We start from the raw sequence: 69,589 nt of genomic DNA on the forward strand, positions 1-69,589 counted from the left end.
CTTGCTTTCCTTGTGCCCAAGGGCCCGAGTCCTTGTCTGGCCCCCGTTTTTCTCGTTCACACAGGGCCCCATAGAGCATCTTCTCTGCCTGTGTCACCATAGATTTGAAGAGGTCTTAAGAGAAAGCTAAAGGGAAGAACAAATGGGTGAAAAGTGATGAAAGAAAGAAGATAAAAATTTAGATACTTTCTTTCTTTGGCTAGAATGTTTCTTTCTTTTCTAACATTTATTTTGATTTTTAAAAATAAAATCCTTACCCAAGGGTTTGGCTATTGATTTTAGAGAGAGAGAGAGAGAAAAGGGGAGAGAGAGAGAAACAGGGAAACATTGATTGGTTCCTCCCATACTCGCCCTGCCTAACTGGGAATCCAACACTCAACCTAGGTATGTGCCGTGACTGGGGATTGAACCTACAATCTCGTGGTGTATTGGTGTGCGGGACGATACTCCAACCAACTGAGCCACCTGGCCAGGGTTAGAATGTCATTTCTTGATGTTGTCCGTTTCTCCTCATTCACTTTTGACCAAGGACTACAGATCCTCTACAGCGGACCACATCAGAGACTGAGCCTGAGGAGCAACGGACCGGAAGATGGGGTTTTGGAGGCTCTCAGGAAGGTTTCCGCTGGCTGGTGAGGAGGGCCGTTCTGTGGAAAAGGGCAGGTGGAGACAGCTGCAAATTGCTTGGGTCCAAAGAGCTGTGAGGTGGGGATGGATTTTGGTGTGGAGGGAAAGAGCTGAGGGAGGGCTCGGAATTCCTCAGAGCCTGAGAGAATCTTGTATGCCCAGCTGGCCAGCAGGTAAAAGTGGGGACGGAATCACACGCAAAGGGGAAAGGGATAGTCTTTCTCAGGAAAAGCGAGCCCAGGGGCATCAGGTGGCAACTGTTCCTCCAAATCGGAAATTTCCACTGGAGCAGTGATTCTCAAAGCGCAGCCTCCAAACCAGCAGCCTCCATGTCGCCTGGAAACTTGTTGGAAATGCAGACTCTCAGGCCCCCCCCAACCTTGGACCTGCTGAATCAGAAATGATGGGGATGGAGCCCAGCAATCTGGGCTTTAAGAAGGAGATCCTAACGCCCACTGAAGTTTGAGAACCACTGGGGTATGCAAAGGAACCGTTTCTTGAGTGAGTTGGGTTCAGCAGGTGTCTGGGCAGCCAGGCAGAAGGCCTGAAAAGACTCAGGCAAGATGCCTGCTTCCCGGTGTGTTGAAAGTCAGAAGACGTAGTTTTAGCTTTTGTCCTTGGGCTCTGGGTCCCCTGCCCTTTTGAAAGAAACACTGAACCAGACCAGATCACTACATTGGCACAAGATCACACTTTAGTTCAGAGACACATTTGCATAAATACTTGAAATGGGTCCACCCCTGCAGGTGGAAGCCTGAGAACACGTGGCTCTCCACAACCCTGCAACCTTTGGGCGATGGATTTTAATACCGAAGAGAGTCACGGTCGCTTCTGAAGCCAGCTTAGGAGCTCGCTGTGACGTTTGCCATCCACTCCCTGTCCCACACCTCTCTTGGACTAAGTTCTTCCCCTCTGAGGTAGATTATTTATAGGGGAAACCAAATAGAAAACATTTTTTTTTTGTTGTATTTTTGTTTTTGTTTTTTTTTTTTGTTTTGTTTTGTTTAACTTTGCTCGTCCTTTGCAAACAGGCTGACTGAGTCTCCTGTTTGAGTCAACAAGTACACTTTTTACCTTTTAACCTATGTCCTCTACTTGAACCCAAGCAAGGTCCCATCCCCTAGAAAGTAGACATTAGGGTCTGTTGGCCCATCCTCTCTCCCCCTCCCCGTGTCAAAGGGGCTGGTGCCATGCGAGACCTGGGTAGGCCATGCCGCCTCCACACACAGAGCCACCGCAGCGGGGACATTTGCCTGCACCCCAGCACCTCGAGTCCGTGAGCACAAGACTGGCCCCCCCACAGGTCACAGAGAGCACGGCTGGCTTTCACAGGGCTTGGCGTCCTCGGGTTTCAGAGCCTTGTTGCAGGCAGCAGAGGCCTGCCCGCCGGGGTCCCGGCACTCCACGGTCCGTCGCTGCCAGCCCGCTCCGCAGCTGCTCGAGCACGCGGACCAGTCCCCGAGGACCCACTGCGCGTTGAGCAGGGGCTGGATGACGTTGGTCGTTGCTCTCTCTTTGCTGCTCTGTACGCTGAAGTTCACGTCATTGGGAACAAAGAAGGTGTATTTGACTTTGGGGGGAAAGTCCTTACCAGGGACTGTCAGGAGCTGCACGGTCAGAGGCTCAGGCAGGGGCCGGAAGCTCTGCAGCCGCTCCAGGGTGGCAATGGAGCCACTGTACTTCAGAATGGTCCCCTTCACCAAGATGTCCTGCTCTATGGCGGAGATGGCCAGGTTCCCGTTGAGCAGGTACTGCCCGTCGGCGGTCTTCAACGCCAGGTAGTTGCCATCGTTCTGGACCCCTGGGTGGCTCCGTTGTTTCACATCAATGTTCGTGGCACCAGCTGGGATGGTGACGATGTCATTGTAGCCATAACTAGGGCAGGAACAGAACGACACCCTTAGGATCGGTGGCTTCCCAGCCTGGAGCCCGAGAAAGTTAACCTGCTGGTGACTGGGGGTGGCCGACAAAAACCAGAAGCAAATAATCACATAGCCACCTCCATGTCCCAAATAAAGCAGCTGCCGAAGGACAGGAATGGTTTGTACATTGGCTGCTTGGGGGCTTTTGCTTTGCCTGGCAACTCTGTTTCCAATGCTGGGGCTGAGGGTTTGGGTGTATAGGTCTTGCTGACAGCAGCGCAGGGAGGGAAGCAGCCCCGGGGGTTGAAATCTGCACCGGGACTGTGGAACCCAGCGACTCTCGGCTCAGACGAGACCTCAAAAGCACTCAGTTTTCCGCCACGGTAGGAAACTTTGCCTGGCCACTTTCATACCCAGAGCTCAGACCCACGTGGGAAAATATGTTCCACATACTCATTCCAGAACCTGATACCTTGCTCCACCTCTTAGAATCAATCAGACCTTAGTGTTTGGTTACGGCGGCCCTGGATCAGGAACCAGGGCATCAGAGGAGCCGTCTTCTGGATGTGCCTAGATACCGTGAGCTGTGCTTCTGGGTGGAGAGGAGGCTGTTTTGGGGACATGTTTCAACTCTCTTGTAGGGCTTTATGTGGACTGGAGGAACGTTAATTCTTATTCTCATCTTCTGGGGTGAAAGCATTTGAGTTACACAGGTTGAGAAGCAAGTGAAAAGGACCGAGAGGAACAGAACCAGCTGGCGCTTCACTGTTTTTGCCTGACGGCCAGCGCTCGCACTAGGGCACTCGTGTGGAAGTGTGCACAGGCCCGTCTATCTGGCGCCTGAGAGGGCCGGCCGGGGGACCCTGCGTCTGAACATCCCACATCCCAGGCTTCCTTTTCCTATATCCTCTGATTTTAAATTTGGAAAGGCCCCTGAATTGTCTTCTGTGGGCTGATTCTGTTCTCTAGAGACAGGGAGAGACAGGGAAGCACGTGTGGCTACATGGCACCTGCCCTCCCCTTCCTCCCGGGAAGTGCCTGCAGCGGCAGGAAGAAGACTGTCCAGGAGTTAAGAAACCTGGGTTCTCTTCCTGGCTGTTATTCGTTATCGGTGGGGCCTCAGGGGAGCCGGGTGACCTTACCGGACCTTAGTGTCTTCCCCTGTAAACGGGAGATGACAGTGCTGGCCTCGCCCACCTCAAAGCCTTATCTTAGGAATCAAACCAGGCCACAGAGGTAAAACACGTATTCAAATACCAGGAGTTCGGTGAACGTGGGGCACTGAGTTGTGAGCAAGTGTATGGAGTGCTCAGACCTAGGAAGGCACCGGGGTCACCGGGGCCCCCCGCCCTTGTACCCGCTTCTCTAAAGATCCACCTGCAGGAAGCCCAGACTTGCCAGGAGTCGGGTGAGGTGTCCTTCCCAAAACAGGCCTGGAAGAGCTGCTTTCTGGCAAAGGGCCCCGTTACTCAGTGTAGCTCTATTGCCAATTGACTCAGAGATGATCCGCCCCTGTCCATGTGGCCTCTGGCTGCCCTGTGCCTGGTCCTCTCCATGGGCCAGTCCTTGTAGCGACTCCTCTGCTTGTCCCATCTCATGACTCTTTACAATGACTCCCAGATACAGAGGACTGCTGACATTTTCTCAAGGAACGGAAGCTCAGCACGCCATGGGTATTAAGCGGCAGCCGCAATCGAAACTTAGGAGGATGGGATTCCAAAGCCCATCTTGCTCTTCCACCGCAGCACTGAACTACTAGGGGGCTCACCTGGAGGGGTTGAGGGAACCGGAGATCTTCCTGCAGGAGTTGCCTTTGCCCCCACACACCCCACATTTGTCCAGCTTCCTAGGCGAGTCCACCACATGGTCACAGCCAGCCTTGACACACTGGCCACGGACACAGATGGCCAGAGTCTCTGGCCCACACAGGGTGCCGTCGATCACCTGCAGCAGGGGAAGGGCAAGGAAGACAGGCTGTGGTCAGCACAGAGATGGCCCATGGCCTGGGGCGGGTGCGGAGGGGTGGGGTGGCCGCGGCAGCAGGTGACTTTTGATCTCATCTGTTGATTTGCGTTCTAGGAGGACTCTCACCTTGGCCTCAAACACTTTGAACTCACTCCTCCCCCGGGCTCGACAGAATAACTTGCAGCGGTCTCGGGGGGACACCCCCGCGTACTTGGGGACCCACTGCAGGAGGTTCCCATCCATATCAGTGTAATTGTAGGCATTATACTTCTCACACTGCTGCTCCCGGAAGCTCTTCCCTGAAAAGAGTAAGAAAAGGCATGGAGTTAACACGCTGTGCTGAAGTGGCGAGAACCTGGCTGGAGAAACGCCTGGATTCAGGGTGTCTTTCTTTCTCCTGGTTTTGACCCGACCCCAGGACAAAGGTCCAGTCTCACCTGGGCCCAGCATTTCTAGTTCCAAGGGGGACCCTTATTCACAGGGGCAAGGAAAGGAGCACCCAGCCTCAGCAGGGCTCTCTGGGACAAATATCCTTTCTATCTGAGGGAGATATTAATTGCTCTACAGAGAAATAATCTTAGGTGAAAAGCAGGAGACAATTCAGTAAGTGCAGAAAGCACAGAATGATGCATGGGATTATATTTTGGGGACTCTGCTACCATGCTCCAGGTTGACTTCCTCAGTGATATTGGACACGTGGCCAGGGACTTCCAGGCCTATAGCTCCAGCTCTGATCGTGCCCCTTGCTGTGATCCGAGGTGTCTTGTGGGGGGACCCTGTTTGTAGGTGCTGTGATTACCTGCAGCTCAGCACAGCCCCACTCCTTATGGTTCCCCCGCTGACTGCATTGATTTTCATTTGGTGACACCTCCCCATTCCAGCCTGAGACGGAGCCCTGGGGTATCTACAGCCTCCGCTGCTGAGCTGTCCCCAAATGCCACTACGTTCAGGGCAACCTGTGATTCTAAACGTCCCCGTGCCACTCCTACCACTTCAGTCCCCCCTCACAAGTTCAGGCCTCGTGGCTTCACTTGGGACCAGTGCCCGGCCTCCTACACATAGCTGCCTTCTTTTCCATCTTGCTGCATCCTGCTTCCAGAGCAGTCCGTCTGAAGTAAGAGTTTCTCGCCACCCTGAGATTTAACCTGCTCCTATTACTGAGGCCTCCGGCTTAGCGGCACATCTGTGTGCCCTGTGGAGACTTCAGAACACGGGCGCTGAGCCCCGCTCCCAGTCAGTGCCTCCGAGGGGCCTGGGCCCCAGGGTTCCAAAGTGCTTCCCAGGTGACATGCCAGGACATCTGGCCCTGAGAATGTCTACATACCATTTTATTATTTTTTTTAAAGATATTATTTATTTATTTTTAGAGAGCGGGAAAGGGACGGGGAGAGAGGGGTCGGGAGAGGGAGAGAAACATTGCTCGGTTTCCTCTCACATGCGCCCCAACCAGGGACCGAACCGGTAACCCAGGCATGTGCCCTGACTGGGAATTGAAACGGTGACCTTCCCCTTCACGGGGTGACACCCCACCCACTGAGTCACACCGGTCAAGGCGACATGCCATTTTAGCTTTCGTGGACCTTTGTGGTCTACCTTTGAAATGTACCTTCTGCTGGACTGCCCCTGAGGGAATCACAGCCCCTCTCAACCCCTCCCCCCGCCGCCGGCTCCGCACCCATCCCATCCCCCCGCACCTCGTCACCATCTCGGTCCCCCAGGCTCTGCTCAGCCCTCATTCCCCGGCAACCTTCCGACCAGTCCTGGCTTTTCCTTGCTCTGAATGCCCCATAAGCCTGCGGTCCGTGCTTCACAGGTTAAGCTTTACTTGCCTTCTGAAAGGGAATTGGGTCTCAGCCTGGACGGCACGGCCCTTGAGGATGGAGACTGTGCTCTGTGCACTTTTATGTCATTTATAACATATGTTACAGTTCTAGCCACACAAGAGGCACTAAGGACATCTGTTGATTGAGATGGCTCCTCTGAGTGCATCTGAAATCATGACATCAACTATTGTCCGCGTCCACCTGGCAGACCCTCACAGTTGCAGGAACGCTTCACCTGCAGGCTGCGTGAACTCTCCCAACTCCAAGGCAAAGTTTCTAGGGCCTCCTTCCACTGCTGATCCTCCCATCTTGCAAAACCTACTGACTCCCCCATTAGACGGCAACCCAACGCCAATGTGTCTTCACGCTTGGATGGATCTTCCTAAAGCTCTGCTTGTCTTTCACTGCCTGCCAACACTTTCTGGAGCTGCACAGACGGGGGCTGAATGGGGTGGTAGAGGAAAACTTCGACTGGCTCCCTCTCGCCAGCTCGGCCGCTGCCTGTGCCTGCCTCTGAGGTGATGGGTGTGCCTTCTAGCGGGTACTCGGGGTAGGAATATGCCAAGAGCGGCGGAGGCGGTGTTGCTTCCTGGGAAGGTTCTGCCAGGCAGTTGCCGCGGCCCCAAGGGAACATGGGCAACTCTTCTCTGAAGGAAAGGGCACTAGAATCAGATTCAAAAACCTTCCCTCCGCCCTGGGCTGAATGCTGACTGGGGAGACCCTGGAGGTTTGGCTCTGACACTTGCTCTGGAAAACACTTCCATTCTGCACACAGAAGAGCGTTCAGATGCTTCCAGGAGGGGCATCGTCCCAGAGGCTAGCCCTTCTGCAACCTCCCGCCCACCCCCGGATAAGTTTGGTTGGGGGTGATGTCCTCTTTCTCTATGGCTTGGAAGGCCAGGGCTATCCCTCTCCTTGACCTTGCCATGCGCTCCCAGCACAATGACAGCTGTCCTGGGTCGCTAAGTGTTGCTCTAAAACTGGGTGCCTTGCAGAGCCCGTTTATGCCTGGATCACAGGGAAGCTCTGGGTCCCACCCGCTCCTTCCTCTCCTGGGGATCTCAGGCAGAAGCAAGAACAGTTGCTCTGGCCGGTGTGGCCATAAGTGGCAATTACCATCAGGGGGACATTCCTCTGTGTGGCACGACTGGTACTTGGTTCTCCGGCCCAAGCAGTATCTCCCTCCGTTCCGCGGCTCAGGGTCCTTGCACTCACGGTGTGAAAACTGCACTCCTCCTCCGCAGGTCCGGGAACACTCTCCCCAGGGTCCCCAGGGGGCCCAGCCTCCATCCACCACGGCCTGTAACGCACAACGCCACACTGGGTCAGCGGCTGGGCTATGATGGCGGGGCATGGAGTTCAGTGAGCTACCCTAGTCATTTGTTTCACGGCTGCGTGGCCGGCTTGGCCGTCGGCTTCGTGAACACAGAGGCTGTGCTGGACTTGCTCACCGGGGCGGCGGGGAGGGGCTGCCCAGCGTCTGACACAGCGCCTGGCCCTCAGTGAGGTACTCAGGGTTAGCGGTCAAATGAAGCGCTTTTAAGGGAATAAGGTTGGGTGTGATGCAGCAGTCCTTCACCGGGGCCCGTGTTGTCCTTGGTGGACATTCGGGTCGTGACTGGAGAAGGCCTAGGCTGCTGGCCTCGAGTGGGTAGAGGAAGAGGTGCTGCTAAACCTCGTTAGAGGTGAACAAGACACCCGCTAGAACCAACACTCATGCAGCCCCCAGTGTCTCTGGCACCGAGGTGGGAGGTCCTGGGCTGGAGGAATGAACGCTGGGAGTGCAGCTGCCAGTCCCCCAGCGCCCAGTCCAGGGGGCGGGCGGCCCCGGGGAGACGGACAGCTGCTGCCAGCTCTGTCCTGTGAGAACAAAGCTGTGGCGCTGCTGCCTTCATAGAGTGTCCAAACTAAAAATAATTTTAAAAATGGCAAAAATACTGTTTGCCTAGCTACAAAACAAAAAACACAGCAAAATGTAAAAAAGAAAGTATAATACTTAAAAGCGTTACTACCCAAAGAAACCCCTGGGCATGATTTTCGTCATAAAGATGTGGTGTTCTCTATTTTACACAGATAAGGTTCTGTCTTATATACAGTATTTTATGATCTGTCTTTTTCCCTTAAAAACTGGTGATCAATAGCGTTCCACGATCATCCCCTGTCTCCCTGTCCAGGCCCTGAGCTTGGCTCTGATGCTGCGGGAGGTTGCACGGAGCCTCTTTGCTCCCCTCAGTGACGTGTGAAGCACACGCCACGGGAGCTCAGTGTCTGAAGGGGAGGCGGCTGACGGTGAAGCCATGAATCCTCCCCCGGCTCAGGCCCAGAACTAGCGTGGGGCTTACCTGGCCCAAGCAGGCTCCGGAGGCTCAGTGCAAAGGACACACATCACTGAGGGGAGCCCTTGGGACAGGGAGGGCCCGGGCCACTCTGGTGATTCAGTGCTGGGCTGGGACCAGGCTGCATAACCCAACGGATGCTGTTTCACAGGGACGCCTCAGTGACTCGCAGTAAGAGAAATGTGATCAGCCCCACGGCTGGATTTATTAAGAGCAGGCAAAGAGGCGAATCATTGAAAACTGCCCATGGCACTGCCTCGGTTTTCCTCGCACATTCGCTCTGTCCTGGGCCAAGTGTTCTCTGCCTGTCGGAGGCGGTCTGCTTCCTCCTCGCCCCTCCTCCTTGAGTATGGAATTCCCACAGTTACTCTTGTTCCCCCGGCTTCTTAATTCGGAGTTCAGCTCAGCCATGGGTAGGACTGGAATACTTTTTCTTCATTTTGATTGAATGTTCCTCTCCTGAATCACTCTTATCTGTTTATAAAAGAATTCCGAACGGCTTCCGTTTATTGAGTGCCCACGTTCTGGTCTCTGAGCTGGAGTGTTTCATACTTATCACCAGCCTTCGCGGGCCCTCACGTCAGCACCCAGCCGTTCCAGATGGGGAGTCTTCCAAATGCCTGGAGCGCTGGTGGCATCATCCATTCACTCTGAGTGCAGCTTCGAAGGGCTCCTCTTGTGTCTGGATAAATATGCTTTGCTTTGTTTGTAAAAAGATGAGTGATTTTGCTTACAAGTCATAGTCGCAGCCTGGCCCAGAGTCTCTTAGTTCATGGCTCTCAAGTGTGGTTTCCTCCTTGAAAACACAGCTCTCCCCTCCGCCCCTCACCCGTGTCCCCAAGTGGCCATTGCTCACCTTGGGCCTCTCCACTTCCTCCTGAGGAAGGCAGCTGCCCTCCCAGCACAAGTGCCCGGGCCCACAGGGCGTCCCATCAGCCCAGGGCAGGCTGCCGTTCTTCGTGTGGCAAAGGGGCTCGGCGCCCTCCATGTGGCACCAGAGCTGGGCACAGATGTCCTGCGCAGAGGTGTTGGGACAGTGGCGGAAACCCAGCCCAAAGATCTGCTTGCACTGCTGGTCCAGCTCATAGAGTGCCCTCTGCCCCGGGAGGTCTGTTGGGAGGGGCAGGGCCGAGGTGGGGGCGTCGAGGAGACAGTCACCTGAGAAATGGAGGAAGCAGAAGAGCAAGAATCAGGGGCCAGAGCCAGCCCCCCCCAGCCCCCCACGGCTCCCGTGTCATTGCCCTTCCACCCCGGCTGACGGGCTGACGCTCTAGACGTCATGCTTTCCTGGACCCCAGTCTAAACACTCCACGCTCATCATCTGGATAGAACTTGTCCAATTTTCAACTATTGGTCACAAAATTTATTTTTATGATTGGATTTCTTTTGTTATCCAGAGCACCTTCTATGATTCAGTGTTTATCTAGCAAATGCCAGCAAATTGTACTACTAATCTACATCACAATATAATTGGGGGTGTAAAGAAACTCTTACAAACCATGGCATGCAAAATAAAGCCAAGGTACTGAGGTTTGGATAATCCATTATTTCTGTATTACATGTGCCCCTGCCTCCTTCAAGGAGAAGACTCAAGAAGAAATTGTTTTCACTGCTTTACTCCGCCAGTCAAGCTGTTCTAACCAGGCACACCACTCACACCCCCTCACCCCCTCCTCACTCTCTTTGCCATTTCTAAGCTATCATGTGATAACCCGCTCCAGCCAGAGCACTCTCTTCTCTCCTCTGTGCTGCAAACATTCTTCCATTCCTTCACGCTCTGTTCAGACCCACCTCCTCCAGACAGACCCTCTCAGACTAATTCCACCTGCTTCCTGACTAACGCTCGAGATGAGCCCAAAGCTCAGCCTGCTGGAAAATGGGGCCAGGAGGAGCGTGGGAAGGCCATGGCCCAGGAGGAGGGGCAGGGAACGAACCCCTTACGTCTCTTCTAACCCTCAGGAGCTATGAGGCCTTGTGGCGGAGCTCAGCCGGGAACAGCGCAGGTGCCTACTGTGACCCAAGGAGCCCGCGGGGCAGAGCTCCAGTGCCAGCAGCTGGCCAGGGACGCCTACCGTGCCCTCCGTCCAGGAGCTCCGTGAGGTACATGGCACTGCAGGGAGACCAGGGCAGCGTCTTGTTTAGGTGGACGAAGAGGGGTGCCATCATGTGGTGCTTGCCCATGGGCCCAAAGAGCCGTGCACAGGGCTTGGAGTCGTCGTGGGGCATGCTGAGCACGTGCCCTGGGGACGGAGAGAGACCCGCGGTCTACCCTAAGGGCCTCCACTGCTCCCCGCCCTCCCGCCCTGCTCCAGGGCTCCCCAGGTGGCCCCGCGCCCTCCCTCTCCTTATTCCCTGAAGATCTTCACTCTGGGCTTTTTCCCCCCAGAAAGCTTTCTCAGAGTACTGAGGAACATGGATGTCCCTTTATTTTATGCTTCAGCCTGTCTTAAGTTCACTGGCACCTCAATTACTGGCTCACACCCTCTTCACAGTTAATCTTCCCAGAGTTCTCACCGCTTAGCCCGGATACAGCATCGCAGCTTTCTGTGAGCATTGGTTTCCTGGGTTGGCATTTTTTCCTGGTGATCTCTGACCATGACCCAGGACAGTATTTAGTATTTTGGCCTTACGCTCAGGGTGGGAATGGAGGAAGCACACTATGTATTGGCACACGGTCATTCTGTCAGTTACAAGGAGAGCCTGGCCAGATGCGAGGGCTGTGTACGCAGCAGAACCTGGGAGAGCCCGGGTTTGGAAGAGGCAGTTCCCTCTGACAGTGTCCGGTAGGCTCGGGCCCAGCAGCTCTTACCCAGCTCATGGGCCAGAGTGTAGGCCGCCTGGAGCCCCTCGTCCTCGATCACGGAGCAGCTCTTGTTGGGGTCACAGATGGTGCCAATGTCCGCCACGCCCAGGGTGTCACACATGCCGTCCTTCCCGCAGAAGTTCTGCGTGGCAGAGAGAGAGCGAGCGTGAGAGCAGACATACAACAGACCATCTTCCTATTTCTGCTCCTCCTCAGTGGAAGGAAAGTATTCAAGACCAGATTCCCACCTCTTTGCAAAGAATGCTCATTTGAGGAAGACTGGCTCTCTTTCTACGTCGGGGTGTGTAGGGTGGGCTGGGACTGGGACCGCTTGCTTTGGTAAGCGGGACAGCACAGTGGGTAAGAACCCTGACCTACAGCAAAGCTACCTGGGCTTGGCCACGGGTGCTGCCACTCTGTGACACTCTGTGACACTCTGTGACACTGTCTCCTCAGTGGTGGAATGGGGGCCTGTACACCAGCACTTGCCTCGTGGGGTCGTGGGGAGGGCTGAGGAGTACACACGGCCTTGCACACATCTTTACACTCTCGAGCCTTGAGGAAGCGGCCTGTCTCAGGCAGGCCAGGCCAGGCCAGGCACAGACCCCTGATCAGGGGAAGTCTTGAGGGTGGCTGCCTGGTTACCTGTCCCTATGTTTAAGAACCACCCCAGACGGACCTCCTCTCTTAATTCCCGCTCCAGATCTCTCGCAGGGCAGCGTGAGCCCATTTCCTCTTGTTATGACTTCAGCAGACAGCTGGTCGCAAACATTTGGAAAAGAGCCCTTCTGAGATTCTTCTTCCCTTGCAAATACCTCACACGAGTCCTCCTGACCTCCTCCTCGTGGCTCCACACATGAGGCTCCTGACGTCCAGCTGGGGCCAGCAGGGAGACATTTCCCATGTTTGGACAGGCCTGCCGCTCCTCCCTTTGATCCACCCGCTCCCGCCTCTCCCTCCCTCCCCTGGGTCTCGGGCGCCGGTGCACAGACCTGTCTGGTGAGCAGAATGGCCGTGTCGAAGTGCTCTGGGTGCCGGTCGCTGGGCTGGTTGAAACGCCGCTGCCAGTTGCAGAAGTTGCGCAGCGTCAGCCCCCCATTGTCAGACACTTCGGGGCCCCATTTCTCATCTTCCACTATCAGCACTTTCACCACCATCAGGTGGATGGAGTTTCTGATGCTGGGGTGCTTGTAGATGCGGGCAGCCACAGACATGAGAGTCAGGATGTGGTTCTGTCGGGGAGGAGGGAAGAGGAACAGTGAAGGGGTCCGTCTCCAGACCCGCTGCCTGCCCACGGCCATCGCCTTCTGCTGCCCTCTCCACGGGCCCAGCTCTGTGCCGAGTGTCGGACAAATGGCATCTTGCTGAATACTCACACCCTCGAGACCCTTCACTTCACATAAAAGAAAGTTGTGTCTCAGTAACTGTCCCAAGATCACAAATCTGAGTGTACAGCCGGCATTTGAACCCAGACTGCCTGGCTCCAAAGCGCGTGCATTTAACATCTTGACCAGATGCATGTGGCTATGTAAATCAACATTAATTAAAATTCAATGAAATTGGAATTACAGTTCCTCCGTCACACTGGCCATGTTTCAAGTGCGTCAATAGCCATCTACGGCTTGTGGCTACTGTATTGGACTGAGCAGGCAGAACGTTCCATCATCACAGAGAGTTCTATTGGACGAAGCTGGTTGTTGTGCCTTGACCTTGACACCAGCCGTCTCCCTGCCAGCGGCCCTCACTCCCTCTCCATTCTCAGCCCAGGGACAACGATCTGAGTGCTCCAGGTTAGTGGAATTTCCCCTTAGAATCCAGCTGAGCCTTTCCCTGGTGTCTGCTGGGGCAGCCTCTACTCTTCAGGACGGGAATGTTAGCCCTGGCAGCCTTGCTCTAATCATCACTGCTAACAACAGCCAGTCTGCTGCAGGCGCAAGACCTACACTTTACCTGTGCCTCCCCGTTACATGCTCACAAGGGCCCTGGGAAGTAGGCATTGCAACCCCTACTTCTAAGGCCACACAGCTCTTCCAGCGCGCACGCAGCCCAGGCGTGCCTGTCCCTGTGGGCCACACTCTTCCCGTTAAGTTTCCCAGTGCGCGGCCTTCTGGTTTTTGCCTGGACGGCCCTGAAGCGTTTATTCCCTTCTGCCTGGGGCTTGAGAGAATGCGGTGGGCCTAATGAGCCCCAGATGCTCAGGCTCACACCTGCTTTCAGTCCCTCCCAGGCCAGCTGAAACAGTCCACGTCATTGCCTGGCCTCCATCCTGTCCCTGGGCCGCCAGCTGCTCCCATGGCTGTGCTGGAGGCCAGACTGGAGCTCACTCTCCTCCTGCCTCCGGCACCTCTGAAAGTGAGTTCTCTTGAGTTACTTTGCAGAAGAGACACAGGGGCAGAGGCACGAGTGCCTTCAGCCACGGGCGTGACCAGCCGAGCAACCACTCGCTTGCCCTGCTCCCTGTTCTCTGGGCACTATCTCTGTATCCCTCTTTTTTCTCTCAGGTGGTCTGGACGGTGGGAGTGAAAAGAGGTAAAGGAGACTGAAAAGCTAGAGAGAGACGTTCTATCGTTGGAGGCCATGTGCGGAGTTCCAGACGAATCCCGTCATTTGTGAATGGGATCTGTCTGTTCACCTCACAGGCAACAAGCCAGGTATTTTGTAAGCCCTACGAACAGGGGTTGGCAGGTCCCTGAGGCTGTCAAATACTCCAGCTATGTTCAGGCTGATGCAAACATCTTATCAGCAAAGCTGAAACTTGGCATTTGCTCTTGGAGTTGGATTCCTAAGGGAACAAGGCAATCACATCATTATGCAACTGGGGGTGAGGGCTGAGGAATGGTAGCTTGCTGCGGCGACTTCCTGCCCGGTCTCCACTGCTCACAGGGGCAGAGAGTCCCCTGGTTTCTTACCCGAGGAAGGGCCAGGGTCTGCTGGGTCAGGGACCAGCTCCTGGGATTTCTTCCGAGGCAACCTGCAACTCTCTTCATGAGAGTTTTCCTCTTCGGGTCCTGATTTCATAATCTCAAAACTGGGGAGATGATGTCTTATAAAGAAGGTGTGAAGAGAAGAGATACCAGCTGCTCACCACTGGTTCTAGAAAAATATATAGAGAACTGAAACTTGAGGTTTCAGAAAGCTCTGCATTCCCATGCCGGTGTAAACTGCTGCACAGCGCGGGGTGAGGCATCGGGATGTTTCCCAGCACTGCGGTTTGCAGGGAGCCTCTTCCTTTACAGTTCAGGTAGCTCAGAGCATCCTCGCCAGACAACGAAACACCGTTGGGCTAAGCTGGCTTGAGAGCCATTTTCCTTAAAGGCAGTGGGTTAGACCTGAGGACATTTGAAGGTCCTTCCGGCTGGGGTCTCAGAAGATAATTTCCATTGCGGAGGGCTGCAGCGTGGGTCCCGTGTTTCTGTAAAAATGCCCACTTACTCCTTTTTTCTATCTCACTGAGCTTTTGGAGGTGGGGAGGGTCACCACCCCCACCGTCAGCCCTTCTGAGAAACAGGGGCAGGAATGCCTGGCATCTGCAGTGCATTTTAAGGTTTTTCCGGGGGGAAGGACCATGGGGCCTTGGTGGGTGGTGGCCTTGAGTCAGCGAGCCTCTGATTCCCCGCCAATCCGGAGTTACGGTTCCACAGGGAGAGGGCCCCAGAGCCTTGGAGGAGAAGGTCAGACTGCACGCTCCACCACCTGCTGTCTATTTATAGCTCCCCGCACACCAGAGAAGGCTGCTTGCTGAGGCATGTGGGTAAGATTGTACCCCTGGTGGATTGGGGTCCCAATGCAGCAGACAGCCCCCCACAAGCACGATGGGCAGGTTGGACAGTGCCCGTGGCCAGCCTGGCTTTTGAATGACTTGGGGATCTGCTACCCTTCACCCTCATTAGGGAAGGCAGGGCATCTTTCAGTGAGTCTCCAGCTCCATTGGCTCCCCTGGGACCTGGGAAAGAGAAAACCACCCAGCCAGCTTGGCTGGGACACAGCCCTCTTTGATCCTTAGAACTACAAACAAGGAGATCCCATCCCTGGGCTCTGGTGCAGCCAAAGCCACGAGGGTGGGAGTTTAGTGGGGGCTGGGCCTCGGTCAAATGTATTTCTAGCAACTTCTCCTTCTCCTTCTTTCCTTCTGGGCATCTCTCGAGAGCCCGAGACTCTGCCGAGAAGGAGGTGGGGGAGAAGCAAAGGAAAAGGAAAGAAGCAATAGGAGAAGAGAGGGTTCTGCATGGGTGCCTTTTATCTTTCCTCATTCTCTACACAACCAGGGTGAGGCCACCTCTCCAGGCACACGCTTAACAGAACTGCAAGGAGGCAAGCCGAACCCTCTGAGCCAAGCCAACTGAGAAGGGAAACCTCTCTGCCATGTGGGACAGAGGAGCTGACATAGCAGTGGTGGCTATAGGGCCACACTGCTCTCTTACTCTGACAAACGCCATCACCAAAGGCAACTCTAAGATCACTTATGCTTTGTTGAGCACCTACCATATGCCAGGCACTAGGTCGGCTACTTTCCATATTTTATTGTAACCTCAATACAATGCCAGGACATTGGTACAATTATTCTTATTTTGCTGGTGAAAAATTGAGGTACCAAAAAATTGGTACCTTGCTCAAGGACACAGTTATTTCTTTGACCCTTCAAAGCCTCTCCTCTGAATCACGACACTGACTGCCACCCTTCTTGGGTGACTTGAGGAAAACTACAGCACAGCACGCAAGCACGCAAGCACGCAAGCTGGTCCTGACCTTGTCTAGGCACGCACCCCATCCCCGGACCCCCGACCCCCGGCTGGCGGAAAGGCCAATCAAAAACCATTGAATATTAAGCTATCTTCTTTAGGAAATACTTCTTTGTATTGTTGATCATTCTGACTGCAGCAGACAAAAGAGATGGAAAAGACTCATTCTTTTGCCAGCGGGGGAACATAATTCACAGGTACATGACACTTGCTTTTCATCCGTGAGGACGAGGAGTGACACCAGCAAGAGAGGGGCATGTATCTGTTTCTGTTATTTTTTCAAAGCAGGACACTTTTGACAGAGAAGGTACTAAATGGGACTATGCTGGGCAAAGTGGGATACATGGTCACTTTAGTGTTAGGGCTTGTGGAGACATTTTCCCCAGAGGATATGGTAAAAGGGGAGATGAAATGGCTATGACCTAGCCCTTCCCTAAAATCACTTGACATGTTGGGAAACCTCTGGTCTGCCCTGGGGACAATGAGCGCCACTCCTAGGACCCTCTCCGCTGGGAAGAGAATTCAGACACTCAGTCTGCAGTGGATCCACTTGCAGGACAGATTTCCCAGACGGAGCGTGGGTGCTGCTCAGCCCCCGCTCCCTCCTCTCCTGCTCCGGTTTCATCCAGAGAGCAATTAGCCGCAGCCGGATGCAGACAGAGTTAATGGTCTCTTCCGAGGTGGTCCGTCCTTTCAGAAAGCCCCCTTTGTCTGGGCTCCTTCGCTCTGAAACCAGATAAGAAGGTGGGAAGCAGGGGCCCCTCTGTCAAGGGATTAAGTGAACTCAAGTGTACAGAGCTCTGGAAAACTTCATTGTCACTCAGCGGTGAGACCAGGTTCTTTCTCTCAGCCTCCACGGTGGTTTCTTCTCCGTCTCGGGCCTGGCTGGGCATCTTTGGGCTTGCTGGATTCAAGGACCCATTCCCACAGTATGGCAAGTGTCGGGGGGTCGGCAGAAACACAGGGCCTCCCCAAGCTCAAGGCCGCCTGGCACAGAAAGGAACCCTGTGCTCAGCTTCAGGAGGCCTGGGCTGCCACCCAGCCCTGCGGCTTACTTCCTGGCTGTGTGACCTGGAGAGAGTCACCCACGCTCTGCGCGTTGCACCTTCTTCATCTAAACCCCTCACAGGTGTTTCCGCGGAGGCGATGCGTGGGAACCACTGTGCAAACTGAACACGCTGAGTGGCTTCTGTACATAGTGCGGAACTCTCCAGAAGACTCATCCTGAAGCAGCCTCTCAGAATACTTAGTCCAGGTGTGTCTCTTCATGGATGAGGCAATCCAAGCCCTTGAGGCGGTGACGTCTCTCCTCACCCTCATCACGTCCCCAGTTGCTAAGACACCCCACAGCGCCCCCATCCGTGCGTGCGAAGTCTCCAGGAGGCTCCTTGGAGAGTTACTCATAAAGACCTGGATTCAATTTTGGGAAGAAAGGTCTGGGCAGGCGAGGCCTTGGAAAACTAGGACTTGACATTCCCTCTTGGCTGAGCTCTTGGGCACATTTAGAAAGCCCAGGGGACTGGGCTGAGAAGTTCAAGTTCATCCAGCGGCATCTCCACAGCTGGTGAGCAGTCGGTCAGAGCAGAGGGGCCAGTGGGCAGTCATGGAAAGGGCTGTACCTCAGCCCCTGTGCTGTCCCAGTGGGAGTGTAGGGGGCTGTGACATAAAGGGACTGAGCCGGAATTGGTGGGACTCATCTAGCTGAGGGAGGACTTTTCTTTGAGCTGTGAGACTTGGCCATAGACGCCGTAGACGCCCTAGGGAGAGGAGCTCAGGCTCCATGGGTGGCTGATGCCCATTCCGATGTGCTCTCCTGACCTGGGCTGGCTGGGTGCAGAGGTGCCAGTCTCAGAGGAGAGGGAGGGGAAGGGACAAGCATGAGAGGCCATCAAGCCAGGCATCACACGTCAGCACACCTGGGCCAAAACGCAGCCCAGCCTCCTGCTTCTGTGGCTGGGGCCTCCTGGAGCCCAGCACAAAACCAAGGCTGCTTTTTTTGATGGCTTTGGCGTCTGCAGAGGCTAAGTAGGTCTTGGAGGCAAATACTCAGTATCTTAGGTGTCTAGGTGAAGAAAGAGCTCAGAGAGCGAGACGGTAGGAAGGCATGAGGAAGGCTATTCTGATTCCAGAGGCTGCCAAGCAACTGCTTTTTCTGCTGCTTCTCTGTGTTCTTGCTATCTGTACCTCTTGGTTCACAGGCAGATGTTAGACACTGGTCCACACATGGGCGACGGGCTCAGCAGCTCAGCTCTGGGTTTGCAATGAATGCAGCTCAACCTCTTTCTGGTGTTGTCCCCTAGTAGGCAGGTGAGCAGAAGAAGCCCCACTGTCAAGGACTTGCCGGGTAGGTAGAGAAACAGGTATCAAGTCAGTGTTGACGCAACGCCTGTGGGGCAGGCCACCTTGCCAGCTGGCAGCTGTCCTGCCTCGCTCTGGGAGAAGTGAACACCGCGACAGGCAGCGTGCAGAGGAGCCTGCCCAGGGCTTAACCTGCCCCTGCAGGGGCCAGAGGAGCAGCTGCATGGACCTCTAACACCCCGCACCTGCACCCCCTGTGCTTCCCATCCTTCCTTAGAGAATGCATTTCCCAGTGATTGCTGCTTGAGAAAGATGGGTGAGAAACAGAAGGGCGGGTTGTGCCTCGTCCGGACTGCTCTGCCCAGGTGATGCCGAAATGCTCGGTGCCTCCAACAGTCAGGCGCAGGCTGAGCCTAGAATAGGTCCCCAGGCAAGATTGGCATCACCCAAAAAGCACGAGCTGAGCTGCAGCAGTGCCTGCGATCCCTGTTTCAGGGCACCGTGACCGCCAGGCCGGCCAGCTCTTCTCCACCTGTTCCTGGGGAAAGAGACAGTGCAGCCCCTACACGGCCGTGGGCCCCCTGCCCTGGGTGGGAGGTGTCGGGGCCAGGGCAACACGCACACCTCCTGCTGAGCCCGCCCCATCTTTGGATCTAGTTAGAAACCATCTGGCTGCAGGGGTCCGGGCTTAGATCAGCTGGGGTAGACCAAGTTTAGCTCTGGCTCCACCAGCAGCAGTAACCGAAGGAGATCCTATCCCCACTCCCTCCTCCCCGCCTTTCCACCGAGGCTTCAGTTTCCCGCATTGAGCCCCCAGGCAGAAATCCTGCTCCCCTCCCTTTGGCTGAGGCTGGCGGCTGCCAAGTTCTGCGGGGCTGTGCGCCAGGTTGGCAAGGTAGCCCACGCCCCCTGATCAGAACCAGCTGGGCACACAGAAGTGGGGCGGCCCCTTTCGAGGTTCAGTTCCCTCCAAACAATGTCTTTTATTTATGGCAACCTCAGTTCTGTACGCAAGGGAATGAAATAGGCGCAACTTTCCGTGGGAGCCCCTCAGGTCTGGAGACAGTTGGGGGCTGAGAAAAGGAGGGCAGCGTGGATGTTCTTCCAAATTGTTCGGTTTTCATCTCTCTTGGGAGAGGCAGGTGCCCGGGTGCCTTCGAACCCATTTTCAGTTCAGTGTGCCGAGTGCTGCAGGAGAACCGGGGCGGGAGGAATGGGGACGAGCAGCCGAGAGGGGGAAGCGCTGCGACCTCCACCCTAAATCGGAAGGGACGTGGGGGGAGGGGCAGTAGGTCGCCCCCTGTCAGAGGTTAAGCAAAGAGTTCCTGCGCTTTCTCAGAAAGGAAACAACCTTGTCTGGGGTTGTTCGTGGCAGAGTGAGGAGCGTGAAGGGTTTGCGCAGAGGGACAGAGAAGGGAAGAATTTGGAGACCCTGGGAGGTGACTGGGGACCTCCGAGCTGAGAGTCCTACCTGCAGGTCGGCTCCATAGAAGGCTGCCATGGACGCGTCAGCCACCAGCAGCGTTTCCACGAAGCGGGCCTCAGACACAAACCGCTTGGTCCTACTCGTGCCCCCCAGGGGTGACAGCAGCTCGCCAGCGTCTTCCGACTCGTCTTCTTCGCCTTCCTCCTCCTGTGCCTCCTCCTCCTCCTCTTCCTTCTCGTGCTCGTCGTCTCTGTCCTGCCTCTGGCCGTCGCCCGTCTGCATCCCCGACTCGGGTCCTCGAGGGAAGGGGTGGGGCTGGGCGCGGCGCGCCCCCGGTGCCCAGCGCTGCAGGCGGTGCGGCCGGTGCAGGGAGTCCCCCGCGCCCTGCGGCTGGATGGTGAACTCCTCGCCGTCCAGCAGGAAGGAGCCACTCAGTCCGCCGCACAGGCTGACGGCTGCCAGAGACTCCGGCTCCCCGTTCACCGTGCCCGAGAAGAAGCAGTCACGCAGCTCGCGCTCGCCCCCGGCAGCCCCGCCGGGGCTCCCCAGGCGCTCGATCTTGAACTCGGGCGCCAAGAAGCTGGCGTCGGGCGCCAGGCGCAGCACGAAGTCCTGGCCGAAGGCGGACAGGTGGAGCGCCAGCTCGTCCGCGTCGGTCGCCCACCGCGTGGGCACCACCAGCTCCGAGGCCTGGCCCTGGGCTCCGGGCCGGGCCGGGGCGCCGAGGGCGAGCGGCTGCAGCAACAGCAGCAGGAGCGGCGGCCACTGGGGAGCGGCGCGGGGCATGGGGGCTCCGGCTGCGGCGCGCGAGAGGGAAGAAGCCGCCCGGCGCGGGCAGGTGCTGGCGGCGCAAGCGCCGCCGGACCGCGACCTCTAGGAAAAAGGAAATCAGTCAGGTCGCTGGGCGACTCAGCCCGTGGGGACCTGGCCGCGGCGCGGTCCCCTGACGGCCCCTCTGGCCGCGCAGCCCGCTCCTCCGCGCCCGCCCGCCGATCCGAGCGCGAGCAACTGGCGCCCCGAGCCGCGCGCGCCCGCCCTCCACCCCTGCCTCCTCCCCACCCCGGGAAGCACCGAGTGGGCTGCCGAGCCCTTCGTATTTATACTTCTTCCCGGCTTTGACATAAGAGGTTTATTTTTGATATCTCACTATTCCCGTTTCCCCTCCCCTGGGATCGGAGAGAGAAACTGAAAAGAGGGAGCGAGAGAGGAGAAGAAAAAAAAAAAAAATTGGATCCAATGTAAAACCAATCAGGAGTCAGCGAGACTCACTCCCCTCTCTACCCCTCCTTCCTTAAGTGTCAACTCCAACTTTTTTCCCCTTCCCTTTTCGCGCGGTCCCACATTAACTCCTACAGTGCTGGACTGGCCCTTCCGGCAGGGCCCTTGGGGAGGCCCCAGCCACTCCCTTCTCGAAGGCCAAGTGCTCAGGACACATCCTCAGAAGTGGCTCCTGCCTTGGCCCCAGTGACAGTGTTCGGATCCCTGCAGAGTCACTCTGGGCGTCTGACTGTGTACAAGAGAGGTCTCCTCCGGAGAAGGTCCAGAGTTTGTAACTGTGGTGCCAAAGAGATGGGAGAGGTCATATTCATGCTCCCCACCAAGCTGGGGATGGGGAGGGGAGCTCGGAAACCCCAACAAACCCAAACAATCTAGTTAATGTAACCCAGGACTCTGTTGCTGCCCCTTCCAGGGGCTGGCAGGGTAGAACCCAGCACAGTGGTAAATTACTAGACGTGAGTTTGGCGGCAAAATGGGGTCACCCAGAGGGAAGGTAAATCTTTTCTTAGGAGGGCAGCAGGTCACCAGCAACTACATGTCTGGTCCCGAAGACGTGACTGGAACGCTGCTCGGGTCCCCTGGGGGGCTTTGTGAGTAGGTGGCTGTGGGCACTAATGAGTATGAGAGTCCATCCATTATGTCCCACACTGCCACCTCCCCCTGCGATGGAGGGATTGAGATGAAGGAAGGGGTGGAGGGGTCTACAGTCCTCTCTCAAAACCGCAAAAAGCAGCACTTCATGGCACCCGGTCTTACCAGCGCAGGTCTGGAGACTGGTTCCAAGGTCCTGTCTCTAAGTATAGGCTCTAGGGTCACTCCTTTCTGCTCCCCAGTGCCGCCTGTGCTGGGGGCACTGCCATTTGAGGTTGCCCAAGCTTCTTAGCCCATCGGACTCCTTCCACCAGCAGTGGAGGTTCAGCCTGCACGCGAGAGTCTCAGGGCTTGTTACCTCCGACGGGGAGGCTACACAACCCCGGAGAAAGCCCTGCTGGATTCCTCTCTCTGCTTTCTCAGAAGCATGGAAGGATGGCTTTGAATGAGATGAGAGAAAGGATGAACCTCCCAACCTAACATGCTGCAGAACTGTCTTTCCTGGCTAATTTACAAGAGACAAATTACTAGAGTCTTAGATGTTCCCCTGAAACACTTCTAGAGGCGGGAGAACGGAAAGAATAGCCTCTTCAATCTTTCTCCAAAAATGTGCTTCGCCCCATCCCTGGGAGAGTGACCTGGCAGGCGATGCGCAATCCCATTCTGCTTCGGGCCTGTTGTAACATTTTGATCATTGGTCTTTGTTTCCTAAAGCCGGTGATTTGTCATTTCCCAGCGTAAAACTCATGATCTTCAATAACAATGACGTTCCTATTGGTTTTCCTTCTTTCTCCTTTGTAAGCGTCTGAAAGGGTGGAGGGGTTGTGACCACTTTCCCTTCCTGTCCTTCTGAATGTATATTAATGACTTCACCTGGGAGACTTAAGCAGGCCAGGGGAAGTCTTGAATGTCTTTGGAGGCCTCTGGTCTCAGTTGGGAAAGTTCTGGAAGCTTTTTTTTTCTTTTTGAATACAATGAAATGCCCCTGAAGAGAGCCCTTCGGAAGTTCCTGTGGAGAGAGAAGGACTTTATACACCGCCCCCCCCCCCCCCCCGCCAGCCCCTCCTCCTCCCTTTCAACAACAGCAGCTCCTGGCTGGCTCACTGCTGGGTTGAGCTTGCAAGGCAGCACACTCCCTCCCTCCATCCCACCTGGAGTCAAACATCCCAGCGAGGCTGAGGGTGGCGCTTGCCACTTGCAGTGTGACCTCAAGGTGTCAGGCTTGCCTTAGCTATGCTTAAGCCTGTGTCCTTGCTGCTGGGACTGGGAAACTGGTTTGTGATGAAAGCCCTCAGGAGAAAGCAGGTGAAAAAAAGGACAACAAAACAAACACCAACCAACCAACCAGCCAATTCCAGATCCTACATCGCCACATTCTTTCCCCAAATACATATTGCAGCAGGGGCTGGCAAATACAGCCGGGGGTCACATCCTGCATGCGGCCTGTGTTTTTGTGTAGTCCACAAGATAAGAATGTTATTTATATTTTTAAATGATTGGAAAAAAATGAAAAAAAAAATATGAGATTTCATGATGCTTGGAGATGGTATGAAATTCAAACTTCAGAGTCCCTAAATGCAGTTAGGTTTTATTGGAATGCAGCCATGGCCGTCCTTTACACACTGGCTGTTCTTGTGGTCTAAGGTCAAGGGGAAGGCAGCTAAAATACAGTCACCATCTAGCCCTGTGAGGAAAGAGTTTGCTGATTCCTGAGTTACAGTAAAACAGCATTAATTCGGGGTCCTCAAATGGGATTATTTAGACTCAGTATATGTGATTCTGACAAAATAAGAAGTTCAAAAATTCCTTGCTCTGGATATGAAGGGGAAATTATATAAAAATTAAAATAAAAAGATCTATGTTTGTCTTTAATTCTATATCTAGCAATTATTCCTCACTTAGTTAGCCCTTAAGTAATTAAAGGACTTTCATGTTTGTAGTACCTTATATCATAGGCCTATACTGATTTTTGAGTTTTTAATTGACTATTAGTAACTGGTATTTCTTACTTTACAGCCAGAGTTTTACGGCATGTATATCATAAATTCCTAGTGTCTGCTGAGCTCTGGTGTTCTCGAGTCTCCTTCACTTTGGAAGAGATGTAAGGGTTCATCTAACCTACTTCCACGTGCATTTTGCAGAGGAGAAATGGAAATGCAAACTTCTACTGATTTGCCCAAGGACACATAATTAGTGGCAATTTTTTTTTTCTTAGAATACTATGGTACCCCCTGCCTGAAGATAAAGAAACAATATTGCTTTTAAATTTTATTTGCAATTCATACTTTCTTATTAAAATCGAGTGCTTGCCCTGGGCCAGGCATTGTTTTAAAGGCTCCTTAATTTAATTTTCATTTACTTTTCAGTAATAACAGCTTCTGTCTTTCAAGCACTTGCTGTGGGCTAGGCACTGTGCTGAACAGCGCACAAGCATTATTTCCTGTTATCCTCACGACAGTCTTCTGCAAAAGGCATCCTACAGATACAGAAAAGGGTTTAGAGGGTTATGTAACTTGCCTAGGGTCACACAGTAAGTAAGTGGTGGAACCAGTGTTCTTAACCAAGGCCACATTCATAAGCTACCGATTAAATTTAATATTTTTTTGGGTGAGGACTCTGCCTGCTGAATTAGTGGTCTTTTGTTTACAACCAGGGATTAAATCATGGTGCTGCGGGCTGGGAGGGATGCCAGGACTTTGCCTTTAAAGACCTGAGAGAAGGGAGTAAACAGCTTTTCTCAAAAGCCTATTATAGCACTTCAATGTAAATAGGGTTCTTTCTTTCTAAGAAAAATAATATATTTTAGCCACAATTCCCGCTCCTTTTCTTTACCTTTGGCTATTGTGTAATCAACATGATCCGGCATTGCCTCTAACAGAGAGAGGATTTCCTGGTCCTTATATGCTGTGCTGCTGAGCACATGTCCCAGGTGGATCATGTTTGATTTTTTTAAAAAAAAGATTTTATTTATTTATCGCTGGAGAGAGGAGGAGGGAGGGAGAAAGAGAGAGAGAAACATCAATGTGAAAGAGAAACATCATCGATCAGTTGTCTCTCGCGTGCCCCCAACGGGGGCCCGGCCCGCAACACAGGCATGTGCCCCAACCGGGAGTCCAACTGGTGACCTGTCACTTTGTGGGACAACGCCCACCCCACTGGGCCACACCGGTCGGGGCCAAGTATGATTTTTGACATCATTTTTGTGCTGACATTCACTTTGTATGCACTTTGGTTTTTGTGATTGCCACTTGCATGTATAAAAATAAGTCCTATTTATTTTTTATCTTGTTCTTTCTTAATCCTAAATATTTTATCTTTTGGAACCTTTGGAACTTCACCCAGTATATAGAAAGTCGTTAATTCATATTCTTGAAGCTACTTCCAGGTCAATTTTCCCACACCTGTAAAGCACCACCCAACTCTGAAGATTTTCCTACCTTCTCCTGGCCGTTCTGCTGTTTCAGGTTCCTCTCAGTGAGCGCTCTGCCAATCCTGTCATGTAGATCGCTGAAAACCAGGTCTATACAAACTCTAGTGCGAACCTGACGTTCACCTGCTTGCTGACCAGACTTAAATAGGTTTTATTACACCAAGAAGCAAATGGACCTTTTTGCTCCTATCATTCGTATTTGCAGTGACCAATTGCCACAAAGTGGGCTCATTGTGGGCCACCCAAAATAGGAAGCTTCCTGAGGTTTCCTGAGGAATGCATCTGTGATTGGCACCTGGGAGCCCTAATGTAGCTGGCCACTAAAAGCCACCTGCACATCTTGAATTTTATCTACAGTGACAGTGGCCTTGATGATAACAGAGGCTTAGCTCATGCTTATTTTACTACTTTATGACCAGCAGGTGGCACTGTTGGAACTTGACATTTACCCTCTAGCACAATTTTCAGAGCAACTTTTTCAGAACTTAGAAATCTCTATCACGTCACGCAAGTCTGAGACAGCACAGCCCTTCAGAACTGTACAAACAAAACCATCCATTTATTAGATTTCTTACAGCCGATCACTGGGGAAGGGTGAAGGAGGTGTTGTGTGGTTGTTGTGCGCAGCGTAGCTTGCATTTCTCTCCTTCCGGCAGTCCTCGTTTCACCTGGATTTCTTGCTCTTCATCAAGCCGATCCAGTGTCTTTTAACTCAAGTCATCATACAGTCTCAGCGGGCTGGTCAAGATGAGCCGTCGCTAGGGTCTGGGATGACCTTAATTGTGAGAATGATTTGGTTTCTGTACACCAGTTAATTAATGCAAACAATACATTTCCCCCCAATTGTCATTATGGGCTCTACCACCAGATGGGAGTCTCGCAACATTTACTTTTTACAGCTGATTTAAGAAGGTCTGAAATCTTTCTAAACAATGGGTGTAGTTAACCAGCTCTGATAACACACACACCGCTATAACTATTTATTTTATTGTACTAACTTGCCAAGCGGCATCCTGTTCTCATTGTTTTAAAGAGAAGAAAAGAGAGACAAAACAAAGGAACTGGGATTTCAGGATGGAGAACAATTTCTCAGAGCAGGTGAGGTCCTTATTCAAGGTCATCAAGGGACTTGATATAAAGACGATTCATTTTTTGGAGGTGTGTTTGCAGCACGTTAGAAGGTGCAGTACTAATAAGCGTGAGGGGCTCCTTAGTAAGCGTGTGTAAACGGTCGTCGTTTTCTGCCCTCATTGTCCTCATCGTCGTCAGAGGCACACACTCCCACCAGGACTGGCACAATAGTTGCAGAATATCTGGAGCGTATCCTGGCATGGACCCCTCATCCTCAGGGTCTCCCTTCTTTTAGAGTTGCTCAGTGTGCTCAGCTGGACTTCTGCTCTCACGGACGGAAGGGAATCCAAGCCATGACCACTCTGATGTGATAACAAGTACTCCCAGGAGCGTTTGAATTTTAAGAGACCTGAGGGAGGGGAGCCAAAGGAAATAACAACTAATGGTGGAATTTCAGACACTGTGATTGTAGCGGGAGGGAGAAATCCAGGGGCCAGGGACATATGTTAGGGCTCCTGAGTATTAAACAGGGGCACCTGAAGATGCGTTGAAAGAGGATTCTTGAATAGGGTAGGAGATGAGCTTATGAGAACTTCACAGCCCCATCCATCCCACTTTTCAAGTATCTTTGAGTAGTAGAGGAAATTAGCATTCTTTTGACTCTGGATGAGAAAATCCAGTTTTTAAAAATTTTATTTTAGACTCTAGGTCCAGTACATACTGTGTAGCTGTCGGCCAACCCCACTTCCTGAGATCACTGGGATTATTTCTTTTTAGAACATTCTTCCTTGCAGTCAGCTCTGTGAGAAGTCTCATCAGGCTCATTGGCATTCAAGAAAGACAGACAAAGACGTTAGACATGACAGGAGAAGCATTTTTCTAACCTCTCACTCTACAGATGGTAAATTGAGACCTGTGAGGATGTCATTCGTCCAGAGTCACACAGCTGCTTGACCGGGGATCTGGGACTAGAATGTGGGTTCTCTCCATGTCTCAGAGAGAAATCCTACTCGTTTCTGGAGTGCAGAACCTGAGCTCCCAGGTTTTGTGTGAAATGACCCAAGTCACAGAGCTGCCTGGAGAAGGGCCTGGCGGTAGAATCTGGGTCTGCGGAGTGCAGTGGGACATGCTCTTCTACGTCAGCGCCCATTGTCACCCAGCTGACCGTGTTGTCTTCATTCAGAACCTTCCCTTGGTGTGTTTGTTTTTTCCTCAGTAAAAGAACCTTCTATTATGAGAGAATTCAAAGTACTCTGAATTTAGCCATATGAGTGGCTTACAAAGAAGTGTGAAACTATCACTTGTGTGAGACTATCTGTGAATGTAGAGGTGTCTTTTGAATGTCTCAAAAGGTGACGGAGAAGCAGGAGAGGCCTGAGGATTTAGGAAGAGAGTGGGATTTGGAGCAGCCATGTGGCAGGGGAGCAAGGGGAAGGGGGAGGGAATAGGGATGGAAACGGCCCAGTGTTTCCAGGGTCAAAGGCAACCTTCATATCTTGTCTCATGGGTGCATGCGTGTGAATGCACTCATACGCATTCATTCTCTCCCTCCTTTCCTCCCTCCCTCCCTCTCCCTCCTTCTCTCTCTCACACCCCCCCCCCCACACACACAGGTGGTGGCGATGAGAGAAGTGGTATATTCTCCATTTCTCCTCTTTCTTCCCTTTCTCGTGCTCTTACCTCTGTGCCTCTTGATCCAGTCTTCCCTCTTCTCCTTGGACTTTACTCAGTTTTCTCCTCTTTCTGAATTTTCTTCCTTCCTCTTTTTCCTTTCTCAGCTCCCCATTACCTATATTTTTGCTTTTAGTAAATAATTTCTTAAACTTTCTATGTGCTAGAAACTGTCCTAGGCAACATGGGCAAAGAAATACAAAAGAAGGTTCCTGTGTTCTGACCACCTGCATTACCCAGGCAAGTTCCTAATCTGGTGAAAGGGAAAGGCAAATAATTACAATATAATGTTGCAAGTACAACAATAGAGCTATATGCAAAAAGCCTGGCATACAGAGTAGGAATTCAGGAAACACTTGTTGAGAGAATTGATTAATAGGTTGTGAGAACCCAGAGAAGGTAATGGTAGCTGTGTTTTGATGGGCAAAGATCAGGTTGAAAAACATTCCATTTGAGTGCTATTTTTATTGGACTTTAATGAATGAGTAGGAGTTCACCAGACATTGGAGGGGGAGAAACCATTTTGGAAAGGTGGAAAGACACAACTGCACAGACTAAAGAACCTTTTGAATTTGGGAAAGTAATCGATTTCAGTGAATCTTGCAGGACTGGAGGGTCGGTTGCCAAGGAGCGCCAGGCAGAGAAGCTAGAACAGCCAGTTGGGGCCAGTGCGTGGACAGGCATATTTGTTACCTGGGTACTGTGAGCTGTCTTCCAGAGGGCAATGCAGACTCACGAAAGACTTTTGTGCAGGGAAATGATATGACTGCGTTTGTCTTTTAGAAAGATAACTCCAGCAATCATGCAGAATAAAGGCTGCCTTAAGGAAGAGACGGGAGTAACGGAGGCCTGTTAGGATGAGCTTTCCAGAGGTGCTGTGCGTTGGGACTGGTGAGGGTGCAGGGGGCCAAGGGAAGGAGGAGATGAGGGTGACTAGCTGAGTGGTGATGTGAATACAGGTGCCAGGGGCTGAGTGGAGGGAAACAAGAGGAAGAAGGTATACGTGTCTACGTGTGCTGTTTTGGGGAGGTGCATAGGAGGGAGTTTGGGGCTAGATCCGTTAAGGGCTCTCTGGGGAAGCTAGGTGGAGACGGGTACATACCAATGAAGCTCAGCCAGTGACAGAGGCTGGGAATGAGGATTTGGGGGCCAGAGGCTGTTACGGGTGTGTTCTGCTGCATGGATATGTGTGACATCAGGGAATCTCTTTGTTTCCGTTTCAATTTCTACTCATCCTTTCGGATTCCCTGTTCCTCTGCTTTTCTTTCTTCCCGCACCTCCAAGAGCAGAGGCGAAACCTGCCCGTCCAGCCACCATTCTTGCGGTCTCCTGTCCCCTGCATCTGGGGCCTTTCCAGAAACAATACACACCCCTGGGTTTTCTTTATGAAATGCAGTGATTTTTACCCAGCTGGGCTCTGTGGTCCCCAAGGGCCTTCCAGTTGGTCTGCTGGCCGATCCGGAAAGTCAGGGTGGGATGTCCTGACGTGGAGGAGACTCCTGGCTGGCGTGGGGAGAGGAAGGGGAGGACGGGCGGGATCTCGACTTGGAGTGGCTTGGTGCTTGGAATCTCACCAACCACAGCTTGAAAGTATTGGACAACTTGCTGAGCTGCTCCTGCCAGGTTGGCTAAGAAGTGACATTACTGGATCCCATCACCTCTTGGCTGTCAAGAGTGGCAGGCAGGAGGAAGCAAAGGCAGGCAAAGCACGGAGAGCTTTTTTTTTTTTTTTTTTTTTTTAAGGAGATAACATCTGGTTTCTCAGCAGAGCATTGGGGAACCCACGGCGGGAGAAGCGAGGGCTCTGCCGGGCACTTCGGGCTCTGCTCTGGGGCCCACCCTCAGGTGGGAAGGGCGCCTGCGCCAGGAGAGCCACAGCCGGCTTTTCCCCACCACTGCCTTGGGTCAAGGGATGGCTTTATGTTCTTCAGTTAAACAGCAGAGTTTTCTGCCCTTTAATTTCCAATGTTCTTGAGGATCAGAGGAAACTCGCGCCTATAAACTTCATGTGTACTAGGCTGTGGACACTCAGTTAGAGACTTTCCCTACCGGTCTGGCTCTCCACTCTGGCCTTGGCTGTCCCTCGGCCCATCCACGTTGCCCACTCACTTCTCCACCTCAGGGGTGAAATGCAGGGCCATGAAACCTGCAGTGGGGTAATGTGTGCAGATGGGGTTGGTAAGAGACCAGAGCAGAGGAGGTAGGCCTTCCACAAAGCATTGTTAAATGAGATGCCAGAGGGGAAAAAAAATCAAGGGCAGTAGCTAGCTCATTGGAAACCGTTCCTCCTCCCCCACCCGCCCCCACACGCATTGGGAAACGCAGTAACAACGTTCCCAATCTGTTGGGCTCAGTAAAAGGGGTGGAGGACCCTAGGGTGGATAGATAGAATTATTTGCTTCTCATTTGTAAGAATCATGCCCCCTAGTGCTGGGCGGGGCACCACCTGCCCAACCTCAGTGGGGACCCTCCCCCGGGGGTGGGGGAGAATGTTTGGCCACCCCTTTCTCTCTCCTGTTAACGAACCCCTCTTCTGGTCACCGTCTGATATTCTACTATCAGAACTTTGTTTTGAAAAAGGCTTTGATCCTTTTTAGGTACGAATATGTGTGAGTGGGAAACATTTTGAAGTTGTTATTAGCGATTTGCACCCTAATGTAAATGAAGCCGCCGGCAGCAGCAAAGGGTGAGGCAGGGGGGTGAGGGTGCATGAGAAGAATCAGAGAGAGCTGACAGAAAGCGAGGGGGGCGGGGCGGTGAGGCAAGGCCGGGAAGGCAGAGGTGGAAGGGAGAGGGTTGTGCTAAGAGGAGACGGGAATGGAGGAACACGGTGCCTTCTCCCTAATTTATCTAAATGAAAAGAGCAAGAGCCTGCAGTCCACCTCGGCTTTTCTCGGCAGAATTAATGAAAGGCATGGCAAACTCCTGAAGTGGGAATTGTATCATACTTTCTAATTCTGAGTCGCAAATAATGTCCTGCACTCTGCGGACTCAACGTGTCTACCAGTGATTGTTAAGACTCTTCTCCCTCTTTCATAAATAAGTTCAAAGCTCCAAGAGACGGGGTCATTTAACCAGCATCCCTCAAGTGACCGAACGGGCAGAGGCGGGATTCTGGGTGCTAGAAGAAGGCAGCCTGGAACAAGTATTTGGTGGATTAACTCAAGCGTCTAGTCTGGACCCTTTGTTCTGGCCTCCTAGCTCCAAGAGAACAAACCCCGGAGTTCAGCCTCAGAAGGAAAAACGGAGTGGATGGCTGAGAGGGAAAAAATAGAGTTAATATTTCCTCTGAGCAAGGAAGAATGGACCCAGGCCCGGAGCCGTAATTCCTGGGTCCTCAGAAGAACCTCCAGCTGCTTCAGCTGTCTCCACATCTGGGAGAGGATTGGCCAAGGCGACCAGCACATGAGGAAGCCAGTGGAGGATGCGGCTCATTCCCTGTGCCTTCCAAGAAGCTGCCCAAAGCCTGTGCCTTTCGAGATGGTGTCTGCTTTGTCCAGCTCTGTGGCGTGCTTTCCACGAGGAGCAGATTAAACACATCTGGGATCTGCAGGGATCTTTGACCAAGAATGGCGGAGACGCAAAGCACAAAAAAGATAGTAAGTTCTTAAATCTCTTTTCTTTGTAAAACCTGGTCTAAATCCTCACGTGGTAAATCAATGATTTAATAGCATCTGATCTGAGGAACTGGGAGATTTCTTTCAGCCACTCCCTCCCCTCTTGCTGAGATCACTGAGCTTATTCTGCCTTTCTTATCTCTCTTTTCTCCTTAATTTTTTTTATTCCTGTTTGCGGGAGATACTCCAGGATGCCTGATTTTACAGGTAGGTGAAAGTCGTACTTGGTCCTTATGTTGGTGAATAATCAGGAGCTGAGAGAAGGGAACGCTAAGTCTCCAGACTGAATTATGTGGCCGTCTGCCGCTGGCCTCAGTGCATCATCCTTTGGGGCTGCTCATCTTCTACCTCCTGCACCCACCTGGCTCAGGCAAACATGCTCTGGGGACTGTCATGGAGACTGGCATGAAAGGAAAGGAAGCCTTGGTTTTGATGAGTTTCTAGTCCAGGGTGGCTGTAGCCCAGCCTTGGCAAAAAAGGGTTTAATGCTGAATTAGCAAAGGGCAGGTAAGTTCAAATGGAATATTCCTACGCTAGAAATGGATTACACACGTCCTGAAGAAACAGAGAGAAATGGGGCAGCCAGGTCTGTGTGAGTCCAATTAAGTTGCTCCCTGCAGGAGGAGGGAGTAACATACACAGGCCGAGATGAGGCCGAGAGGGCTGCTCTCCGGGAGACGGGGCTCGCTCAAAGCTGTGCGTGCTGGAGGAACAGCTTCTGAGCAGAAGCAGCGAGCTAATGAATTTAGCCAGAGCCAGGTTTTCATGCAAAGGGGTAAAGGGACATGCATTTATAAGATGAGCAAAGCAGCTGGCTGGGTGGCTGCAGACAAGTAACTTGATCTCTCTGGACCTCCGCTGCCTCAACTAGGAAATGAGAGAACTGCGCTAGGTGACCAGGGTACTGGGCTAAGGTTTCCGTCACTGAGCTATAGGAAGGTGATAACTATGGGAGCGGTGTGTTAGGCATTCCAGGCTTCCCGAGGAGGCCGTGAGTGGCCAAGCCGAGATTAGAACTGGAGTCCACTCGGCCAGCATCAATGAAGAGCACTGTGCCAGGCCCTGGCGAACAGGACAGCGAATGAGACAGACAAGGTCCAGTTCGCATTCTCGCTGGGGGAGGAGGCGAAGGCAGGCAGGCCGATGTAAAGATTCCAGTGAACAAAATAGATTTGACTAGAGGTGAGTGCTATGGAGACAATAAAATAGGGAATCACAATTGTGATTTGGAGCTTCTTCGGTTGGGGGGCCCAGGAAGGCCTTTCTGAGGAGGTGGCACTTGGGCTGAGCCCCGAAGGGCAGAAAGATGTCAGCCTAGTTGTTGAAGGGCGTCAAAGGTCAGGCTGAGGTGTTTAGGTTTCTCAGCATGGGCTAGGCTCCCAGTCTTTCTTTTGGGGAAAGAGTTGCTTTTTATTTTTCCAAGATCATGGAGGACAGAGAGAGACAAGAGGGTGCCAATTACGGAGTCCAAATGTGGGCGCGGGGCTGCCAAAGTGACATTAGAAGCCTATGAGCAAAGCCTGGAGAGGGCGTTCCCATTAGCTCCTCTCCCTTCCCTGTTAGAAACAGCAGAAAGCTCCAGAAGGTGATGAGGCAGACATCCCGGAGGGCGGGGGGAGCTTGGTGGTAAAAGAATAATAATAATAACTACAGCAGCACTGCTAGGTAACATTGAAGAAACATTTTTTATGTATTAAGCACTTCTGAGCATTGTTTAGGCATTGACTTATCTAGTCCTCATACTAACTAGAGAGATGGGTAGTATTATTATCCTAATTTTAATAATGGAGAAGCTGAGGCTTTGGGGACTAACGTATCCACAATTGCATAGCTGCGGTCGGTGGAGCCGGCGTGCCCATCTGGGTCCTCCAAACCTAGGCTCTTAATCACCGCGCGCTGTGGCCTTCCACGGGCCACAAACAGTCATGCAATATTTGATCTGGAAGTGGTCTTAGGTTTTTCTGGAGCAGAGATTTCTAACGCAGATCATGACTGAAGACCTGTGGTGCAGGAAAAGCGCTCCTCTTTCGACAGGTGAGAAAATTAAGTCAGACAGTTAGAACAGTGATGCAAATGGGGTAACTGCTCTGCTCCGCTCTGCAAGCTCTACTTCAGCAGATACTAGATCCTCAGCTCCTGGTTAGGAGCCCCTGGCACAGCGATTGACTAGACCTGCAGCTTCCCAAGATGGCGAGAGACCAGTGTTAAGTAGGCTAATGTGCAGGAAACACTTGGTGCGGCATTTAGCATGGAGCAAGTGTTCCATGCATGCTAGTGCCTTTGAGAAAGTCCATACCTCGGGTTTCTGGGCTCCAGGGTGAGACAGTTGGGCTGTCACTGGGGAAGGGGAAGCTTGATTGACATACTGCAGCCCTTGCCAAACCCCATTGATTAGAATGAAAGTAAAATGTCTTTGGAAACCTTGTAACCCACCATTAAAACGGCTGGGTATAGGAAAACAATTGCTTGCCCTGTATAAGTGGCTTATGATTGCCCTTGGTTGTCTGAGTTTCTCTTTAATTATAGGCCCTCTTTAAACACTCAAACACACAAGGCCTTTGTAAACTTGAACTTCCTCTCTCTCACACACAATCCCCCCATATGCACACTCTCCCTTTCATTTGCAGAGCATAAACAGCCATGTCTTACTCATTCACATAATGAATTTCAGCCCCATGAATCTCCATTGAAGAGGGGCCCCTGGGGAGCTCTGGGCATCTGGGCAGCCTTCCTGTTTCAAAGCCCCAGGGGGCTCTTGGAAGAGTGGATCCTTTATGGGGAGAAGATAATGGGTAAAAAAGTGCTCTTCACGGATGGACCAGTCTCGACGTTCTCTTCCCGTCAACAATAGAATTGTTTACTTGGGCAGTCACTTCCCTAAGGAAATTTCAGAGTTCTCCCACACCGCCTTTTTTATACTTCATCATCCCGTCTTCCCCTCTTCTCAACTCAGTGCAGAGCCATTTGGTTGTGGGAAGATATTCTAGGTATCAGGAGAGACAAGGAAAGCCCGCCTGACTCCTCTTGCCTTTCTTCCTTGCCTGAAGAAAGTTGATTTTACTCAGAGACAAGGAGGGTCTCATGGACCAGAGCCTGAAACAGGGCTCCTGGGACTCCCCTCAAACTAGATGGGGGCTCACGGCTTGATGAGCTGTCCCTACGCACCCACCCTCAGTCTCTCACTCCGGTGTCACGTACTTGGTCAAGGATCAAATTAGATAGACTCATGGGGGAAGCACCCTCTGATTCTTCTCCCGTCCAGCAGTCCCTCAGCCCCTCTCTGGCAAGAAGACAACCTCTCTCTCCCCATCCCCTCCAGGCACCCGTGGGCTGGTCAGTGTTGAACAAAGGCTCCCCTCTCTTCCCTAAGCCTTGAGTGGTAGCGTTCGCCTATTTCTGTGGTGTAAATACTCCCACCAGGTTTTATTCGAAGCTCCCGTTGTGATGCCCTGAGTGGGGAGGTGGAGAGGAGCATACCATTCAGCCTTTCCATCCTCCTTCACTTCCCTCTGCTCTCTTCTGGGAGCCGTGGGTTGTCCTGGAGGGCTGGTGGTTGGGAGGTTAATAGTCAATTAGGAAGTGGTGAGGTTTATTTTTAAACATAATTTATAATTGTAAGTTTATATAATTTAACTTTTAGTAATGGCTGTGTTTAACAGCTGACTGGCAAAATTCCTGGAAATTTAACAATCTGTACCGATCCATCCAACATACCACGGGACCCCCACCCCGACCCCCAGGGAGACTATGGGCCTTTGTGGCCCTGGGTTTCCGAAGGGCTTTCCATGATCCTGGGAAGCTGCCCTTCTGCCAATAGGACACTTGCAGGGATAATTTTTGGTTCTGGGTCTTTCAGGGGGACGTTGTGATAAAGAAGCAGCAGGAATGCGGCACCAGGAGGGACGGGAAGAGGAGGTCAGCGGTGGGCCTTCATTCCCAGCTCCTCACCAGGACTGCCTGGAGCTAAAGGCTAAGGCCCAGGGAGTGGACAGGTAGATGTCCCCTGGGACAGAAGTAATTGGTGCGTAGAGCACTGGGGCATAACGGGAGGGCAAAAAAACGAGAACCGAGATTCCAGCGCCGGTTTCTCTGGCCAGCCCACGCCTCCTGCCTCAGCTCAACGCCACTCCCTCCCCGCCAAGTGGCTCTCGGCTCCGGAGGCGGGACCGAGTTCTTCGGTGGCCCCGGGAGGCTCCCAGCTGCAAGCTTTGGGAGGCTGGGAGACGAGAGAGGGAGGGGCGCTGACTGGGCAGTCCAAAGAAAAGGGGGCCTTTAATAGGCTCGCCCAGCGCCCGGTTTGTGGCGCTGCGAGTGGCTGCGCTTCGGAGAAGCGGCCCGGCACCTCCCTCTAGTTTTCGGCTGCAGAACCTCGTCCTTACACTTGACAGCGGTTGCACTTAAGTTCCCGCAGCGCGCTTTGCTTGGGGAGGCACAGGTAGGAGGCGCGGGCTGACGGGCGCAGGCTCACCGCTCTGGGAGGAGTCGTCCTCGCCTCGCTCTCCTTTCTCGGAGCTGCCGGCTGCCGGAGCGTCGGTGGTTCCGGTGCGCGGGCTGCACAGAGACCGTGCCGGCGGCTGCTCCGATAGCACCGTTGTGCGCTGCCCGGCGCCATGCTTCTGCTGGGCATCCTAACCCTCGCTCTTGCCGCGGGACCCGCTGGCGGCTCAGAGCCAGAGCGGGAGGTGGTGGTGCCCATCCGACTAGACCCGGACATCAACGGCCGCCAATACTACCGACAGGGTCCCGAGGACCCGGGGGATCAGGGGCTAATTTATCAGATTACAGCGTTTCAGGAGGACTTTTACCTACACCTGACACCAGATGCTCAGTTCCTGGCGCCCGCCTTCGCCACTGAGCATCTGGGTGTCCCCCTCCAGGGGCTCTCCGGGAGCTCCCCAGACCTGCGACGTTGCTTTTACTCTGGGGACGTGAACGCCGAGCCGGATTCGTTCGCTGCTGTGAGCCTGTGCGGGGGGCTACGCGGAGCCTTCGGTTACCGAGGCGCCGAGTATGTCATTAGCCCGCTGCCCAACGCCAGCGCGTCCGCCGGGCAGCGCAACAGCCAGGGCGCACACCTCCTCCAGCGCCGGGGCGCCCCTGGCGGGCCTGCCGGAGATCCCACCTCTCGCTGCGGGGTGGCTTCAGGCTGGAACCCCGCCATTCTGCGGGCTCTGGACCCTTACAAGCCTCGGCGGACCGGTTTAGGGGAGAGTCGCAACAGGCGCAGATCTGGGCGCGCCAAGCGCTTCGTGTCAATCCCGCGGTACGTGGAGACACTGGTGGTGGCGGACGAGTCAATGGTCAAGTTCCATGGCATGGACTTGGAGCATTATCTCCTGACGCTACTGGCCACTGCGGCGCGACTCTACCGCCACCCCAGCATTCTTAACCCCATCAACATCGTCGTAGTCAAGGTGCTGCTACTCGGAGACCGCGACGCAGGGCCCAAGATTACCGGCAACGCGGCCTTGACGCTGCGCAACTTCTGTGCCTGGCAGAAGAAACTGAACAAAGTGAGTGACAAGCACGCGGAGTACTGGGACACAGCCATCCTCTTCACCAGGCAGGTAAGTTGACCCGTCACCTCTCTGGACCCAGATAGCTTCATTTTCTTACGATTACTGTCCTTAGCTCTCCAGATGCCCTTTGTGCTGCGCAATGCCCCAAGTTTAAATTTCATTGATGTCTTCCAACTCTCACTGTGGGTCATTCAGGGAAAGCCCGCTCCTGTGCTCTGCAGAGCTCTGGCTCACGTGCATCTGGATGCACGTGGGCGATCGGAGGAGTGCTTGCTCCTTCAGAAGGTGTTGGCCTGGCGTGGCCAATCAGCGCCTCCCAGATCTGGCGCCAAGGGGCCGGAACCCAGGAAGTTGCCGCCCAGGAGCTGCAGTTCGTTCCCAAGGCAGATAGGAGGCGCTCTTAGGATGGCGTTGGAGGGAAAAAGTCCGCCCCTTTCTATGGGGGCGTCTAAGTCATTTCAGACACTCAGGTTTCCTCCTCTTGCTTGTAGAACTGGAAGGTAATCCAAACGGCCCAGTTGAGCACCTGGCTGCATTTCTCATGGCTAACATGTTCACTTATCCTCTCTGTGCTGGGCCTGGAAAACCTGCACTGGGAGGGAGGGAATCATTTAGGATATTCTGCAGGTGGCAGTGATAGACTCAAGTACTGGGACCATTCCGTCTGTCATTGCTGCCTCTCCTACACCCTTTTGTGCCGGGCGCTCTTCTATGTGAGGGGCTTCCAGTGCATGCAGAGCAGGCAGGCTAGTTAGGGCACCTGTTAGGAGCTTGGAGTTTCACTTGGAACTGAGTTGGGAAGATCTCTTTGAATTTTCCCTTGTCCTTGTCAGCGGAGGGTTTGCCCTGAGGCATCTATGAACAGAGCGGGCAGGGTTGCTCTGGACCCAAATCACTGCAACTTCCTGTGGCCGCTCTTGACTGCCGAGCTCCCGCTTCTGCCCCTGGCAGCGCGGAAGTGGTGTGAGCTCAGTGGAGAGCATTTAGAGACCCTCGCTACACACACGTTTGGAAAGATACTGAAGGCTGGGAGTAGAAAGAGGATCAGAAAGGCAGCTCTGCTTTCTTTGCTATGGACCTGTGAAAGTTTAGATTTGTAGATGTTGGAGTGATGGGGTACTGTGAAGGTTTTGGATTCTTGAAATTTCTTAGATACAGGAGACTGGGAGGAAGAGGGACAGTCACGTGACCTGCTTCCTCTGATTTGGGGGGTTGTGACTCGAACCCGTGCCATGCTCTTGCTTTGTTATTTTAACCGCAGCGCTCTCGGGATGGCGCGGAACCCAGGGTTACCTGCGGGGCTCTGAGTCTCCACTATCTCCAAATGGCCCCTCAAAGCTGGACCGGCGCACTGGGGGCCGGAGCTGGAGTCCTCCACACTAACCCATTTGGCACAGCTAGTCCCTTCCTGCAGCTGAACTTCCTCCCTTCCCAGCCTTCTCCTCCCACCACCTGGTTTCGCTAGGGATGTCTTTGGCCTGAGTCTGTTTCCTTGCTCTCATTCTTTCAGTTGAGTTCTATAGAGCAGCCACTGCCCAGCCCCTGCGAGCTCGGCCTGAGTCACGGAGAAACTACAGAGGAGGTGGTTTTGACCTCTGCGCACAGGCCAGCTCGGCAGTCAGATTGCTGGGGGAAGCAAGCAAAGGCTGAGAACAGGATATCTTAATGGGCAAAGCAGCTGTTGTTCTTCTGCTCTCTGGGATGCCCCTGTGGAAGTCACTCGCTGGCTTGAAAGTACCAGACCTTAGTCTCTGCTGCCTAGTGGCTAAGCTGACTTTCGGAACCAGCCCTTGGAGGAGGACTCCTGCTGGGAACATGGGCCATGCCAAGGGGAATGATCTGCCTTTTGAAGAAGAAGCCATCAAACGGCATGACAGCTTCTGTTTGTCAGTGGTGTGTGCGCGATCCCCAGGGGACCATGTTGACCATGCATAATAGGTACAAGATGTATGACCGCTTGAGTCAGAAGCAATGAAGCGCAAGATGTGACTTTTAGAAGCTGCCTTTCTCTTAGGCATCTAGAGGGCAAAGCCAGAAAGTGGGGAGGCTGTGTTGGCAGGTCCATCCTGCACGTATGTGCTTTCCGCTTTAGAGTAAACATCGCTCCCTCACCTCCTTGCCAGCGCAGACTTCAGAGCCTGCTGCATTCTCAGAGTCTTAGGAACTGCTCATTCCTGAGCTCCCCCGGGAAGGTACAGTATGCGATGAGAACATGCGCGCACAGCTGTGCTTTCTAGACTGAGGCAGATGTGGTCTCCGGGAACCCGAAGGAGTCTCCTGCTGCACTCCAACACAAGAGGGACTTTTGTTACTTTTTGAGGGTCAGTAGTAATCCTTCCAGTCAGATGTATGAGCTGCTCTGCTTAAATCTGGCCTATAATGTTGGTGTAACCAATGCATCTCAGACTAAAATGTGATTATATGTATATACTATATATGTAGATTGTTTGGATAAGAAGTTTTTAGAAATGTGCTTAGTTTGTAAACCGCCTTTTGTTTATGAGGCATCTGGGAATGATGGGCACCTTTAGAGTCACCTGTTTTTTTGATTCTCCCAGAGATCTGAAAAATGGCTGGTGACTTTTTAAATATTTAAACTACTTTTTAAATCCTCATTTGAGGATATGTTTATTGATTTTAGAGAGGGAGGAAGTGGGGGAGAGAGAGGTGAGAAACATCTATCAGTTGCCTCTCATTTGCACTCTGAGAAGGGATTGAACCCACAACCTAGGTATGTGTCCTGACTGGGAATTGAACCTGCGACCTTTTTGGTGCATGGGTTGATACTCCAGCCAACTGAGCTACCCAGCCAGGGCAGTAATTCTTTCTACTTGATCACACTTTAATGTGGTTTCCACAGAGAGAATGCATCTAGGAAAGGGTTGGGCTTGGTTCTTTAGAGCTCCAGGTGCTGGGGTGCCCGAAAGGAGAGCGGTTAGAGCGACATGACCTGCAGGCACTGGAGCCCACTCCCCTTTGACTGACAGAGTTGCTGTGCATGAAAACAAGTCTGGGCCGGGCTATGGGGAGATGCCGCTGTCCTCTTGGCAGGCAGAGGGAGGGGGTGGGGTGTTGAAATCAAAACACTGGGAAGACAAGACCCAGGGAGTATCCTGTGCACAAAGGAGAAAAAATTGATCATACGACAAGTATTTTGACAATTGGAGGAGTTTACTTAAAGATTCAGAGAAAGTTCATGTTCCTGGAGAAAGAGCGCACATCTGATTTTATAAAGCGATCAGCTTTCAGCTTCATAACAGCAGAGTGAGGTCAGCGCAGGATTGGAACCAGGACTGTGCAGAAACAGAGCCAGGCTTTCTGGGTGGACATTTATTTCTATGAGGAGAAAAGTTTCTGAGGCTTCTTGTTGCGTTGGGCGGCGGGAGCCCGATAATTCGTGCTGAGATTCTCTTCTCTTGTCGAGTCCAGTGCCTCTGCTGTTGGGGGAACTTTGTGATAGACTAGCTTTCATTCGTTTTTTCGTACATTCTTTTAATACTTATTGAGCATCTATTATTTCCAGGAACCATCCTGGGCTGTGGAGATACAGACATTAGTAAGACGTGGCCTCTGGCTTCCAAGACTCTAGTGCCTGCCAGGGAGCCCAACAGGGAGACAGCTCCTTACAACATGATGCCTTAAGAGTCCTGGGGAGGGAGGCTCTGTGGGACTTGAACTCCTCAAGTCGGGGACCATTCTTCTCAGACTGGAGCCTGGGAAATGCTCAGAGGGACAGGTTTCCAGAAAAGAACTGGGAGTGGGAGCTGGTGGTGACGGGGAAGGAAGCTTCTTGTCTGCCTCGCAGGAGACCCCTCCTCCGCTCAACCGCCCATTTTGCTATTTGTGACATTTCCTCCTTTGGACTTTGTTTCTTTAGGATTTGTAATTGGTGGGTTTTCAGCCTGCTTTGTCCTTCACTTACTTGACTTTTTCTGTTGTGCTTAGTACCACTTGCTCCTGTTCCCGCATCCTCTTCTCCTCTCCCTGTTTCCTTCCACGCTCTTCTCTTCCTCTTTTGGGGTCACCGAGGCTCTTTGTCATCTTTCTCTTCTCTTTTATTGTCTTCATTCATACGCTCACCTTTCCGAGGCCTCCCCCAAGCCCAAGCTTGGTGCTTATCTTCTTGTTTGGGCCTCAAGTGCTTCTAGGTTTTGTGGGGGGAGGGGACATATGGCAGTGAAATTCAGTGTTTAGATACAAAAATAAAATGATAATATGTATTTTACGTGTATCTCTCAATACAATAAAAAAATCATAATTTGCAAGAGCCTTTTTCCAAGTCAGGCCTTGGAAAATATTAACAGAGAGGAGCATCAGTAGATTTGGTTTGTAATAGTTTGTAAATGTCACTAACTGGAAAATTAATGCCACTCTTTCTAGGCAGGGGAAAGGTGAGGGGATGGAGAGGAGGGCGTGGCATAGGATTGCCCCCCCTCTCCCTCCTTTTCTTACACCAAGTCAGTCAGCCAGTGGTAAAGTGCACCGGAACCTTTTGTTCTTTTTTTTTTTTTTTTTTTTTTTTGCACGCTGGCTTAGTCAGGAAGGCAAAGAAGGCTTTCGCTTCCTTAGGCTTCACTCTTCTCCTTCCTGCAAACCTCTCTGTAGTTGTATCACTCTCGGCACCTACCCTCTGCTCGCCTTGACGCCTGGCACCGTGGGAAGGGCAATGGGCGGAACATAGTGTGGGAGTCAGGCAGAGCTAAGTTGGGATCCCGACACTTGCACTTCGATAAACAAACATTGAATGAATTGGCTCTTTGATCTGTAGACTGAGGGTAATGATGAGAGTGTCGGTACCAAACTTGCCAGCTATTCCAAGGAGGAGCTATCTCGTCTTCCAGAATTGGCACCCAGTTAATGGCAGCTGTTCTCATCACGACCTTAGTAGTCACTAGGGCGGTAGCCCCCCAGTCCACAGTTTCAGTTACCTGCGTCCATTGCGGTCTGAAAATATTAGATGGAAATTTCCAGAAATAACCAATTCATGTGTTTTAAATTGTGCACTGCTAGTCACTTAGTAACCCTCTGGGTTACCAGGTCTATCGTCGCGACACTGCAGTGCTTGTATTCAAGTCACCCTTATTTGACTTCGCCATGGCCCCAAGTTGCAGGAGCAGCGATGCTGGAATTCCATGTGCCAATGAGAAGCTGTGAAGTGTTTCCTTTAAGTGAAGAGGTGACCACAGGACAATAAGATATTTTGAGAGAGAGAGAGAGAGAGAGAGAGAGAGACCACATTCACATAATAGTTCTATTTTATTATTAATCTCTTACTGTGCCCAAGTTACAAATTAAACTTTATCATAGCTATGTATGGATAGGAAAAAACATAGTATATATAGAGTTCTGTGCTATCCACGGTCTCAGGAATCCACTGGGAGGTCTTGGAACGTATTCACCATTGATGGGAGGGTGGATGTAAATGTTTGTTGCTGCTGAATGATTACCTACCAGTCCTTTGCCAGACTTTACAGTTGGGATGGGCCTGATTTAAAGCATTCTGTCCCATTCATTGCCCTTGCACGTTTACTTAACACTTGTCTGATGACATTCCTGCTTTTGTGTGGAAACTGTGGACTCCAGCATTCGGCAGTCCCACTGACCTGTGAACTCCTTTAAAGCAGGACCATCTCACATCCTTGCAGCCCTCAGTGGCCCCTGCACACCGCCCGTTGTTAAGTGTGTGTTCATGGAAGGAAGGTGCTGACGTAGTGAAAGACCCGCACGTATCTATGGGTGGTTAGGTAGTTCACCTCCCTTCCTGGGGATCATTAATCCAACGTTGATTAAGGCTGTCAGGCTGCAGGGCTGGGAGAGAGAGTTTTAGGATCCTCTGGCATTTTGTCTTGGCTCTTTGCCATCAGGATTTTCCCTGGGAAAAAGAGGGGCCCCAGCAAGGAGCCGGCAGGCTGGGTCCATGGCAGCGATGGGGTCAGTACGTCAGTGCAGGTGCGGCGCTTGGAGCCAGGCGCTGGCTGGCCCAGGGAGGCAGTGTCGACACTGCTGTAAGAGCATTCGGTACTTAACCCAGGCGTTCCCATCTCCCCTTGCCCCTCTGCACCAGAGATCAGCCTGTGCCCTGGGGGCTTGGTGCACGGTACGGACAATCTTGCCCTCTCGAGATTCTCCAGCGCATTCATTTTTGGGGTGCATGGGCGCCAAAAGCAGTATGGATTCGTGGAATTGCTTAGTTCTGAGGCTGCACTGCCGGGATTTCAACGCTCCCTCGGCCCCTCCCTCCCTGTCCACCCCCCGGGGCTTACTGTTTGACCCTGGCCTAGTTACTTATCTTCTCTGGGTCTTATCTGTAGAGTGGGACCTCCTCCTCCTCCTTCTCCTACTTCTTCTTCTGATTTTATTTATATATTTTTTAGAGAGAGAGGAAGGGAGAGACAAAGAGAAGGAGAGAAACATGGATGGGAGAGAGAGACATCGATTGGTTGCCTCTCACACACGCACACAGGGGGACCTGGCCTGCAACCCACGCATGTGCCCCAACTGGGAATCGAACCAGTGACTCTTTGGTTTGAGGGATAATGCCCAACCCACTGAGCCACACCAGTCAGGTTAAAATGGGACCTTCTAATGGCATCTCCCTCCTAGAGCAGCTATGAGGATTCAATGAGCTACTACAGGTAAAACTCTTAGAACCGTGTCTGGCACGTAACAGCAACTCAGGAGATGTAAACTACTATCGTCATGTTTGGTATGTACCCCTCGTGAACTGGTGATTGCTAGGGAATGTGTGGTCTTCCTGTGAGCTTTGGGTTCCTCTTCTTCCTCACTGAGGTAATTCTCAGTGTTTTGATGACCTCAGTCTCTTGCTATAATAGCATTTGTACATATTGAGGGGTTTATATTCCAGTGAAACCAGATCTTCTTATAGAAATTTCAGGGTATCCTTAGTTGTGTTGCCCAGCACTGAATTGCGAGATATATATATATATATATATATATATATATATATATATATATTTTTTAGCAAAGTAAGGTCCTTAGGGATTACAAACAAGGGGATTTGGGGTTGGATGAGAAAACACAGTGAGACATGGCAGAGACTCAGATGGGAAGCTAATTCAAGGGGCAGTGTTAATACTAGTGCAGGCAGTTCTCGCCAGTAACTGTGACATCCTGCCCGGTGTGGAGCTATTCAGACAAGGGCCACTACTGGCCTTGGTGTCAAAAGGCACGGATTCAGGACCCCATTCTCAACTCAGTAGCTTGTGGCCTTGGGGGATTAATCTGAGTTCACTGAGCCTTGTCTCCTCACCTGCGGAAGGACAGGATGGCTCCGAAGTCCTGTGAGGTTAGTATGGGTTGCTGGGATGTGGCCGTGAACATGCGCACTGGCTTGCAGGCCAGGAGTTCAATGTCACCAGACAGTTGGCTACTTGAGAACGCATGTATCTTCTGCCACATTAAAACAAAATTAATGCGATTGATGTTTGTGGACCCCTCCTTCCTGCTGGAAAATATTGAGCCTCTCCGCACATGGCAGGGGCGTGGGAGCAGTTGTGCAGGGGGTCTGCGGAGAGGAGGGCCTGTGGGAGTGGTGGGCGTGCAGGGAGCAACCTTGGTAAGATGAGCCTGGCCCCAGCAAGGCGTTATTCTTACTTATTTTCAAATCGTGGCTCCAGTCTTTTTTTTTTTTTTAATGTTTTTTATTTTATTTATTTATATATTTATTTTAAAATCCTCACTGAGGATAAGTTTATTGACTTCAGAGAGAGAGAGAGGAAGGAAAGGGAGAGAGAGAAAGAGAGAGAAACATCAATGTGAGAGAGAAACATTGATCGGTTGCCTCCTGTATGTGTCCCACTGGGAATCGAACCTGTGACTTAGATATGGGTCCTGACCGAGAAAATAGAACCCTCAACCTTTTGGTGTATGGAATGATGCTCCAACCAACTGAGCTGCTGGGCCAGGGCACTCCAGCCTTAAAATATTTTATAAAAAGGGACAGTTAGAATAGAATAATCCAGGCAGATTAGTACTTGGCCAGGATGAGTCTTGGATGATCTGGAACAGCAACTGCAGTCACAAGGAGACATGACAAATGATCAGAAATAGCGAGGCAGGTGGGGTCTGGGCTGGGAAGTACGTACCTGCTCCAGGTGGGAAGAGCCAGAGCATCTTCCACTTACGGACACAGAAGCCTGAGTTGAAGAGGTTAACGCGGTGTGAGTGCGTGTGAGTCCCTGCCAGGAGGGTGGAGGCACTCAGTGCCACGAAGGAGCCCCCGCTGGGCCTGCAGGCACCCCCCACACTGCGGCCCAGCGAGTCCCAGGGCGGCGGCAGGGAGGGGAGGAGGGGCAGGCAGAGTCTCTGACCCCAAACAGCTGCATTTTTCTGCAATGAAGAAACTGGTTACTGCAGGACAGTTGCTCTCAGCTATACCGGACCCTCAAGAAATTTGCCGGCTCTTTCCTTGTTCCTCTCGTTTGATCCAGAGAAACTGGGATTTCTTAATGGAAAGAACAGGTTGCTCCTGGCCAGGAACGGCCTGCAGCTGCAAGTCTTTGCTCCACAGAGTCCACCTCCTTGAGAGGAAGGAGGCTTTGGCTCTAAGGACCTCCCAGACGCAGAGGTCCCCAGGCGTCAGAGACCCCGGTTGGAGCTCCGCATCTGCTCTAGCCATTTCTGATGGGCGGCGGAGGGTGGGGCTCGAACTACCACCTGGGAGATCTTTACTTTCTGTGAGTTTGTTTCATTCTACACCGCGTAGGTCTGTGGACAAGATCATCCTCAGGGTTTTTCCACTTGGAAAGCACATCATTCTCTGTGTTCCTTTTAGAACCCAGGAGGCCAGAAGGCACTGAGCACCCTGGGATGGGAGGGGAGGGGGAGCAGAGGCTTAAGGCCCTGGTATAGTCTTGGTTCTAGGTGAGAATGGGCCCTTCCACAGAGTAGGAAGCTGAGGCCCTGAGGAGAGAAGTGACTTGCCCAAAGTCCCACAGCTACTTAGTGATGGGACCAGGACCAGAATCTAGGCTTCCCACTCCTGTACCCTATCCCTCACGTAAGGCCAACAGTGAGTGCACGTGGTGGCTCAGGGCAGTATCACATGCTTGTCCTACAGGCTCTGACCATCAGGCAGGAATTTTCAGAGGCTACCGCCTTACTGGGGACCCTGCACTCTAGTGTCCAGGGGCATAGGGGCCCCATTGTCCAACCCCCGCTTCGCTTTGCCCCTGCTTGAACCTTTGTTCCCTCCTTCCCCATCTTGCGCCCCTTAGCCGCATCCCCAAGCTGGTCCCTGTGACTCAGTCCAGTCCCTCAGTAATCAGATTCCCTATAGTCCTTGTCGGGGGAACTTCCCCGGGCAAATGTTGGCAGCAGTTGCCTTCTAGGTTTCAGAATCCTGGGGAAGGAGATCTTCCTGGGACATGGGGCTTTTGGAGAGAGAAGGGAATTCAAGGTTCACCATGTGGAGCTCCCAGAAGTGGAAGAAAGGCCACACGCCAGCGCAGGACAGCGGATCAGGGCTGCGCACGCCTATTGCCCGTCGGTAACTAGGACTTCAGCCTGACCACCTTGGAGGTTCTCTGGCCACGATAGCCTCACTCATGAGGAGGTGTGACTATCACCTGATCGTAGGACGCAGTTTGATGGCTCAGGTGTACACTTCGGAGTGCTTTGTATTAAATTTTGCTGATTTTCTGTACTATGACCACTTTTCCTCCCATGCCCCCTGACCCCGCTAACCGTGTTACCCACGTTTTCCCCATGTCAGCACGCACCTGTGCACACACGCATGCGCGCACACACAGCTCTAAAAAGAACGAAATTGAGAGCAGCTCTGCATGTGTGTGTGTTTGTGCAAACACCTTGGTTCCCAGGGGAGAACACACACACACACACACACACACACACACACACACACACACACACACAGAGCCTTCTCTGGAGTATTAGCTCAGGAGTTGCTGGGTGATTGGCTGTGATGTTTTGGAAAGAGCCCTGGCTGTTCACTTATACAGATGTTGAGGGCGGATTTCTGCTGGAGGCTTGAACCTCTCTGAGCTTCAGCTTCCTTTCCTGAAGAAGGTGATAATAACAGCTCTTATTCCAGTGGGGCGTTGTGACGATTCAGTAGGATCATGTGTGCGAGGTGCACGCACAGTGCCAGCATTTAATAAATCATCACCATGAGTACCCAGGATCTTGAGTCTCAGATTCCCCCCTTGACCAATAGGTACAATAACATATCTGCCTTCTAAAGCTGTTGTGGGGATGAAATGAGGTGATCCATGTAATAGTTTCTTGTGAACTGTAAATTGCCCTACACATTCAAGGCAAAGATGTAGAGAGCAGAATACCAGCATCACCGATTTGATAGTGTCTTCTTCTTCTTCTTCTTTTTTTTTTTAGAGATTTTACTTGTTTATTTTTAGAGAGAGGGGAAGGGAGGGAGAAGGAGAGGGAGAAAAACATCAATGTGTGGTTGCCTCGTGTGCGCCCTCTACTGGGAATCTGGCCTGCATCTGAGGCATGTGCCCTGACTGGGAATCGAACCAGAGACACTTTAGTTTGCAGGCCGGCACTCAGTCCACTGAGCCACACCAGCCAGGGCTCAACAGTGCTTTCTTAAGTGGAGCAGAATGTGAGCAAGTATCTTACTCTCTTTCCATCTCCTGGGCTTTTCAGGTATCTGGATGCATTGCTGCCCCATGTGCTCAGGAAGGCCTTTGAGATATATATACCAGGAGCCCCATTTCTTCGCTCTTCCACATCCTGTCAGGTTTGCTGCTAGAAGCCCTACCTCCTATTGCAAGTTACACTTCCGTATAAAAAGAAGGCCCTTCCTGCTTGGGTCGCAATCCATTTAATTTGTTTCTTCTTCCTAGCACGCATTGAGCCCACGGTCCCCTTGAGCTTCTATAGCAGTTTAACTGTGTTTGGGTAGAGGCTTGTGTCCAGCCTACTCTGCCTCCTCCCAACCCAAGGAAGCCAGATCTCAGGCATGGGTGGGTCCTTGGCCAGGGACCCTTTGGCCAAGAGTCTGAGCTTAATTCATGGTTGTCCAAAAGCAGTCACTGAGCCGTGACCGAGGCCGCACAGAGCTGACCAAATGCAAAGCATGTTGGCCTTCCACCCCCCCAGCCTCAGTTAGGCATGGCCGAGACTCACCCGCCGAGGGAGCCGCCACTCTCTGGCCTGGAAGGCCAGTGCTATATAAAGCAATGGCCCTTGTAGTTTAATCTGTACCTCCTCATTTTCTCCCACAGGACCGCCCTGGATAGGATTGTGAGCCACAGAGCTTTCTTCCTGAGGCCTCCTCCCTCAGCCCGCTCAATTCCATGAATAGCCCCACAGCCTCCCGGGGAAAAGGGCTGGCTGCAAAGGTGCTGCATCTGGTCAGGCTTGGAATGCGAACGAGCTGGAATGCTTTCTTCCCTTTAGGTCCTTTCTGTTACTGTCTCTAACTTCTGGCTGGCTTCTGTTTTTCCTCACCCTGGCAGGACCTGTGTGGAGCCACCACCTGTGACACGCTAGGCATGGCTGACGTGGGCACCATGTGCGACCCCAAGAGAAGTTGCTCTGTGATCGAGGACGATGGGCTCCCGTCAGCCTTCACCACGGCCCATGAGTTGGGTAAGGCTGGAGGGGGCCTTTGGAGGGGGCAGGAGATCTCCCCTCTGGGGCCTTCCTGCGGTTCCCTGGTGCTCGGGCAGGGGGTAGGCACGTAGGCTTGTCTTTGCTTTCTCGAGTCCCGAAACCTTAGGGGTCCTTTTTCAGGGTTAGAGTCTTCCGTAGCAATGGCTTTGTTTGAATTTCTCTGAGGACCGCAGCTCAGTTGGCCAGTGACATTGCCTGAGGACCTAAACAGTCAGAGGCCTCATCAGTTAGGCGGCAAGAGGAAAATAAGTTAAATACCCTGCTGTCCTCAGTGAGCCTGCAGTCTGACGGATGGGTCAGAGAACACAAGAACATGATCTTGGGGACATTTGCAAAGGAAAATATCCATATGTAGAAATGACCTGCCTGAAAGCCACTGACAGGGGCCTCTGGCTTCCCCGACTGATCCCCCTCACAGCCGCGCCCATGCCCTCTAAACTGCACGGCCCTCTGCATCTTCTTGCCTCCCCGCCCCCAGGCCATGTGTTCAACATGCCCCACGACAACGTGAAAGTGTGTGAGGAGGTGTTCGGGAAGCTCCAAGCCAACCACATGATGTCCCCGACGCTCATCCAGATCGACCGTGCCAACCCCTGGTCAGCCTGCAGTGCGGCCATCATCACCGACTTCCTGGACAGTGGGCACGGTAAGCCGGGGTGACAGAGCGGGAGCATCCGCGCTGTCGCTGTTGGCAGCGCTCGCCACTTCTCTGGACCTTCGCTCTGTTACCCAAGGTGTCCCTGACCCCAAAGAACTGGGCCCTGAAGTGGTCCCTTCCACTGCCCCTCGCTTCCTTCTCTCCCTACCCGTCAGCTACTGGGCTGGCCGGGCCTCGCCTTCCCCAGCTCATCCCTAACGAATGCCCTTGGGTCTCTGCAGGAGACTGCCTCCTGGACCAACCCAGCAAGCCCGTCGCCCTGCCCGAGGACCTGCCGGGCACCAGCTACACCCTGAGCCAGCAGTGTGAGCTGGCCTTTGGCGTGGGCTCTAAGCCCTGCCCCTACATGCAGTACTGCACCAAACTGTGGTGCACGGGCAAGGCCAAGGGGCAGATGGTGTGCCAGACCCGCCACTTCCCCTGGGCAGATGGCACCAGCTGCGGCGAGGGCAAGTTCTGCCTCAAGGGGACCTGCGTGGAGAGACACAACCTCAATAAGTACAGGGTGAGTGGGCTGGAAGGGCGCAAGCTCTGGGCCCTCCACTGGGGACTGAATTCATCTTAAATTTGCTATGTGACTGTAACTGTATCGCATTGCCGTGCTGTGCCTCGACTTCCCTCTCTGTGGTTCTGTTGCCTTCTTGATTCAAAGACAGGAGAGAAAAGATAGGGTAGGTGAGAAAACTTGGAGAGGCCTTAAGCAGGTAGGAAAGTCCTTCAAGTAGAGCGAGGGGTCCCAGAGCTGAATTCTGCCTTGTCTACCTGGGAGGGAGCTCTGGGCTCAAAGCTGAACACTCGCTAGTTGGAGTTGCTCTCTCACTGGTTCCTTCCTTGCTTCCCTCTATCTGAGAGTGTTCCATTTCCAGGGAGCTGTGGGCCTGAGATGAACAAGGCTCAGAACTGAAAGGAAGGGGACCCGTGTGCCAGCCTCAGTGCTTTGCTACATCCTGGGCCAAGTGTCAGTTTCTGTTGTGATGGTTGTTTTTTGAAGCCGTATCATAATGGAACAAACTTGATTTTTCCTGATAAGTAGGAATAATAATCAAAACAGAACAAATCCCAAACCTAAAATATTCTCTGAATATAATAAAAACTTCAGGCCCCGGGCTGGGGCAGTAAAGGGGTTTGCACTTTCCAAGGCGGGAATTAGCAGTCCCTCCGAGTCTCCCTTGCCCCGGTGGGGACGGCTCCTTCTGCACGCTGGCCCGGCCCAGCCCGGCCCGGCCCGGCCCGGCTGCAGGAGGGCCAGGTGTGGGCTTTTGTGTACACAGAAGCAATATAATAAAAAAGCTTTCTCCCGGCATTTTAGCAACTACCCTGAGATGGGTGTGGTACAGAATTATGTAAAATCTTTTTCTGTGTTATAAGAATACATATTTAACTAAACCTTAGCCATTTCTTAGGCAACAACCCATTGTGTGCAGGGAGCTGTGTAGGGCCCAGTGGTGGCTGGGAAAATAAATATAAATGGGCCATGTCTCGGAGGGCTCTCAGGCTAGTGGGGATGCTAGGGATGGAACTCTGGAGAGGTGTGAGTTACGTGTTAAGGCAGAAGTATGGGAACGTATCATGGGAGAGCAGGGGTGAGAGATTAATGATCATTAGAGGGGTCTGAAAAAACTTTGATGAGGGGGTTGGATTTGAAGGAACCTCAAGGGATGAGTGGGGAGAGATGGAGCGGAAGCGGAGTGAAGTCAGGGAAGTGGGCGAGCTGGAGGGGCGGGCAGATTGGGGCTCTATCAGAATCCCCTTTGGGGAGGTGGTTCGGGGCTGGATGGCACTTGCCTTGACCACCTGGCCGCTGCATTTAGACTAGAAGGTCCCGAGCGCAGGCCGGTCGTGGCTGGCTCCTGCTCTAGAGAAGCTGAATCAGGAGGGTGAAGAGATGGATTGGTCAAGAGGATATTGTATACAAGAAACACAACCTGAGAAGCACAATCTTCTCACATGCGTTTGAGAATTCTCAGTCCATCAGCAGCAAAACCCACCATATCCTCAACCTCTTTTATGAACAGTCTCTCCACCAAACCTCTTTCCACTGAAACCTAGCCCTCCACATTGGACACGGTCCTAGTCAGCCAAGGTCAAACACAAAGCTTCTCTTGGTAATCACTGCAGTCCCCCAGGGACCTCAGTTGCAAGCGTACCACCCTGACTGCCAAGGCCCTATATCCCCAACTCACTCACTCCAGTGCTTGGACTCCAACAATCCTTCCATCCCATCTGGACCGACAATCTATCGATCAGACCATTTTGTCTTTGTTTCTCACTCTTCTCATGTCCTCACCAACTTCTTTACTGAGCTGAGATTCCACGCTCATTGTTAAAGTTGCTCCTTCACCTATACGGTCGACTCCCATGCCCCCATTCACTTAGATAAGACGCCACCTTGGGGGAATCCAGCTCTCTCACCTCCTCCGTTGTGCCAGAATAGATGACTGTGGCTGGAGAAGGACATGCACGTGTGCTCACTGGTCTCAGTTTAAATTCATGACCTGGGCACTTGAGTGGGCCCGGAATGTTGCCCATGGGTCATATCATATGTGAATTCTCTAGTTCACTCTCCCGACCTCCTAAACTATTATTTCACATCATCGTCTCTGTCTTCCTATTACCAAATGTTCCTTCCTCATTTTTACTTTTGCCAGGGACCTTTCTCCCTATTTCACTAAGAAAAAAGAAGCTATAAAATAATCAGAAGAGAACTCCAACCAACTCTCACCACTCCACCCACCATCTGCCCTGCTTCTGAGCCCATATCCTCCCCTTTTTCTCCCTGACAATGGATGACCTGTCCACACTCTTATCTGAGGCCAGCCTGCACGCTTTGCACTGGAATACGGGCCCCTCTCATCCATTCCAGGGAAGTGCTCTATCAGTGCTCCTCTCTCCTGCAGTATCAGATGTCCCCCTCTTGAGTGGAGTCATTCCTGTCAGGGTACACACTACCTCTAAATTTTCCTGTCTTACACCGAACTTCTCATGATCCTATGTCCTCTCCATGTATTGCAATTGATCGCTCTGACTCCCTTTATAGAAAGTCCCTTGGAAGAGTTGTATGAACTTGCTCTGTCCAGTTCCTGTCTTGCCACTTTTCTTTGGAGTCCGTTCCAATCAGGGTCTCCTTCCCACCTTCCCTCCAGGATGACTTGGTAAGGCCATGAAACGGCCTCCACGTTGCTGAAGTCAACGACCAGTTATTCCTCACACTGCCTGACCTGTTTGGCAGCATTTGTGCGTGAATCACTCTCTCCACAGGGAAGAAGTCTTTGGTGTCTCTTGGTTCCCTCCTCCCTCACAGGCCGCCCCTTCTCAGTCTCCATCGCTGACTCTCCCTCACAGTCTCATTTTCCCAGCTTTGCAGAGCTCCAGGGCTCTGTCCCTAGCCCTCCTCGCTGTTCACACTAACTTCTTGGGCAATCTCTGTAGACTACTGGCTTTAAATGCTATCTATATTTCCATGTTGAGGACTCCCAAATTTGGACATCAAGCACAGACCTGTCTCCTGACCTACAGACTGAAGTGCCCCAGTGAATCTTGATGTCTCCATGTGGATAACAGTTAAACACCATAAACACAGCATCTGGGAAACCGAGCTCCTGATTATTTCCCCTAAACCTGCTTTGGTGACTCCATCTTGCAGTTGCTCGTGCCAACACCGTTTTCTCTCACTTCACATCCAATACTTCAGCAATTCCCATTGACTCTATTTTCAAAATAGATGCAGGATTGAACCATTTCTCACCACCTCGTTTGCTGTAACCCTGGTGCAAGCCTCTACCACGTCTTCCTTGGGTGGTTGTGCTTGTTCCTTGACTGAGCTGCTTGCTTCCGATCTTACTCCTGACATGCTATTTCCACCACAGCAGCCAAAGGGGTCCATTAAAATGTAAATTGGGCCATGCTATCTCTGGGACATCACTCATGTCTTAGAAGGAGGGAGCCCTGCCCTGGCTGGGTAGCTCAGGTGGTCAGGGCATCGTCCCAATACACCAAGGTTGTGGGTTTGATCCCCACTCAGGGTTGATACAAGAATCCATCAATAAATGCATAAACAAGTAGAACAGAAAATCTCCTCCCATCCCTTACAAATCACTGTAAAAAAATAAGAATGAGCAAGCCCTGACTCTCCCTTCATCTCCTGTGACCAGGGTTACTTGCTCTCGTGACCCTGGAGAACTCCAGGAACCTCCCTCCTCCAGGTCTTTGCATTTGCTCCCTCTGCGTGGAATGTTCTTTCCCTAATATCTGCACAGCCCACTCCCCTTCTTCCTTTAGGCTTCTGCAGAAATGTCACCTCTGTAGTGAGGCCTCTGTAACCCCTTGCAATGCAGAGCACCCCAGCTCACTGGGGCCCTTCCCATCTCCCTTTCCCCCACCTGCATTTAACCCCATCTGACACTATGTGCACAGGCTTCTTTGGGCTGTCTTCCTGCCCTGCTAGGAGGCGATTGCTTCAACGACACAGATTTGCTGCGCATGGGGCCAGGCATGTAGTAGGAACTCAATAAATATTTGGTGGATGAACGAATGAGTGGTGTGTGGGAGGAGCACAATGCATGTTTCCTGTGGGAATGGGTAGGAGGGAGCGAGGCCAGGCCAGAATAACACCTACAGCATCGTCTCAGAAGTCACAGGAGCAAGGAAAAGAACTGCAGAGAAACGAGACGAGGAGGCCTAGGCACAGGCTTGGTCTTTACAAGGTCCTCGCTGACTGAGGGCAGCTTCCGTGGTGCAATGGGGACGAAACCCACGTGCCAGGCGCCGAGTGGGGAGGAGGTGGAAAGAGCAAACGTGGAGGACTCTCCCAGAAGCAAAAGGGTGGATTGTGGTGGGGCACCAGTTTGAGGGGAAGGTAGGGCAAAGGGAAAGTGATTTTTTACAAGGTGAGACAGACATGTTGACACAACGAAGCAACTACCTGACAGAAGGACAGATAGAATAAATAGGCTGAATATAGTCATAAATTACAGTGTTTGCATTGCACGCAGCCAGTTCCTGATTAGCTCCATGTGGATTAGTGGTTTCGGATGATCTGTGACAACGTTTCAATCCCAGGCTTGTATAATGAGGCTGATCCTTTATTGCCCAACTGATGCGTGCTCAGGGGATAGAAACTCACTTTACTGTCATCGTAAGAAAAACATAATGAAGACTATAAATTTTCTATCCCCTCTCCACCCTCTTAAAAAATAAGACAACACTGCATCACTCGCCCCGAAGCCAAATGGAGTTTTAAGATTGCTTAATAGTTTCATGTCTATCTCCTCTTAGCACAAGCATTAGAATTGCTTATAGTGAAATTTTTTCAAATTCAGCCCCCAGTTGAGGTTAAGATCAGTTTGGTGTTGTGCAAAGTCTGAATTATTAAACATTTATAGATACAAATATTCAGATCTCTATGGCTTCCTGCAAGGCTGGGGGCTGGCCATGCCTTAGATGTGGAGACTTGTAAATATGCCAACACTTCAAAAGGAGAAGCTTTGGACTCCTACGTGGCAATCACCCTGCTAGGGATTTTCATACACGTTGCATCATTTAAATCTTCGATCTGACCACATGCGTGAGCATTATGGGTCCTGCTTTTGCAGATGAAGGACCTGAAACGTGGGAGACTGTAGAATTTGGCTTGCCTGACCACACAGCCCAAAATGCCTCTCTTCTGAGCGGCCGCATTTGTTCCCGGGAGCAGTTGGCATCTGCGGGTTACTAGGTTGAAGTGTTGTGTGGGCCCTGCGCACGCTGATCATTTGCTTGTTGTTTTTTCCCTGGTGATACAAAGTGGCCTTCTTTCTGGCGGGACGGGCCGCGGAGGCTGGACCAGTGCCACTCTTGGCGGGCTCAGGGTGTGGGTGTGGCACCCGACCCATGCAGGAGGGTAACAGGCTCTTCCTCACAGGTGGATGGCTCGTGGGCCAAATGGGAGCCCTACGGCCCATGCTCTCGCACCTGTGGCGGGGGAGTGCAGCTGGCCCGGCGGCAATGCAGCAACCCCACCCCGGCCAACGGCGGCAAGTACTGCGAAGGAGTAAGGGTGAAATACCGATCTTGCAGCCTGGAGCCCTGCCCCAGCTCAGGTGAGGAGGGAGGGCAGCGGTGGCCTGGGCCTGGGGAAGGCCAGGCTGGCGCTTGCAGCCCCCGCTCTGGGCAATTCATGGTCACAAACTTAGCGAATCAAGATTCTGTGCCTTAGGACAGAGCCTGGGAATGCATGGGTGTGCATTCCTTTTGGGATAGCTTCTCTGTCTCCTTCCTTGGCAAGGATGCTTTCTTCCAGATACTTAGGCTGGGAGGCTCAATGCCCCAAAGGCATGAAGTCCTCTTCTTAAGTACTCCCAAGCCCTTCTTTATAAGCAGGGATTCATTGTCCAGGGCCCATGACCTTGGGTGGGAAGAAAATAACATCTCTATTTTTACTAAGCTTTTCTGAATGTAAAATTTAGAATTTCCTTCAATTAGAAATTTAGTATTTTTTTACTAACCAAAATTTCGTAGTAACGATACCTGTGGCTTTGTAACCAGCAGAAATCATGGATATTTCACATTATATTTTAGTTGTCACAGATTTCTCAAAAGGTCATTTGTGCTTGTCACTACTTCAAAATTACAGTGGTTATAGACTCATTATTGAGTCTTGTTATTTGTGTTAACAAGGAAGCACATATATTGCAAACGTTTCAAAATATATTGGTAATTGTATATGTATATAATTGGTATTCTTTGTAATCTATGTAATTTATTTTATACATTTAATAGCAGTCTGAAAATCATCTCAGTAGACTGCTGAAGGTTCATTGGAGAGGGTGCTCTACTTTGCCCTCCCCTCTGCCCCTCCCCTCAGCTTTCTGCACATGCTTTCTCCCTCCGCAGCCTCTGGCAAGAGCTTCCGGGAAGAACAATGCGAGGCCTTCAATGGCTACAACCACAGCACCAACCGGCTCACCCTCACTGTGGCGTGGGTGCCCAAGTACTCAGGTGTGTCCCCCCAGGACAAGTGCAAGCTCATCTGCCGTGCCAATGGCACCGGCTACTTCTACGTGCTGGCACCCAAGGTGAGCGAGCCTGGGTCAGGAGGTCAGAGGAGGTTCAAGGTCTTTAGGAGAGCATCCCGTTGAGCTGCCCCTCTCTCCTTTTCTCCCCCTCCGGGGGGCGCTGCAGGTGGTGGACGGTACGCTGTGTACTCCTGACTCAACCTCAGTCTGCGTCCAGGGCAAGTGCATCAAAGCTGGCTGCGACGGGAAACTGGGCTCCAAGAAGAAGTTCGACAAGTGCGGGGTGTGTGGGGGAGACAATAAGAGCTGTAAGAAGGTGACAGGACTCTTCACCAAGCCCATGTGAGTTCTGGGCCCTGGAGGGCGTGGCCAGGGTGCAGGGGAGAGGGGGCGTGAGTAGCATTGTGCCCAGGCATTGGAAGCTTGAGTTCCATTGGGGTGAGTGTCAGATCCTGGCCAGTACCCTTGCTGTGGAGACCACACACACTCTTCTGAGAACATGACTTCATTCATTCATTCATTCATTCAGCAAACAAAGATGACTGCAAAGACGAAAGCTCAAGGAGGACAGCACTTAGCGGGAGATGCTATTCCGGGAGATGGCAGGGAGCTGTTAGGGTCTGTCTAGAGTCCTAGGGTAAGGCTGACCTGGGTTCAAGCTTCAGTTCCCAATATTCTAGATGACTTTGGGCAAGTGACACAGTCTCTTTTTTTAAAAATCCTCATCCAAGGACACGCTTATTGATTTTAGAGAGAGAGAGGAAAGGAGAGAGAGGGAGAGAGGGAGAGGAACATTGATTTGAGAAACATTCTCAGTTGCCTTCTACCCATGCCCTGACTGGGGACAAAACCTGCAACCCAGGCATGTGCCCTGACCGGGAAATGGGTTTACAGGACGACACTCCAACCAACTGAGCCACACCGGCCTGGGCAGTCTCTAGAACAATAGATTTCTTCACTTACAGAGTGGGCATGTCACTAATACGTTTCATGTAGTGCTATTGTGAGAATTAAGGGAGTTCATCCAAGTAAGGTGCTTATTAGCATACTACCCGGTACATAATAAATGCTCACTGAATATTCATGATTATGATACGCCTCCTGGAGGCAAAATGTGACAGCCACCCTCTCCCTGAACCTGAGGCCCTGGCCTTGGAGACCAGGTTAAGTGAGAATGGCACTGGCTGTAGAGAGGGGCCCTGTGGGGGCTGGGGCTGAAGGGGTCCCTCCTGGGAGACCTGTGCCAGGACCAGCTGAAGAAGTGTCTCTGGCCTCTCCTCCCAGCCCCAGAGCCCACGGCTCCCTGGCTTGCGCTCTCCGAGGTCCAGCACATTCTCTCCTATTTTCTAGAGCAATGTGCTCCTTTGAAAGCCCTGGCCCATGTCTGGGAGCAGCTGGGCCAGGCAGAGCCCCTGGGCTCTCACTGGAGGGACACGTACGGTTGGCTCTGAAAATCTGGGAGCCCAGGTGCTGCTGACGGCTGGCCAGGAGCCTCCGCGGCACTCCCCGAACCCAGGGCCCTCTGCTGAGCCCTTAGGTGGGCGCCGTCTCTGGTCGCTTGGACACAGCAGGCAGCTGGTGTCCTAGGTTGTCCTTCACAGGGAACTGCGGGGCGGGGGAGGGGGAGCAAGTGAGGAATGAAAGGTTAATACCTCCAGACTTGTTTCAATTGACAGGTGCTCTTTTCAGACTATTGGAACTGGAAGGAACCTCTGAAGTCATCTAGTTTAATTTATTCATCGTATAGATGAGGACACTGGACCCAGAGAGGCTGGCTTTCTTAAGCCACCAGAGAGTTGGGGTCCCAGCCAAGGCTTGATCTGGGTCCCCGGCTCCAGGGCTGGCATGCACCTGTGCACCAAGGCCCCAGCCCAGGACTCAGGGACCGCAGCCTGACTCCCTCCCCGCCCCCCGCCCCCTGCCTTCCCGTAGCTCTCTACAACCTGCTTACTGTGGGCCAGGTGCTAAGCTTCATGCTTTATGTGCTGAAGCTTATTGAATCCCAATCACATTGCAATGAGGTACGTGTGCCTGTGACCTCCAAGTAAGTTATCTAAGGCCGACAGCTGAGGGCGTGGTCAGCAGCTCTCGGACTCCAACGTTCTGCGTTCACTCGCAGGCTAGAATTCAGCAAAGCGCAATTGTGTTGAAGAGAAAAAGATCAGGAGGCAATATAGCCGGCACAGGTGGTTCAAGATGACCTGAAGACAGCCGCCCTCACCTGGGCATGTGAGCCTCCATGCCCCTGGGCTGAGGTGGAGGCAGCCCTGCCACCTTCCCGCCCACGCCAGGCTCTGCGACAGGGGAATCTGTTATGACTTGGGTGGGATCGAGGTCTTGCCATACAGGTACCTGTCTGACGCACACTCCCCTTCCCGCCACAGGCACGGCTACAACTTTGTGGTGGCCATCCCCGCAGGCGCCTCGAGCATCGATATCCGCCAGCGTGGCTACAAGGGGCTCATTGGAGATGACAACTACCTGGCCCTGAAGAACAGCCAGGGCAAGTACCTGCTCAACGGGCACTTCGTGGTGTCGCCCATGGAGCGGGACCTGGTGGTGAAGGGCAGCGTGCTGCGCTACAGCGGCACGGGCATGGCGGTGGAGAGCCTGCAGGCGTCGCGGCCCATCCTGGAGCCCCTGACCGTGGAGGTCCTCTCCGTGGGGAAGATGACGCCCCCGCGGGTCCGCTATTCCTTCTACCTGCCCAAAGAACCTCGGGAGGACAAGTCCTCCCACCCCAAGGACCCCCGGGGCCCCTCTGTGCTCCACAACAGCGTCCTCAGCCTTTCCAATCAAGTGGAGCAGCCGGACGACAGGCCCGCGGCGCGCTGGGTGGCGGGCAGCTGGGGGCCGTGCTCCGCCAGCTGTGGCAGCGGCCTGCAGAGGCGGGCCGTGGTCTGCCGCGGCCCCTCGGGGCAGCGCACAGCATCTGCCTGCGGCGCCACCCACCGGCCGGTGGAGACGCGCTCCTGTGGGGACCCCTGCCCCACCTGGGAGCTTGGTGCCTGGTCGCCCTGCTCTAAGAGCTGTGGCAGGGGATTTAAGAGGCGTCCGCTCAAGTGTTTGGGCCACAGCGGGCGGCTGCTGGCCCGGGACCAGTGCAACCTGCGTCAGAAGCCCCAAGAACTGGACTTCTGCATCTTGAGGCCGTGCTGAACTGGGCCATCCCTTTCCCCTCCTCACGGTCCACCCCGTGGGTGCTGCCAGTCTTCTGGCCAGCTGGAGCTGTGGGCACAGGGCGGTGGCCAAGGGCCCATGCCACGATGTCACCACATCCAGGGACAAGGATCAAGGGTGGGAGGGAGCGGCTCCCTCCTGCCCCCCGGGGCCTGGGCGGGGAGCTAAGTCACTAACGCACAGTCTACCTCACACCCGGCTCCTCCGGGCCCGGTCTCGGGGAGAGGCTGAGATGTGCGCGTGCTGGACAAGAAGGTGCTGGGGTCCAGTTTCCAAGAGACCTGGAGGACGGGCATTCCCAGGCAGAACTTCAGGGACCTTGGCCCCCGTAAGGGAGGCCACAGGCTGCTGGAAGAGCCATACCAGCGGCTTGGCACCCTCAGGTGGCCCCAGGGGCTCTGAGCCATCTCTGAACAGGTGCTTTTAGCCCACTTTCCTTTTCTGAGTGACACGGACTGAACAGTAAAAATGGGCGGGGGGCGAGCAGGAACCGAGGGGAGAGCTGTGCCTGCGGCCTGGGCCTCTCTTGGAGGAGAGCTGGGTGCATAGGGGGAGTCCTGAGGTTCCTCATTGTCCTTCTACTCTTGGCTGCCCATTTTAGAGACACCACGCTTCCCTGTGTCATCCAGGACACCAGACTAGTGGGAGGGCTTTCGCGTAGGTGTGTTCTGAGGCTCTGCAGGTAGAGATAGGAGGCCAAAAGGGAGCCTGTTGTTTTCTTTACGAGGGATCCGACCATTCAAAAAATGCTGACACTTGTAAGGGGAGGTGGGTTCTGTGGCTGAGGCAGGGAGTTTGGGGACAGATCCAGAGGGCTCAGCTGTCACCGGGCTCTAGGGTGGGGAGCGGGAGGCCCCAGTTCTGATGGCTTCTTCCTCCAGGGAGGCAGGGATACATCAGGCTGACGCCCTAGGCTCTGCATTGTCTCAGAGAGCCTTCGAGGTGATCACGGTCCTGTGCCTACCAAGAGGGCATGGGACATGCCCAGGAGGGCTAGGTGCTGAAAATCCACATGCCCGCAGGCTGGTCTCCATCTGGACAACTCCACACAGTACGGCCTTGAGCATACCATGTTACATCCCAGGCTAAACGTTCTGCAGTTGCAAAACGGGGTTCACTATTTGCTACCTCAGGCTGCGCTCTCTGGGAACCCACCTTTGTCCCTCCCCCGGGGCAGTGGTGTCCTGGTGCTTCGAGGGGACTTGGCTCTCGTCCTCTGTGGACCGCGCTGTCCAGATGCCAAGGTGAGCTTGGGTGCATGGCTTTCTGCGCTCCACAGCCTGGCCACTCGCTGTGGCTCCAAACACAGAGTCTGGCTCTTCAGGTGCCCTGAGAACTGGTTTAGGAGACACCACGAGTCAGTTACCTGACCAGGGGCCCTCGATAGCCACCCGTGGGAACCGCCGGAGACCTGTCTATCATGGAGACATGTTGGGGGAGCAGAAACAAGGACGTTTCCTACAGCACCAAGTGGGAAGATACTCTGCGGTTAAAGGTTCTTTGGCCCAATAAGGTATTTCTTGAGGGATCAGCTGCCCCACTGTGCACAGGGAAGATGCTGCGTCTGAGTGTAGGTGATATGTCCCGGACTTCAGTGAGGGGACATCAGGGCAAGTGTCTTTCATTTGGTTTCCCCTAAGAGTCAGAATCCGCCAGCCAGCCAGGCAGGCCCCTGGGGTGGCATTCTCACCCCAGTCGGACCCTGGGCTGAGCCCATGGGCAGAGCCCCTCCGCGGGGCAGTGGGCGTGCGGGTCCTGGAGGCCGGGCAGCAGTCTCCCTGGGGGATCGGAGGGAGCAGGAGCAAACAGCGGGGCTGCAGGGCTGGGAGGGGCCCAGGGCACCAGGCCGCAGGGAGACCCACTGGCCGACGACAGCACTGCGCCCTGCGCTTGGTGCCCCCTTCCTCGGCGAGGAGAGGGTGGCGCGGGGGCTGTGTAGAAGGGGCAGGGAATGGGGGGGAGGGGAGCTGCCATCGGCGGGGCGCTTGGCCCACTAGCGGAGCAGCGTTACAAATCATTTCAAGGAGGGACAACCAGCCTTGTACCTGACGCAAGCTGGGTCTCCATGTTCTTTTCTGTCGTGATGTTTTTCCTTTTTTTCCATTTTAAGAGAAGTATGACCGAGACAACTTGGGAGGTTTGTCCTGTCTTTGACCATGCCCTCCAAGGCTGAGCAGAGACAAGCGGTGAGGCACAGGGTCCTAGTGATGGAATACAAAGTTAAGGTGGCATCTCACGTCTAATGGAGGAAGAGGAACGTTCTGGGGGCTCCAACAACTTTGGTGGGGCGTGGACCAGAAGGGATCTGGGCTCAGGAGCCCTCTGCCCATCATGTGCACTGATTGGAGAAGTCCGAGCATAGGGGCCTAGCCAGGCCGGAGGGCGGCCCTGGGGGGCGCTGAGGACAGGTGGAGAGACTTGAATGTTTCCCGCCTGGGGTTGGCTCTGGAAGGCACTGGGCTCTGTCCCGTACGGAGCGTCCCTCTGTGTCTGGTTCTTTTGCATTCCACGCACTGAGGGAGTATGGCATGACCTGGGTACTGGCTGAGCAGTGTATACTGTGTATACGTGGGGGCCGGCTGCTGCGGGGACGACAGCCCGCCCCTAATAAAAGTTGTAAGTATTTAAAACCCGTGTCCTGCCTCTGTGACTTCATCTCTTCTACAAGCCCTTTCCCCAGTCCCACTGCACACCCACCCCGTGCCAACTGCGTTGTTGGGGGTTGCGATGCGACGGTAATGAGGACGGACACCGTCCCGTTCACGCAGCCCGGCTGAGGGGGCGGAGCAAACGAGGAGCGGGCCGAGGGGCAGGACAGCGGCAGATGCAGATGTGGCGAGTGCCCAGAAGAGACGCACTGACGCTGAGGAGAACTGGGGTGCGGGTGTGTGCGGCGTGTGGCGTCAAGCGACCCGGGAGAGCGTGGCCGAGGACGGGACACGGACGGCCCCGCTGACTGGGGACCAGAGCCTTCCAGCAGGGCAGCAGCCTGCTGGCTTGGGGGCCAGAAGCCCCAGGATGGCCTCGGGGGCAGGACGGAGGTGAGGGAGGAGGCTCAGGAGAGGCCAGAGGGCCTCCCCCCCCAGCCCCCCAGCGCAGGGCTCCGGGGTACCTGCCTTAGGAGGAAACCCCACGTTTCCTGAGGGCGAGTGTCATTCTGTGTGGAGAATATTTCTTGCTTCCTAGTTCTGTTTTGGTTTGTCAAAGTTAACAAGTAGGCAGGGAAGGGGCGGGATGCTTTTAAATAACATCCGAATGGGCTCCGGCCGGGTGGCTCAGCTGGTTGGAGCACTGTCACCATAACCAAAGGCTGTGGGTTCGAGCCGCAGTTAGGGCACATACCGAGGTTGCAGGTTAGATCCCCGGCCAGGAGACAGCTGATCGATGTTCCTCTCTCACAGCAATGTTTCTCTCCCTTCCTCTCCCTCTAAAGTCAGTAAACATACCCTTGGGTGAGGATTAAAAAATTAGTACTAACATCTAACTGGGAGTCTAGAAGCTCACATGGGTCTCAGAGCTGAGATCCTGTCTGGGAATCCCATTTCCTACCTGCGAGGCGAGGAAGGTCGCTTTAATGTGTAACATTCCTTCAGGGTTCTTCTAGCTTTCACAGCCTGGATTTCTGGGCACAGTCAGGGTTTAAACTTTGGGCGAGGCCTCAGGGAGAATGACTTGTTCAGGAGCTGATCCTAGGATGAGAGGGCTCCAGGGCCAGGGTCTGGAGTCGGGGCTGGGACTCAGCTTCCGCAAGGGATGGTCGGTTCTGGTGGGGGAGGGGCCAGCCAGAAGAGCCCAGTTGGTGCGGTGAGAAGCCCGGGAGGGGTCTGCAGGGGTTCTCGTTGATGTCTAAGCTAGAAGTCAGCAACCGTAAGATCTTTGTAAAATTACTCAAAACGCTGTCACATTCCTGGGCTTGTTATTGTTGTTATCCCTCCTGTTTTCCATTAGAGCGATTGCCAATAAAACCTTTCGAAGGAAAAGTTCCCATGGGTTGGTTTAGGGGTAAAGGAGAACTTTCTCAATGCACACACTCTTGACATCAAACATGTGGGCTTTCCCCCCACACCAACCAATTCTCCAGCTCTCCGGACACCGGCTGAGTGTCCTGTGATCTCATTTACTTCTCCCGGTAACTAGGGGGAATCAGCAGCAGACTCCACAGGCCTAAGGCTCAGTCCCACCTGGCTGCCCCCACTTAGACACCAGGCACAGTCATGGGGCCCCAGGGTACCCACACTTCTGACAGGCTTGGTGCAAAGCCGAGGGCTGGCGACTTGCTGGGAAGCTCACAAAGCTCAGGGACACATTTACCATGCATATTGGTTTATTATGTAGCCTATGATAAAAGACGCTGGTGAACAGCCGCAGGAAGAGCCACGCAGGGCGAGTCCCGGAAGGATTCCAAGTGCGGGTGCCTCTGTCCCCGTGGATTGGGTGTCGTCAGCCTCCCTGACGCGGCTGTGCTCACCGGTCCCTGCAGTCTGGGGAGTTTAATGGAGGCTCCTTCTGTAAGCGTGATGGATTGTTGTTGTTTAAAAAAATTTTTTTTATCGTTGTTCAGTTACAGCTGTCCCCATCTTTCCCCCATTACTCTCCCCTGTCCTGCCCACCCCCCACCTCCCACATTCAATCCTCCGCCCGCGTGTGGTCTCTGTCCGTCATCTCCAGCCCCTACCCCTCCAGAAGGTGGGTGGTGAGGCTGAAAGTTCCAGGTTTCTTAGCACGGCTTGGTCCTTCCGCTGACCCGCTCCCTCCAGGGGCCACCCAGGAGCTCACCCAGAGTCACCTCATTAGAACAAAGACACTTCTATCACCCAGGCAATGCCAAGGGTGTTAAGAGTTCTGTGTTGGGAAGGAGGGAGGCAGAGATCAATATATATTATCTGTCTATCTATCTATCTATCTATCTGTCATCCATCTCTCTCTTACTATGTCACAGCAAATAAAGAAGGAAGGAGAGGGGGCTGGGTCCCACAGCAGGAGCCCTCCAGGTAAGGCAAGCAGCTTACACTGAAGCCCCCTGGGGCAGGGGAGCTGCCTGCCCTTTTGAGCTTTCCGGAGAAGGAAGGAGCAGGGTCCTAACCCCACTGACCTTTGAGGAGAGGCAGGAACAATTTGCTTTGCAATTCATCCTTGGGAGAGGAATGTATTTTTTGTCCCAGTAGAGAAAAAGCCTCAGTAATTGCCAGAAGGTCTTGACTCCCTGCGGTGTGCTCCTCCTGCCCAGCGAGCCCTGGCTGGTGCCCAGCAGGCCGAGCTGGCAGGGCCAGTGGCAGCGTGTGTGACCCAGAGACTCTTTCCGTGGCTCCTTGGCTGGCTCCCAGCTCCGTGGGACGAGTCAGCCCTGAAGTCTGCGATCGTAGCAACAAATCCCAGAAGAGCCGAATGTCTCCACCTTCTAGCTTTCCAGACGCCACCACATCACCCCCAGCCCACGGCAGCCTGACAGAATGACAGTGACGTGGTCACCGCTGCCAACGGTGGGGCTCAGCCGCAGAAACGCTCAGTGGCCTGTCCCCTTGCCGCTCAGCTGGGAAGCCCTCGAGTGTTTGTTCTCCTGTGTGTGGTCAGTAACGTACATTGCATTCCAGGCACTGGCTAGAAAGGTGTGGAGGGAGATAAGAGTTCCTGGAGTCCAGCGACGTTCCGAAGAAGACATAGAACTATTTGCTTCTGAAGGAGAGTGATTTTGGCAAAAAAGGGCAAGATGCAGAGGAAGAGGAAAAGGAACCTCTTCATGAGAAATTGCTTTGGGGAATATGGCGAAAATATTGTCATGGCGAATGGTGGGAGGTTGATGAACTATTAGCCACACTCTTAAATTGTTACAGTCCATTCTTCCAGGCTCCCCTTCCCTCCTCCTTCCTGGGGCCACAATGGATTTCTGACCGACTGATTGTCTAGGTGATGTCATGGGACTGGGCTTCCAGTCTCAGCAGGACACATCACCTCTGCCATGGGTGATGTGGTGGTGTTGGTGTTGAGGATTTGGAGCAAAGAGCCTTTGGGAGGTGTAGGGAAATGCATTCAGGAGAAAGGCATGACGTCTCTGGACTGCTTTTGCAGTGGCCCAGGCAGCAGTTACACTCAACACCTAGTGGGGCGGGGGGGGGTGGGCTGGGACGCAGTCACTGGTCAGTGACAGTTTCCAAGAAGGAGGCTTCCCTGGGAACACTAAACTGAGAGGGAGGACAAGCCATTTTCTCTGGAGCCATGAGTACCCTGCTCTGTGTGGGCACCAATCTAATGCCCAAACGTGATCCCATTGGGACTTCACAACCATCCTCTGAGGACCGATCAATCCAGAATGAAGCCAGCATTTCAAAATGTGAAGTAACTTATGCAAAGTGGCTAGTGGCAGGGCCGGGATTCAAACTCAGGTCTGCTTCCTTCCAGAACCAGGCTCTTCATACTCTGCTGTAGTTTAGGAGGTCTTGTCAGCTGCTTGGTAAGGCCGGGAGAAAATGACCTGGTCATTTCTTTTTCCCCTGAAAGATTCCTTGGAATGACTTAGGAGTGAGTTTGTGAGGCAATGTTTTGTGATTTCCGAAGGACCTAGTAGCACAACCCAAACAGGATTCCTATATCTCTCCTAACAGGAAATCTAGTCACTTGATTTCTTTCTTTCTTTCTTTCAGATTTTATTTACTTACTTTTAGAAAGAGGGGAAGTGAGAGAGAGAAACATCAATGTGTGGTTGCCTCTCATGCACCCCTAACTGGGGACCTGGCCCGCAACCCAGGCATGTGCCCTGACTAGGAATCGAACCGGCGACCCTTTGGTTGGCAGGCCAGCACTCAATCCACTTAGCCACATGAGCCAGGGCTTGATTGCTTTCTTAGGTTTCCCAGTGGAGCTTCTTCTGAGCTTCCGAGGGCTGGCATTTGGCTTTTGGAACCACCCTGTAGCCAAATGAACCTGGAATTCGGAGGCCCTGGAAATCTCGAACAGTGTGAGCTACTTTGAATGTCGAAGGGACGGAGAAGAATGATGAGAAGTGAGTGAGGCTCCGGCAGTGGAATCCAGTAACCCCCGTAGCTCTTTATTTTCTCTGGAAACCTCCAGAAACTTCCCCCCTTCCTTTTCCTTAAAATAATTATTAAATATTTAAGACATACAGAAGGAACAAAAAAAATAAAATAAAATAAAGCCTAGGTGCTTTATTTTATTAATCAGCCAGCATATGAAATGAGACATCACTAATGGAGTTGAGGGACCCCGTGGAAGCCCCGCCCCCATGCTTCTCCCTCCTCTGTTAGGGGTAACCATCATCTTGAACTTGCTGTTTATCATCCCTAGACATTCCTTTATTCTTTCGCTACATATGTCTGTATCCCCAAACAATACACCATTTGCTTCTCAGACATTCCGACTGTATATGCCGGGAGGTCCTGCATATCCCCGCATATTTCCTGAGTTTTTCTGCAATTTACTCTCTTTGCTTAATGTCACATCTGGTGGAGTCGTTCCCAGGGATACATGTAGTTCTAGCTCACTTGTTTTTCAGTCTGGTATATTATTTCATCATTTGGATGTGAGTGATGGACATTTAGGTTGTTTCCAGAATTCTGCTAATATAAACAATTTTGCTCTGAAAATTCTTGTACATGTTTTCTGGTGTGTGTGTTATATGAGAGCTTTTAGGGGTGAGCTTTCTGGGCCACAGGGTGTGTGCACTGTCAACGTTATTGTGAGCTGTTTCCAAATTGTTCCCCCAGTGGTTTTACCATGCCCAGGGCTTTGCCAGTGTGCCTGTCTTTTTTCAGGGGATGCCTTCTGCGCCAACTGGGGTCGCTTCCTGACCCACTTACTGTTAGGTAGGACTCACATGTCTCCAATTTCCCTCCCTCCTTCCCTCCCTCCCTCCCTCTCTCTGTCCCTTCCCCCCTTCCCTTCCCCGCCCCTTCACTGTCAGCCAGGATTCCACCAGGAAGTAGATGGCACACTCAAATTAGGATAATTTGGGGAGAGAGTTGAATAAATAAGAGTTTACGAAGGTGTGGGCAGGGCACAGGGAAACCCCAAGAGCGAGTGCAGCACCCCGGGCTGGTATCTGCTGGGCTCAGTTTCCACTTGTGCCCTGCAAGGAGAGGGGAGGAACGTCATGAGGACGAGAGTTTGAGGGCTCTATGCAGATAGGCCAGTCGGGCAGGTGCTGAAACTTTTGGCTGGGGAACAGTTCCGGTTGCTTTAGCTTCAAAAGGGGAAATCATAGTACTCACCTCATACAGCCACTGTGTGAATTCAGTGGGCTGCTGTGCTTAGCACAGTGCCTAGCCTGTAGTAGGTGCTCAGTAAAAGCCAGCCCATTATGACTCTAAACCAGGAGTAAGTTCACAGGCTCAGGAATTCTCAAGAATTTTCATAGTTGTTATTTCCCAATCTATGTTGAAATGTAAGTGGGTTAAGGGTTATCCTTCTCAGAGTTGTTTTCCAACATTTAAAAAAATAGCAAATGTGGCCCTGGCCGGTTTGCTCAGCTGGTTCAAGTGTCATCCTATGCACCAAAGGGTTGCGGGTTCGATCCCTCATCGGGGCGTGTATGGGAGACAGCTGATTGATGTTTCTTTCTCACATCATTCTCTCTCTCTCCTCTGCTTCCTCTCTCTCTAAAAGTCAATGAACATATCCTTGGGTGAGGATTTAAAAAAAATCCTCAAATTTATTATTTGTGTGTGACCCAGAGAGTCTTTCCGTGGCCGGCTCCCAGCCCGTGGGGTGAGTCAGCCCTGAAGTCTGCGATCGTAGCAACAAATCCCAGAAGAGCCGAATGTCTCCCACCTTCTAGCTTTCCAGACGCCACCACATCACCCCCAGCCCACGGCAGCCTGACAGGATGGCAGTGACGTGGTCACTGCTGTCAACGGTGGGGCTCAAATGTGGTATCTCCATTTTTTTGTATGTTTCTGGGACTCTAGCCTTTTATATAGCTCTGCAGGAGTCAATACCGTTCCCACTTTCCAAATATTGCTGAACAGTTTTGGGGAGATGAATCTCCAAGATTCTGGAGACTATATTTCTCATTCTTCTTCCAAAATTTTATTATGAAAAATATCAGACATACAAAACTGAAAGAATAATGGATGATCATGTATCCATTAGAATCCATAATTATTATTTTGCTGTATTTGCTTCATATCTTTGATGGGCATTTTTTTTTTTTGTCAAAACTCTTGGAAGTGACATCCTGATACTTCGCTCTTAAATATTTCAGTACGAATTTCCTAAGAATAAGGACAGTCTTAAAACCATTACTGTATCTAAGAAAACTAACAGTCCCCTGACAGCAGTGTATGTCTATTTAAATTTTCCAGTTGTTCCAAGAATGTCACTGACAGGATCCAATCGGGGTTCTCACACTGATGCTTGGTCTCTGACTTGCTCCATTTCCCCTGTATTTCCCGTGTGGCCTTCCTGTGACTTGGCTTCTGCAGGCTCCTAACGCCAGCTTTTCCACCCGCAGTGAGGCTGTTGGACCCCTTGGTTCCCCTGCCTCTTTCCCGCACGGCCTAGAGGAAATTGATTTTCTGTTTCCCTCACAGAACGGAGTTCGGCTCACCTTCTCCCCTCGGATTTCCCTGCTCTCTTCTGAACTCCAAGGTCCCTCTCTCCTGGGTCTTAAATATGCCAAAGGCTCTATTAGTGTGAAGTAATAGGTATGTGCCTAGTCCTCTGAAAGGCCTTTCATTTGTCTTCAGTTTTAACTGAGTCATGTAGATGCAGTGATTCATTTGTTTATTCTACACATATCGGTACGTGTACCAGGTACCGGGCCCTAAGAATATCTCCACGTCCTTGGCAGCTTCTGTGCTGGTTCCTGTTTTCTCTCTGGGTGTTCCTTCTCAGCCTCCCACGGGAGCGCCTCTTCTTCCCAAGGCTGCAGTGCCGGGGCTCCTGGCGGTCCTGCCCGGCTCATTTCACGCACTTTGCTTCAGGTAAAGCTGGCGTACCAACGGCCCATGTGTCTGCACGCCTAAGCCGTTCCCGGACCTGTGCTCACCCACATCTCGCTGCTCATCCAGGCACATGACTTGAGTTCCATTCCCCGCCCCCCCCGCCCCCAATGTCTTTAAAATTGGTCCTC

General features: G+C 52.7%; 2 protein-coding genes across 2 annotated transcripts; one reads left to right on the top strand and one right to left on the bottom strand.

Annotated features, from left to right (window-relative positions):
- Positions 1–1,930: 1,930 nt before the first annotated feature.
- ADAMTS8 (ADAM metallopeptidase with thrombospondin type 1 motif 8) lies at positions 1,931–20,665 on the bottom strand. Its single transcript, XM_054579414.1, has 9 exons — positions 19,925–20,665; positions 12,409–12,648; positions 11,423–11,558; positions 10,686–10,853; positions 9,470–9,771; positions 7,394–7,577; positions 4,581–4,753; positions 4,258–4,433; positions 1,931–2,502 (listed from the first exon to the last, which is right to left on the bottom strand). The coding sequence occupies exons 1-9, from the start codon at positions 20,663–20,665 to the stop codon at positions 1,932–1,934; spliced, it is 2,691 nt and encodes an 896-aa protein (XP_054435389.1). The 3' UTR covers position 1,931.
- Positions 20,666–36,147: 15,482 nt separating this feature from the next.
- Positions 36,148–59,484, top strand: ADAMTS15 (ADAM metallopeptidase with thrombospondin type 1 motif 15). The gene is made up of 8 exons (XM_054579416.1): positions 36,148–37,104; positions 48,519–48,651; positions 49,154–49,321; positions 49,555–49,838; positions 55,233–55,410; positions 56,204–56,385; positions 56,492–56,667; positions 58,710–59,484. Exons 1-8 carry the CDS (start codon positions 36,148–36,150, stop codon positions 59,482–59,484), a joined length of 2,853 nt encoding a protein of 950 aa, XP_054435391.1.
- The last annotated feature ends 10,105 nt before the right edge of the window (positions 59,485–69,589 follow it).

This window comes from Pteronotus mesoamericanus, unplaced genomic scaffold, assembly GCF_021234165.1.
Source record: "Pteronotus mesoamericanus isolate MK-2021 breed Mesoamerican mustached bat unplaced genomic scaffold, CSHL_Meso_final contig_53, whole genome shotgun sequence".
NCBI classification, from domain to species: Eukaryota; Metazoa; Chordata; class Mammalia; order Chiroptera; family Mormoopidae; genus Pteronotus; species Pteronotus mesoamericanus.

Bases quoted from the DNA above. Each gene is read 5' to 3' on its own strand.
- ADAMTS8 (XM_054579414.1), bottom strand. From the start codon at position 20,665: ATGCCCCGCGCCGCTCCCCAGTGGCCGCCGCTCCTGCTGCTGTTGCTG. The intron at 10,854-11,422 runs GTAAGAGCTGCT...CTCCGTCCCCAG, and splicing joins CACTCTGGCCCATGAGCTGG to GGCACGTGCTCAGCATGCCC. The intron at 9,772-10,685 runs GTAGGCGTCCCT...TCCATTTCTCAG, and splicing joins GCTCCTGGACGGAGGGCACG to GTGACTGTCTCCTCGACGCC.
- ADAMTS15 (XM_054579416.1), top strand. From the start codon at position 36,148: ATGCTTCTGCTGGGCATCCTAACCCTCGCTCTTGCCGCGGGACCCGCT. The intron at 49,839-55,232 runs GTGAGTGGGCTG...TCTTCCTCACAG, and splicing joins ACAACCTCAATAAGTACAGG to GTGGATGGCTCGTGGGCCAA. The intron at 56,386-56,491 runs GTGAGCGAGCCT...GGGGCGCTGCAG, and splicing joins TCTACGTGCTGGCACCCAAG to GTGGTGGACGGTACGCTGTG.